At 45.1% G+C, this 68,269-nt stretch overlaps 9 protein-coding genes and 1 pseudogene across 13 annotated transcripts in view; 4 read left to right on the forward strand and 6 right to left on the reverse strand.

The window, feature by feature from the left end:
* Positions 1–326, forward strand: part of LOC101765382 (flap endonuclease 1-B-like) — a 3,402-nt gene extending 3,076 nt beyond the window's left edge. The window contains exon 6 of the mRNA XM_022825316.1: positions 88–326. Coding sequence (XP_022681051.1) covers positions 88–234 — 147 coding nt within the window. The 3' untranslated portion in view covers positions 235–326. The remainder of the gene's footprint in view (positions 1–87) is intronic.
* Positions 327–835: 509 nt separating this feature from the next.
* On the reverse strand, positions 836–7,251 carry LOC101765653 (putative disease resistance protein RGA3). 4 transcript variants are annotated; one of them, XM_022824987.1, is made up of 5 exons: positions 6,898–7,250; positions 2,980–6,775; positions 2,168–2,232; positions 1,978–2,073; positions 836–1,132 (listed from the first exon to the last, which is right to left on the reverse strand). In XM_022824987.1, exons 2-4 carry the CDS (start codon positions 6,749–6,751, stop codon positions 2,020–2,022), a joined length of 3,891 nt encoding a protein of 1,296 aa, XP_022680722.1. In that variant the 5' UTR covers positions 6,752–6,775; positions 6,898–7,250; the 3' UTR covers positions 836–1,132; positions 1,978–2,019. The 4 variants fall into 4 exon arrangements, with proteins under 4 accessions (XP_022680722.1, XP_004963007.1, XP_004963008.1 ...); XM_004962950.2 differs by lacking the exon at positions 836–1,132 and adding an exon at positions 1,187–1,622 and having other exon boundaries at positions 2,065–2,073; positions 6,898–7,251; XM_004962951.2 differs by lacking the exon at positions 836–1,132 and adding an exon at positions 1,187–1,622.
* Positions 7,252–16,883: 9,632 nt separating this feature from the next.
* LOC101766474 (cyclin-A3-2) lies at positions 16,884–20,267 on the forward strand. Its single transcript, XM_004962953.3, has 8 exons — positions 16,884–17,676; positions 17,811–18,043; positions 18,132–18,284; positions 18,402–18,435; positions 18,528–18,677; positions 18,768–18,902; positions 18,996–19,089; positions 19,866–20,267. The coding sequence occupies exons 1-7, from the start codon at positions 17,140–17,142 to the stop codon at positions 19,065–19,067; spliced, it is 1,314 nt and encodes a 437-aa protein (XP_004963010.1). The 5' UTR covers positions 16,884–17,139; the 3' UTR covers positions 19,068–19,089; positions 19,866–20,267.
* A 173-nt stretch (positions 20,268–20,440) lies between these two features.
* LOC101767566 (cytochrome P450 81D11) lies at positions 20,441–26,563 on the reverse strand. Its single transcript, XM_004962955.4, has 3 exons — positions 25,427–26,563; positions 24,882–25,317; positions 20,441–21,338 (listed from the first exon to the last, which is right to left on the reverse strand). The coding sequence occupies exons 1-3, from the start codon at positions 26,351–26,353 to the stop codon at positions 20,743–20,745; spliced, it is 1,959 nt and encodes a 652-aa protein (XP_004963012.2). The 5' UTR covers positions 26,354–26,563; the 3' UTR covers positions 20,441–20,742.
* Positions 26,564–28,359: 1,796 nt separating this feature from the next.
* Positions 28,360–37,469, reverse strand: LOC101780123 (annotated as a pseudogene).
* A 358-nt stretch (positions 37,470–37,827) lies between these two features.
* LOC101767968 (isoflavone 3'-hydroxylase) lies at positions 37,828–40,194 on the reverse strand. The gene is made up of 2 exons (XM_004962956.3): positions 39,202–40,194; positions 37,828–38,718 (listed from the first exon to the last, which is right to left on the reverse strand). The coding sequence occupies exons 1-2, from the start codon at positions 40,162–40,164 to the stop codon at positions 38,095–38,097; spliced, it is 1,587 nt and encodes a 528-aa protein (XP_004963013.1). The 5' UTR covers positions 40,165–40,194; the 3' UTR covers positions 37,828–38,094.
* A 4,017-nt stretch (positions 40,195–44,211) lies between these two features.
* On the forward strand, positions 44,212–50,091 carry LOC101768369 (CSC1-like protein HYP1). Of its 2 annotated transcripts, XM_004962957.2 has the most exons (10): positions 44,215–44,616; positions 44,715–44,870; positions 45,485–45,548; positions 45,816–46,025; positions 46,842–47,027; positions 47,159–47,457; positions 47,550–47,826; positions 48,203–48,475; positions 49,249–49,482; positions 49,640–50,091. In XM_004962957.2, the coding sequence occupies exons 1-10, from the start codon at positions 44,381–44,383 to the stop codon at positions 49,793–49,795; spliced, it is 2,091 nt and encodes a 696-aa protein (XP_004963014.1). In that variant the 5' UTR covers positions 44,215–44,380; the 3' UTR covers positions 49,796–50,091. The 2 variants fall into 2 exon arrangements, with proteins under 2 accessions (XP_004963015.1, XP_004963014.1); XM_004962958.3 differs by lacking the exon at positions 49,640–50,091 and having other exon boundaries at positions 44,212–44,616; positions 49,219–49,345.
* Positions 50,092–54,249: 4,158 nt separating this feature from the next.
* Positions 54,250–55,832, forward strand: LOC101780522. The gene has a single exon (XM_004964089.2). It carries the CDS (start codon positions 54,364–54,366, stop codon positions 55,546–55,548), a length of 1,185 nt encoding a protein of 394 aa, XP_004964146.1. The 5' UTR covers positions 54,250–54,363; the 3' UTR covers positions 55,549–55,832.
* A 129-nt stretch (positions 55,833–55,961) lies between these two features.
* LOC101769051 (GDP-Man:Man(3)GlcNAc(2)-PP-Dol alpha-1,2-mannosyltransferase) lies at positions 55,962–59,999 on the reverse strand. Its single transcript, XM_004962959.3, has 7 exons — positions 59,642–59,999; positions 58,341–58,627; positions 57,689–57,875; positions 57,457–57,525; positions 57,167–57,360; positions 56,970–57,079; positions 55,962–56,495 (listed from the first exon to the last, which is right to left on the reverse strand). The coding sequence occupies exons 1-7, from the start codon at positions 59,933–59,935 to the stop codon at positions 56,251–56,253; spliced, it is 1,386 nt and encodes a 461-aa protein (XP_004963016.1). The 5' UTR covers positions 59,936–59,999; the 3' UTR covers positions 55,962–56,250.
* A 1,977-nt stretch (positions 60,000–61,976) lies between these two features.
* Positions 61,977–66,628, reverse strand: LOC101769457 (BTB/POZ domain-containing protein NPY4). The gene is made up of 5 exons (XM_004962961.2): positions 66,398–66,628; positions 65,375–65,706; positions 64,346–64,415; positions 62,907–64,103; positions 61,977–62,807 (listed from the first exon to the last, which is right to left on the reverse strand). Exons 2-5 carry the CDS (start codon positions 65,434–65,436, stop codon positions 62,232–62,234), a joined length of 1,905 nt encoding a protein of 634 aa, XP_004963018.1. The 5' UTR covers positions 65,437–65,706; positions 66,398–66,628; the 3' UTR covers positions 61,977–62,231.
* Positions 66,629–68,269: the final 1,641 nt, after the last annotated feature.

Here is a 68,269-nt window from a genome sequence, read left to right on the forward strand (position 1 = left end):
TCAACATAGTTGTAGAGCTTCCTTACTGGCTATGCCTACCTTTTTCATTGCTTTTGCTGGATCTCTGAAGTGGCACTTGAATTACAGATCGGAGATGAGGATTCAACTGTAAAATTTAGCAAAAGGACTGTCAAGTTAATGATCTTACTGTCTGAGGAAATAGGCAATAAAGAATTTGTTCGAAGAGTGTCCTTGAATTTATATCAGATAAAGCAGCCTTCTATTCTCGTATGAATATGTCATATGAAGTTTTCTCAAGGAAAACGGCTTAAGCCTTCTAAACAGTTTGAGGAATGTTCTGAGGATGTACTGTAATTTTTGCCTCCCTTTCCAGTAAAAAAAAAGCACAATGATGATTGTAAGAAGCTGTTAAGATTGATGGGTGTGCGTGTGGTGTGAGTGTGGAGTGTGTTGGTTGTGTGCGCGTGGTGTGAGTGTGGAGTGTAGGATGGGAAGGTAGCTTGCAGCTGCAGCTGTAGCCATTCAAAAAGCATAAGCGAGCAAAGAAGTATCGACCAGGGGTGTTTGATTTCTTGAGCTAAAATTTAATCCGTGTCACATCGAATCTTCGGAGGCTAATTAGAAAAACTAAATATAAATTAATTATAAAACTAATTGCACAGACGAAGACGAAGGCTAAACGGCGAGACGAATCTATTAAACTTAATTAATCCATCATTAGCAAATGGTTACTGTAGCAGCACATTGTCAAATCATGGACTAATTAGGCTTAATAGATTCGTCTCACCATTTAGCCTTCATATGGGCAATGAATTTTATAAATAATCTATATTTAATACTTCTAATTAGTATTTAAATATTTGATGTAATAGGGATTAAAGTTTAGTCCGGGAAAACAACATCAGCCACAATATTTTCTAGCTCCACCCCTGGCACGGCACCTACTACCACTAACCGATTCCGTGCAACTCGTGGGGCTAACCTTATCTCCATCTCCATCCAAATCCAAAATCCAAAAAGGCCTACCTGCAAGCACATGTTCTTGCATGAGCTTACACAGTCTTGCTTTCACACCAACTTCTCTACATGACTACAAAGTTACAAATGGACAGCCACGGAAGCTTACGTAGACCAAGTGACCAACACCAAGCGACAAGCGATCTTCACGGAACTGCAAATGCAGAGGATGTGACGATCAGCTTAACCCACATGGCTTTGCACGGCATAAATAATCAACTCGATTATAGATAACAGATATTGTGGAATAATAATCCGTATATGCACATTTTTTTAGATAAAGGAAAGAATCCGGCCTCGGTCATCCACGAGTGGATGCCTGCAGCCAAACTAACACCACAAATACAGAAACTCAGCACTTAGGCTGTTCTAGCAGTACTACCCTTGAAGACACAGTTCACTCCAAAGACAGGAACACTAGCACGACTCCTAAGCACTAGATAGGACTCTAAGATCTTCTCCGGTGCCTAGATGAAATCCTGTTACTGAAGTATTCTTCGTCTGAAGTTCCAGCCATACTTATTGGAGAAGAATTCCAAGGCAGTGCCTTCGAGCCTGCTACAGTTGTTCTTCATTTCATTTTTCTCTTCCTCCTTTGATAGCACCGCCCATGTTCTTGTCCAATAGGTCCCTCTGAAGATTACCTGCAAGAAGGAATTAGTGATCGTGCCTTTGAACAGTACATCGTTTCTGTTCAACCATATGGCCCAACAAAGAGCAGCAGCTCCTATAATCATCTGGTTTCTAATCTTCCGAGGAAACCCTCTAGCCCAAGACCCCAGCATATTAGGAACACTCGTCGGTGGTTGAATTCCAAACGAAAAGAAAACCGTACTCCATATGAATCTGGCAAGATTACAATCAAAGAAGAGATGTTGCACTGTCTCTTTTGATCTGCAGAAGCAACAATTGGTACTTCCCTGCCATCTCCTTTTAGCGAGGTTCATGTTATTAAAAAAGGGATTTTATATGCACAATCATGGCAGCTCGCAAAAAAACCTTTTCTCTCCTAGAAAACCAGTTGGTTCATGGCTTCTTGGACTATGCTGTGCTCCAGCACCAAGTTTTGTTCGTGTGGTTCATTACCTCCTGCATCTGTTTCAAGATGGCAATGTTTTAGCTTGCAGTTAGCACTTGGTATTACCGGTACTTCACAATTCATACACACATCATTTCGAAGAATTTATACCTGAAAGCAAGGGTCCCGTGAAATGTCTGTATGCACGTGTTCACCCTTGCTAAAGTAGTAATCTCCTAGATGAGGTCAACAAAAAAATGCTCTTGTTAAATATAGTACAAGTTAAATAACGAAGGGTGTTTTGAAACAAATAACGAAGGGAATTTAAAACACCTCGAGGTAGTACTGAGAAAACTTCAACGTAAATAATATCTTGGGAGTTAAAAGGTAAATAACTAAAAGAGTAAATTTCACTAGATTACAACTATTCTGAGGTATTAAATCCATGGTTATACAACTTTTAAGGTTTACTATTTTGTAACAACATCCGCTACTAATTATACTGCCACGAAAACTACATTGATACTTGTTGCCATCGAACTGTAGTTTTATTGTAAAAAGTATTAAAAAAAGCTGTAAAAAATGTCTCAAAAGTTGTAGTTTGTGGGTAATAATTGAAGTACTGCGAAATTTACATATATAGAAAAATCAACTTGTGCTAGATTATGAAATTTCTAGTAGGACACAGGCTATGTTTGGTTTTCTATGCTATTGCCAAGTAAAATATTTCCAAGAAAATTTGGCGTCCATTTGATTTGGAGTCAAAGTTTTGCCATATCGTAAAAAAATTTGGACATAGCTAACTTGGGCGCAACTCAAGCTGCCAAAATGGCCGATCCTATCGGCGTGACACAAACCAGATGCTATTTTTTACCCCAATGCCAAACTTTAGCCATGACAAGAAAGAAGGGGGAAAACGGAGGATCACATTCTGTGAACAAAAGCAACTCATATGCATGAAGCTGCGCGACCGGTGGACCTACCAATTTGCACGTCAGGGATGTGGGAAATCTTGTTCCATTCAACGCTTCCACGTTCCGAAGCCTTCTTCCGCAGTTCTGAATGACAACTCTTAATATACAGAGTCTGAAGGGAGGAGGGCACATTTGGTAATGAACGGAGTTGATCGGAATTAAATAGGCGCAACGTCTCAAGAGAGGAGAGTTCACTTAATCTCAGTGGAAGCGATTCCAAATTGACATCAAGTATCCATAGTTGTTGTAGGGATGTACAATTCCGTAGCAACCATGGCTCAATTGCGTCCAACATTTCTGACCCGTCTTCAATCTCCAGAATAGAGGTTGGGCATAGACTCCTCACTGGCTCAACAAGCAGCAAGGCCGGGTGGTCGATCCTAATATACCTGATTTGCTTGAAGCTTCCAGGCTCTTCTTCGCAACCAGATACACCAAAAGTTAGCGATAGCCCAGCCTCTGCGAGTTTACTGCAGTTCAAGAGTTCTAAATCCTCAAGGCGTGGAAGGGATCTGAGCCCACCCAGGGATGACAGATTCCTGCATCCATTCAGCCTAATGATTCGCAACGACGTGAGATTCGCAAATACATCTGCGGATGGGAGGGATTCCACTACCGAGCAGTTGCTGAGCCTCAAGTAGGAGAGATTGGTAAACACTTGCAGTGACTCAAGCAGCAGAAGTTCGAAGTCACCACACCGCCCCATTGCTAGAGTTTTAAGCGATGGTAGCGGGAGTTTATCTCCAGCACCACTTAGCAGCCTCAACTCTGGACAATTTTCTATGTGAATCTCTCGAAGTTCATTCATTTCTTCAAATGGAAAGGGTGCAGACTCCAGATGCATGCAGTCAATGATGCTCATTTCACGTATTACTTGGATGCATTGTTTTTGCTCAAATAAGCTCCCCTCAAGTGAAGTTAAACACTGACAAGATCTGACCATGATCTCCAGCCATTTGGATGATATACTTTCATCATTACTGCTATGCAGCTTTACTATCCTTGGAAGCCTGATCAACCCGACCTCTTCTAGGTCCAACCTCACTAAGCTAGGAGGTAGAAGAGGCAATTCCTCAAGTTTTAAGCATTGTTCTATATTAAGTTTTTGAAGACTTGGTGGCAGGAACAACTCCATACGCCCATCTCCTGAGGCATTTGATGGCTGACCAATTCTTCTCAGACTAATAAGACCACGTAATGTTAAATCCTTTAGCTTCAGTAACTTTCCAAGGCTTGGAAGTTCTTCGATATGTTCACAGAAGTTGAAGTCAAGCTCTACAAGGTTTTCTACGCGGGATTCTGCAATCCAATGTGGAATTCTACTGCCACGGAAACGTGAAATACATAGTTCCTTAAGATTGGCATGTGGCTCAAGGCTGTCAAGAATCAGTTCATCCGTTCTACTTCGGACACCATCGCATTCAGTCCATCCTAGCCGTAATGACACGAGGCATTTCTTTTCCTTCATCTTGGCCTTCTTAGCTTCTTCTTGGTTATCAACATTCTCAAGGGTATCAACAGAAAGACTACGGAGGCTTCCCAAATCCTTGAGAGCACTCATATTGTAACCTTTTATTCTCGTGATATGATAATTTTCTAAGACTCGAAGAGAAGTAAGTCTTGCTACTGGGACCATACTGCATCTGTATCCAAATGGTTGATATGACACGTATTGCAAGCGGTCAAGGTACCCAACATCCCTCACTTGTTTTGATCCTATCTTCGTAGATCTCCATATTAGTTTTCTTAAGTGATATAATTTGAAAACCCCAGACATGCTCTCTTGTGTCGTGGGTGTGTATTGGAATATGATGCAACGAAGGTGCTTTAACTTGGCAAGTTTGCTTGCAAAATGGGATCTGTGCCGCAAGTTTGTTTGAAATAGACGCAATGATTTTGAACTCTCAACAAGCTCTTCCACTGTATTTAGAATATCTATGTTTTCTTCCACACTACTGTGAAGAATATCTTTGACAATAATAATGGTACGCAGATTTTCCAAACAGGAAATTTTCTTCACCTTTTCCATAGGAAAATTATGAATATGTTCAACACGAACGTGTCGAACTGTGCTCGGCACATTCTCAAGGCTGCCACCATCAACCATGCGTAAACATTCTCCAAATGAAACATTCGTTGCTAAATCATGCATTAAGTCATGCATGACATAGTATCCAGATTCTCTGTCTTCTTGACCAACAAGATCTACAGGGCATCTGAGATCGAAGAATGATTTTCTGGTCAGTTGAACCAGGTATTTTTCTCCAACATCCACTAGACTTTGAGTTCCAGACGCATCCTGCGAGATCAAACCTGAGTCAACCCACATCTCCACTAACTGATCCTTTCCAAATCGATAATCTTGCGGGAATAAGCTGCAAAACCGAAAACAAGTTTGCAGCACTGGTGGTAGGTGGTAGTAGCTTAGCTTTAGAACATCCATAATATCCTCTGAACCTCCATAAAAATGTTTCAAACTTTGCGTCAGGAACTCGTTCCAATAATCCAATCTCATATTATCACGCAGATGCGCGCCAACAACCTTTGTCACCAAGGGACAGCCTCTGAGATTCTTGGCAATTTGTTCTCCAGTTCGTTTAAAGGCTGCATCATCTTGGAGACCACAGCTGGGAAAAGCATGATGGCTGAAAAGCTCTATATTATCATCTTCATCTAGGCCTTGCAATTCAAGGAGTTTATTTTCACCTCTCATAACTTGATCTGCCATTTCTGCGACTCCTTTCATGCGGGTTGTCAGCAAGATCTTGCTTCCATTCTTCCCTGCCCTCAAAGGAGCAAATAACTTCCCCCATTGGTCATCTGTCTTGTCCTCCCAAACATCATCCAAAATAACCAAGAATTTTAGGGAATCTACTTTCTCTCTAAGAATTTTCTGCAATGCATCCAAAGTACTGGCACCATTTGTTGCCCAAGTAGCATTTTCCAATATATTCCTTATGACAGTCGTTGCATTAAAGGTAGTGGATACACATGCCCAGATCACCTTATCAAAATGCCTTTTGATAGTGTCATCATTGTGTATGAGTTGTGCTAGGGTAGTTTTGCCCATCCCACCGTGACCAACTATGGAAACAACAGATACTTTGCTCACCTCAATTTCAGCATCTCCAACTGATGGCTTGGTCAGCCATCCAATTACTTCCTCTGACTCCTTGCGCCGACCAAACACTTTAGTTGCAATTATCATGGACCCTGTTTCACGATCCTTGTTCAGAGAATCCTCTTCCTGACGACTTGTACTTCCTCCGAGGTGATCCGCGAGTGCGAGAAAACCCACAACACCTGCAGCAGCCTTGTCTAAACCCTCCAGAGCTTTCTGCAGCCTCCTGAGAGTGCCACGGTGACTCAAACCTTTGACAGCCTTATCCACAATACTAGCATGCTTAACAGACTTGATAGCACTATGCTTCATCTTAGCAAAAGAGGAGCCCCAGTCACTAACCTTTAGGTCCTTCGCCTTCTCCTTGAGTTCGTAGTACTCAATTTCATCAACAGCATCCTCAGCCTTCTCCACCGCATCCCTGAGATGCCACAGCCATGCATCTAGTGCGATGCTCTCCTCCTTGATGCGTTCCGGGTTGACCACATCAAACACAGCTTGGATCTTTGGCAAGGCAAGCAGTATCCTGCTCTTCATCTCATCTATTCCTTCAGTTTTCCAGTACTGATTTAGGTAGGCAAAGGCCTTGTTGACCAAGAAGGAGATGGCCGGAATTGCCACTGACTTCCCAGCAAACACGAGTGCGGCTGCAGGAGCCATGTCCAGCTGGGAGTGCGGGTGTGTCTGAGAAAGATGGGGAGATTGTTTTCAGTGTCAGGATTTTGAGTTGGGAAGAACAGCAAAGAGAGGAATTTAAGTACGGGATGCTTTCAAGTTGGGAAGGACAAAGAGACGAAGCAACATACTGTGAGGGTACACTGGAAGTCGCGTTTGCTTTTCTTGCCGGCTCTCCTTTGCCTTGCACTCGGCGGCGGCGCAGCTCGGCTCGATGGAGACGAAGGTCAATCTGGTGGCAGCGGAAATCGATTTGGCAGAGGAGAAGGTCGATCCGGCGAGCGCGGAGGTTGATTTTGTAGTGGAAAAGCTCGATTCGGTAGCAACGGAACTCAATTTGGCGCCGGAGAACTTCGATTTGGTGGTGGAAGAGCTCGATTCAGCATCAACGGAGCTCGATTTGGTGCTGGAGAACTTCGATTTGGTGAGCAAACTCTGCACCCACTTGACTTGACTACAGAAAGGTCTGCGCTGTGACGTTAGCACATCACCTCAGGTTAGGTGTGGCTCAATTATTATTTGTTGCAATTTTATGGCAAGGCACTGATCTATTTCACAAATCCAATTCTAACCAGGACTCTTCACCTGAATACAACGTTCACAAGTTCCAAGGCCAAGTATAACCGACAAATGAAGTTATGTGGTGCTGAATGCAAAACTATCGTGGACCCGAGTACTCATCGTCCACGCTGAATGCAAAACTATTGTGGACCCGAGTACTCATCGTCCACTTCCAGCATGCAGCCTGTTTGTTTCTCGAGCTTCTAAAATTCACGTCACATCGAATGTTTGATACTAATTAGGAGTACTAGTCCATCAACCCGTGCTTCCGCACGGACTAATATTTTTAGAAGCTATTATATTTAAAAATTATTTAGAAATTAAACTTCTAGCTAATAATCAAAATTGATTATCGACTACTCTCTTATTTTTTCAATATGTCAACATAATACTTATATAGATATGTACCTCTCTTTATCCAGTTGTGATTGATTTTTAATTAATAATTACTCAATGCACTTTTTCCATCCATATTCATACTTTTTCCATTTTGTATCGCACCTCCAATCCTCCATACATTATGTTTAGCATACAAATCAATATTTTTCATCGATTCCTCACATACATGTATAAATGGTCTAAATGGTGACACTCATCATGTGTATATACATAAATAGGTAATTTAGAATCATATATTAGTTTACTTTTTGATATTTCTGTATGATGCACATGCAGATAATTAGATTAAGATTTAGGTGTTTAATTTTGGTTATTTTTAATAACAATATACATGGGTAATATAGATAAAATTTTAGAATGGCATTTTAAGTTATGCTTTATAATGATATGTATTAGTAAATTGGATGAAAATTATGGGGTTACTTTAGATTATTTTTATAATAGCCAAGGTCGGTAATTTAGATATAGGTTTAGAGCTTATTTTTGAATATTTTCATAATGACAGTGGTGGGTAGCATTTTAGAAAATATAATAGATCAATGGCTATGATTATTAGAGTTTACAGGATTGGTGTCACACCCGATTTTAAGGACAAAATCGAGTGCATTAAATACATGTGCACCAGGATCAAGTTACACACATGTACGACAATAGTGAATATCAAAGACAGTGTTAAATCGAATAAAGAGAGTATTAACCATTATTACATGACCGAAAGTCTCACATAAACCACAAAGTCTAATTATTACGCAGCGGAACTTCAAAGACGACGACGACTCCACAGGCAGCTGACTGAAGAAACGTACGCCTAGAACTCCTCGAAGTCGGGGAAGTACTCCTCTTCCCAATTAACTTGGTCTGAACAGCGGTTTTGCAAGGGTGAGTACACTTATGGTTGGTACTCAACAAGTCGTGGGGAATAGTGTAGTGTAAGGCTAATCCAAGGTATGGCTAAGGCATAATTAGCAGTCGCTTTTAATTAAGTTGGTCAAGTTTTATTAGCAATTAACTAAGTATAAGTTCATACCACCCGAAATTAAACAAGAACATAAAGTAAGCAACAAATGCATGAAATGATAACAAGTTTAGTCCATCTTTCGATAATATTATCATGTGAGGGTCCAGGCCGCTCTTAACCGTGAGCACGGCTGATCGATCAGTTTAACACTCTGCAGAGGTGGCACATCTTTACCCACAAGTCGCGTAAAAGTTCAAAAGAACTTTGGACCCAACCATGCGGTGTTTGCAAGGCACCATACCACACTTCCGAGGTGTGATTGCATAGGGACGCTACGAGGCCTTTACAAAGATTCATTAGTCAGTGGTAACCCGCTAAGGTTTCGGTGTCTGGCGTGCACCACCCATCCCAGGTAAATGCAACGACTCAGTCCCCCCTCTTGCCTCATCCCGAGTAAGGTTACCCCAGACTAAGGTTTCTAATTAATCAGCCAAGACCAGAGCCATTTAGTCTTGTGGTAGCACTGTTTTCCTGGGTGGTTCTCCATGTTCCGATTAACAAATAATGATCTTGTCTTAATGAAAGGTATAACATAAGTAAAGCAACATTAAGCGTTGTGTAAAGTTAAACCACCATGTACCAAGTAAGCACTAAGCATGAGCTACCCAACATAAAGTAAACCGGTTGGTCAAGGCAAAGGTAAATCAATCTAGGCGAACCTTAATTGGGACCCATCAATTTAATCCTAACATGTGCATAGCATAAATGTTAAGTACGAGAAAGTAAAGGTGTATAGGACAACAAGGTAGTGATCAAGGACACGACTTGCCTTCTTGGCCTTGCTCCTGCTGTTCGTATTCCTCGAAAGCTTGATCGGCAACTCCCTCGAACTGCGGGGCGTCTACACGCGTCACACGAGCACATACAAGCAAACAAGGGCAAAAGTAAGAAAACAGTACACCAAACATAGTTAAACAGAGAAAATAAGTTGGAAAAGATGATCTATGCTTTAAAACGAACACGTGGATATAAAGAACGCGAAAAACGGAGTTAAGATGCAAAAGATATGATTAAAACAAGATCCAGGGACTTTTCTGTAAGAAAAACAAAACTTTCAGGGCCTATCCGCGAAAACCGAGGGCTTATACATAATTATGCGTATAAACCGAGGGTCTGACGCGTAAAAACAACAAACCCGGACGGCGGGTTGATTTCTGGAAAGCTCAAGGGCTAAACCGAAAGATGCGAGGGCAGATCTGGAATTATTTTCAACGCGATCTGGACCGCGGGTTGATTTGCGGAAAAGGCGGGGGCTTAAATGCAAAAGCGGCGCGGCGCGGCGTAGTTGACCGGTACGCGGCCGGATTGACTGGCCGTGAGCCGACGGTTGCGGTCGTCGATGACAAAGCGGCGGCGGCGGAAAACAGACGGCGGCGGCGACGAGCGGCGGCGCGCGATGGCGAGCGGCGGCGCGCGACGGCGAGCGGCGGCGGGTCGCCGGAGTTGGGCGAAATAGCGCCACGGGGCACGATTCAACTCGCGGGTTGCACCAAAAGAGAGAGGAGGGTGCGGCGATCCCGTTTTGGGGGTTCTCGTCGACGGGAGCTCACCGACGGCGGCGCTCGACGGCGGGGAAGAGGCGGCGGCGCGTGGAGCTTCGGGCGGCTAGGGTTTCGGGTGCTGCGGCGCTGGCGTTTGGGCGGAGGAGACCGGGAGGAGGCGGCGGCTTTTATAGGGGCCTAGAGATAGAGCCCCGGGGGTTTAAACCCCTCCGAAGGAGGCGGAGCGGAGGGAGTCCACGGCGGAGACGGCGCGCGGCGGTTGCGGGAGGAGTTCGGCCGGAGGTGGGAGACGGCGGTGGGCCCCACCTGTCGGCGGCCGCGGGCGAAGGTGGGCTGGCGCGGTTGCTGGGCCAGCGCGCGCGTATGGGCCGCGGGACGCGGGCGAGGAGGCGAGCCGGGCGAAGCGAGCTGGGCCGGTAGAGAAAAGGAGGAGGGGGCGACGCGGCGGGGAGCTGGGCCGCGCGGAGGAAAATGAGGAGGAGGCCGGCGGAGCGGATGCGGGCCGGCACACCGGTGCAAGGCTGGGCCGAAAGAGAAAAGAAGAAGGAAGGAGAGAGGAGTTTCGGCCCAGGGAAATATAAGAAGAAAGGAAAAGAAAGAAAAAGAGAAAAGGAAAATGGTTTTGGGAATTTGAATTCAAATTTGAAAATTCAAAATTCAAACTTTGATTCAAACTCAAGCAACCAAAAATTATGCTCCAGCATGAATGCACAAATAAATCCTATGATGAATTATTTGAATTAAAGAAAATGAATTTAAATGCCTAGAATTTAAATAACACCTTACTTTGAGCAAATTTTAATGAGTTTGAATTATAGAAATTTTGGGTGTTACAATTGGTGTTTGATATTTTTGATTTTATGAGAATTTGTCTCTTTTTTCTAGCTTGTCTCGTGGGAACTAATGCGGAGTCTCCAATGGAAAAAAATGAGACTACATTGCTAAAAAATATTACCATAAGCTACCTCTCGTTTGTTAAATATTCGAACACAATACTTATATAGATATATACTTATTATCTTCATCCAATTGTGATACATTTTAGTTAGTAATTACTCTATAATATTTTCATCCACATTTATAATCTTTAACTTTTCACTTTGCATCGCAGGTATACGCTTGAATTTGCTTAATGAACTCTAAGTTTGTAATACAATTTTAACATAGAAATCTATATTCTCATCACTTCCTCTATATCTTTATAAATGGTGACGCACATCATGCGTATATACCTTAATTATTATATCATATACCAATAGTGCAAGATATAGACGATTTAGAATCATATATTGCTGTATATTTTTAATTAAGGTTATTTGATTCAAACGTAGGGTTATCATGTTATTTTTAATAATAGCATGTGTGCGTAATATAGATGTAAATTTAATGGGTTACTTTAAGTTTTTAAGTAATAGTGGTGGGCAATTCAGTTACAAATTAGGGGGTTATTTTACATATTATTTATAATGGCATAAGTGGGTAATTTTGGTGAAGATTAGGGGGTTACTTTAGTTTATTTTATATAATGGCAAAGGTGGGTAATTTAGATATAGATTTAGGGGATTACTTTAGGCTATTTTCATAATGGCATAGGTGGGTAATTTTTTAGAAAACATAATAGATCCAATGGCTATGATGATTAAATCTATCGATTGACGGTTAGATGTTTTGCTTTTTTGTGAGAATTTCTAGGATTTCTCTATTTTTCTAGAGTGTCCACCTAGGAATCCTAGGTGGCTTCACCTGGAGGCTTCAAAAGGAGCCTCCAATTAGTAATAGTAAGATTAAATATGGGGACGGCTTGAGCAGAGCAGAAAAAAAAATAAAATGTAGCAAAAAAGATACAATGCTAGGGTTCAAACCCACACCTCTAGAATAAGATGTGCATATCCAGACCAGTTGAACTGCAGTGTGGCTTGCTACGTACTCCTCGGAATAATTATACTTGTTTCATTCGAAACGCCAAGAGTTATAGGGTAACATCTCGGCACTGAGACCTACGGCGCTAAGCTTGGCGCCATCGACGATGGCGCCAAGCCCCCTGCCATGTCAGCACCCACGTCACTGACGGTGCAACGACCTTGACGCCAAACCCTCTGGTGCCGAGACGTGTAAACTTGGCGCTAGCGTGAATGGCGTCAAGCTAAGGGTCCAGATTTAGAAATGTTTCCGTCAGAAGCCTATTTGTAAGAATCTTTCGAAAAAAGGGTTAAAAAACAATTTCCCCACATGAGCCTGAGAATTTCATGAAGACAATTCATGTTTCATTTGCAGGCTTGCAGCCATATTTCCTTCAGTGTTTCGAATTGGTTCTACATTTTGATTGCAAATAGTCACTTACTAATACGATTTATTTGACACGATATTAGGTGTGCAGTACTAAATTCCACACTATGTCCACGTATCTCCAGAGTGCAATATCTTATTTTCTGGATTTGTTTTTGCCAACCAAGCTACCGTTAGTACTTTTTGTAATGTTTGGATCATTAGCTTTTGCACATTGTCTCCTTTGAGCTATTTATATAGAGGATCACCATCCCTGAGATCAGAAACCCTCGGTTCTTGAAGAAACTTTCAGCTGACTTAATGAAGTAATGGACGATAGCACAATGAGCATCCAGTACGAGGAGCCAGAGCAGCCAATGCATAACCATACCAGATTACCAGCAGCTGGTTCCTCTGGAAGAGACATTATTTTGTTATTTTTGGAAGGATGGATTGACATGCACGATATGCATTTCTCTTTTCTGACCTCCAGCATTATTAACCTTTGACAGTTTAGGCCACTCTGAATCCTTGATCCAAATTTTTGTGTCCTAACCCTAGCCTTGATCGTATGTTGTGCACTTGCAGGAGATGATTAAGAGGTCCTGAAAGCCACAACATCCAGGATGGATGCTATGGTACAGTATGGAAGTACACGTACTGACTTCAACTTCACAAAAGCCAAGACATATCCAGGTGGACATGAGTGATTTTGTCAGTTAACATTAGCACTTAGCGCTTTGTTTTGTCTTGTAAATTATGGTGTATTCATGAAGCTAGTGTACCTATAATGTTTGACATGTAAATAGATAAATGCGCCAACAAATGGGTTTAGGTAACTTGGATACTTCTATACGGATGCTATCTTAGATACTTTGATCAAGCGATTCGATGTGTTAAGTAACTTGGATACTTCCAGACAGATGCTATCTTGAATACTTTGGTCAAGCGGTCTGATGTGTGAGATCGTGAAAAAGTGTAATGTGTTGTTATTGTGAGGCTCCGATGATTAATTGAATGATTAATTGTGGAGTTTGAATTTAGAAACCAAATTTTGAACCTACAATGTGGGTGGGTGGGTGGGGGGTGGGGAGGGAGCGGCGGCGGATTTGGCAGCGATAACCACCGGAGACACAGGGAGGAGGATGGGGCAGGGGTAAACAGGAGTTTAACAACGGGTGGAAGAGTGAAGGTTGGGTGCATACGCGAGGGCAAACTATACCACCTTTTGGTGCCGCTGGTCGAGTAGTTTATGGCAACCCCTCTAGGATCCTGCGAGCGCCACGAGGGTGATACAGTTTGACGGCCGAGGAATTTTTACGTTACATGAATATTATTTGGATCATTGTGTTTTTTTAGACACGTGTGTACCGTGCAAAAGGCTAAACAAACACCCGTGCAAACCTGTCCTACAAGACGATCCTTGCTTGATACGATGGCGATGTTTGCCGACGCTGCAGACAATAATGTTCAGAGGACTAATCCTGCTCCTTTCGCCAACTCAGTTTTTTTTTTGTCCCCATGGGCCTAGAACGGCAACACATGTCCCGTCCCGTTCACCATCGGTGCCCACCACAGTACATCCATCTGCCGGCGGTGAGGCCTCTCCTCTCTCGTCGACGACGACGCGGCCAGCTGGCCAAGTCAGCAGGGATGTCCACGGGCCACGGCAACAACGTGGAGAGCCGCCAGGGTGGTGGGCCAGGTCGCCACGAGGGAAGAAGGCTGCCGGCCTGCTCCTGCTCGTGCGCCGGTGCGGTCGGGTCAGGGCGTGACCACCAAGGAGGGAGCAGCAGCAGCACATGGAAATATGCACGATTATGCACCTGTCACCTCAAGGATACCAGGCGTGCATGCATGCATGCTGCATGTAATGCTGATTTGTTTTATTTTATATTTTTTCTCTTGTTGTTTTCCTTTCATTCATTGTCTTCTAGGTACCGTACATTCCTTCTTTTTCTTGTTTCTTGTTTCTTGTTTTATTTTTCTATCTCTATTTTGTTTCTTCTTCTCTTTTCATTTATTTATTTCTTTTCATTCTTTCTTTTTTTTTCTTGTTTTCTTTTCCTTTCCTTTTTTTTCTTCTCTCTTCTTCTTTTCTTTTCTTTACCATTTTCTGATTACACCTTTTCTCATTCTTTTTCTTTCTCTTCCTCTCTTTTGTTTTATTTTCCTTTTTATTAGTTTAATTCCTATTTAGTTTTTCTATTTTAATTTAGATTCTCTTCTATATATTCCTTTGTGGTACCTAATTTATCTTTTTTTAATTAACTTTATTTTCCTTTCTCCATTCTTTTATTTATTTTACTCATTCTCTTTTATATTTTTATGATCCTGTAATTTTTTTAGGGATACATTTAAAATTATATTTTAAAGTAATCTGCTAGATAATTTTGGTTATTACTTAGTATGTTTAGTTGTTCTATATAAACTTATTAGTTCGTAGTGGAAAATTATGTGTTCAATTTATAGACTCGTTCCTTCATATTGCTGACTCATTTATTCGTCTTTTATAGATTGAACTGGTCAAGGATATAAACTCATTTAATTGTTGTTTGTTGAAAACTAACTTTTATTTTCTTATTCTTTCTATGATAATTTGTTGGCAATGTATAAATATTTTTGTTGCCTATCATGATATGACTTTTCAACATGTAGATTCGTGTGTTAAATTATATGTTCATCTTTTATTTTAAGTGCATAATTTTTTATTTTGTGAATTTATATAACTAGTTCTATGTGTATATATATTTGTTCTGTGAGTTCCTACAATTTGTTCGAGGTATATAGATCTTTGTTCCGTTAATTCATATAATTTATTCAAAGTGTACTGCTGTTTTGATCCGTTAGTTCATATAATTGTTCCAGATGTATTTATTTTTTATGTGAGTTTATTTAATTTGTTCTATGAGTATAATTTTTTTTCTTGAGTTCGTATAATTTATTTGAAATATATATATATATATATATATATGTGTGTGTGTGTGTGTGTATGAAAAAAAATCTTCCAACTTGATACTCATTTTCTACTATTGTCGTGCAATATCAATTTTTCAATCTTTTGTTTGAGTATATTATAATTTGTACTATTTGCATCATACAATCTTACTGATGTTCAGGATTTTATTCGTTGTTTTAATCATTTGTTCACCATGTTATATTTTTTTGTTCGCATTAGACAATCATTTGTTCTAGTTATTCAAGTATTTGATCACTGTAATTAAAATTAATATTTTGTATTAAAAATGGTTTTCAATATTTTTATGCAAACATATGATCTTGTTTTGAAGATGTTGTCAAAAGAAATATAGTGGTGGAATCGAAATCCAATTTGGATCGTTTGTTTATTATTTATGACTTTTCAAATTTCAAAAATGCATGTATGTGGTGATAGCATCAACCTTGTCCTCTCTTGCATGCATGGAACATATTTTTTCTTCTCTCAACACACCCTGTTTCTAGTCCTTGTGGGTCAAATAAGAGTAGAGACGTGCAAAGTAAATAGGTGCATGCGTTGCTCCATGAGTTTGTATAATTTATTTCAAGAGCAGAATTTGTTCAGAGCAGCCTTGGCGATCAAAGCAGCCTCCATAATTTATTTTAAGTATACGCATATTTGTTATGTGAATTTGTATATTTTATTTTAAGGATATACGTTTTTGTTCGGTGAGTTCGTATAATTTGTTCGATTGCTTTCCATGAGTTTGAAGAACTCGTTCCATTTGTACGTGTTTAGCAGAAAATATGCAACCTTGATTTAAAAATATGAATAAAAAAATTTATCAAAATATGGTCAAGTAGGATCTTGTTGTGAATGTTTTCTTGTAAGAAATCCAATGGTGTGATCGGAATTTAATTTTGATGCTTGGTGTAAGATTTATAGTTTTTAGTTCCAAACGATTTTGCACGTGGGATGATATCATTAGTTTTGTCACACTTTGCACGTATGCACCAGAGCTTTTTGACTTTTCAGTGATAATTACAGAAGAAACAGTCTTTTGGGGCTAAATTATGGTCCATGGTGGTGTGGTGGTCGGACGTATTTTTCTTCAGGTGGCAAGTGCAGCTTCAACGATGGATAGACGCACCCGCACATACATGCCCCTGCTGGGCCTCATGGGCTCCCGACCGGGGTCTCCAAAGCCCACCAACGCGGACGACACCAGTGGACTGACTGTTGCGGTGGTGGCCCGCGCCTCGCCATTTTCGGAATTATTTATCGCCAGCCATCATCCCGCCTAATCAACTCTCTCACACACGCCTCCGCCATTTCTTTTAATTTTTAAACCGGGCCCGCCTCGAAATCACAATTAAAAAAAATAGAGGCAAGCAAAACCCCTGGTCCCCCCTCCTCCCCACCGCCGCGCCTCCGCGTTTCAGATCGGGAACGGGAAGGCCGCCGCTCCCGCCGGAGACTCCCCCAGCGAACCGCCGCTCCCTCCCCCTCCCTCCCCACCATTTCGAAATCAAGTTTTGGCGGCCTCCGCGCCGCGCATCCCCCGCTCGCTCGCCTCCCCTCCGCCATTCCATTCCTACGCTACTTAACCGCCTCGATCTGTTCCCCATTTCCCCCCCTCCTCCGGTATCCCGAGAGCCCCAAACCCTAGGAGCCCCCGCCGCCGACGAAGATGGCCGACAAGGAGAACGCGGCCCCCGCCGCGGCGTCGGCGGCGGCCGCGGGGCCCCGGGTCACCCGGGCCGCCGCCAAGCGCGCGGCCGAGTCCGCCGCTGGCGCCGGTGGGGCGCCCCCCGCCAAGCGGAAGCGGGTCGCGCTCGGGGAGCTCCCGGCGGTCGCCGCCAACGCCGGCGTCGTCCGCGCGCCCCCGCCGCGCCCCGTCAAGCCCGCGAGGGGCGGCGGGAAGCCCGCCGCGCGGGAGGCCCGCAGGCTCGCCGGCCCCGTCCCCGCTGCCGTGGCGGAGGCCGCCGAGGCCGAGCGGTGCGGGTCCTCCTCCCCGCCGCGCGCCGCGGGGGCCGCCGGCGACCCCGACCGCGACTCCTCCGCGTCCACCTCCCCTCCCCGCGCCGCCGCGGCCGCCGAGGCCGAACCCGACCCCGACTCCTCCGCCTCCTCCTCCCCGCCGCGCGCCGCCGTGGCGGCGCCCGCCGACCCGCAGCTCTGCGGGTCCTACGCCTCCGATATCTACACCTACCTCCGCGCCCTGGAGGTACACTCCACTCCGCTCCCGCCCAGCTCTCCCGTTCCTCGCATTTCGGCCGTCGATTCGATCCGTCGGCATTGGGTTCGTTCTGTGATCTGACGGCGTATTCCTCCCGATTTGGGGGGCTTCCGCGGATGCAGGTGGAGCCGCGGCGGCGGCCGAGATCCGACTACATCGAGGCGGTGCAGTCGGACGTCACGGCCAACATGCGGACCATCCTCGTCGACTGGCTCGTCGAGGTCGCCGAGGAGTATAAGCTCGTGGCTGACACGCTCTACCTCGCCATCTCCTACGTCGACCGCTTCCTCTCCGCCAATGCGCTCAGCCGTGACAGGCTGCAGCTCCTTGGCGTCGCCGCCATGCTCATTGCAGCGTAAGCACTACCATCCTGCATTGCGTCTTTGGCTGCTCTGCTGTCTGGAGATTGGGGATTGAGTCCTGTTGGATGCTTGTGCTTGCAGGAAGTACGAAGAGATCAGTCCGCCTCATGCAGAGGACTTCTGCTACATCACAGACAACACCTACACCAAGCAGGAGCTCGTCAAGATGGAGAGCGACATACTCAAGCTGCTCCAGTTCGAGTTGGGCAATCCTACAATCAAGACCTTCCTGAGGTTGTACACTAACTGAATGGAAAGTCCATAATTTCTGCTATTGCTTGCTTTCCATCTGAAGATATCAGCTAACGGAATATCTGACACTGGGTTTCTCCTTTGTTTCGCTGATTCCAGGCGGTTCACGAGATCTGCCCATGAAGACAAGAAGGTTACTGACCTTTCTTATTTGTCATATTCCAACAGTTTTCACATTTTAATGTGCATTGGTGTCTGATGTTATTCTCGGCATACTTGTTGCAGCGCTCCATCTTGTTAATGGAGTTCTTGGGGAGTTACCTTGCTGAGCTGAGTCTGCTGGACTATGGCTGTCTCCGTTTCTTGCCATCAGTAGTTGCTGCTTCAGTTATGTTTGTTGCTAGGCTGACCATTGATCCAGATGTCAATCCTTGGGTAAGGAACAAGATCTTCTTGATGTCTGAAATATTACACAATGGATCTTTCTGTTTCTCAAGACTCATTGTCCTGCTTTTTTTTTTGTAGAACAAGAAGTTGCAGAAGGTGACAGGCTACAAGGCCTCTGAACTCAAGGATTGCATCATAGCCATACATGACTTGCAGCTCAACAGGAAGTGTTCATCATTAATGGCAATTCGAGACAAGTACAAGCAACACAAGGTGTGCACATCTTCTACAGTCTAGTAATCTTCATCCTATCAATGTTAATGTCATAATGGCAGTGGAGTCTAATTCTGCAATTGTCTGGAACAGTTCAAATTTGTATCGACGCTGCTTCCTCCTGTTGTGATCCCTGCTTCATATCTTGAAGACTTAGCTGAGTAGCTGGTCTTGGACCCACACCACTGTAAGGCTAACAATCTGAGCTCTCCTTGAGCTCTTAGGGATAGTTGAGAACTATTGCCAATGAGATGCTTCTCAGCGAAGTAGGTGCTGAAAGCTATTTATGTGTTGCTGGTTCTTTAGGAGTTGCTGCTGAGTCGCTAGTAGTGAGACCAGGCATTCTTTTGCTTTGTGAATTGTATTTTTTTGTATCATATTTTAGGATGAGTTGCCTTGGTCTGTTGCCACAAATTTGTAATGTTTGATATATTGGCTCCTTCCATCTGGATCTGATTGATTTCAGTAACAAATTCTGTTACATGTCACGTGTGTGAAATACCTACTTTTATATTCAGGGAGCAGAACTAGAAACTGGCCTAAGTAGTATGCAATAATAAGTGTGTCCATTATGCTTCAACACTAATCTTATTCTGTACAATGTGGTAATGGTATTGTTGTTGTATAAAAGACCCTATAGGTCTGCTCATTTATATTTAATCAGTCATTAACACATGTACATAAACATTTGGTCAGAGATCCTGCATGGCTATAGTTAGAATTAATGGCAGTCTGCATCTCACTGTATGGGAGATATTGGAAGGTTAAGGCTGACAAATTGCATATCAGTAGTCCTTGATAAGTTGATATGTAGACAAGATGTTGGTCTAAGATGGATCATGGATGTTTGTTTGTTTGCTGGTCTGCAGCACAACTATCTGCTTATTCAATGTCCATATTCATTGTTGTGATAATATTGTGTATGTTAGTTTGCCTAAATGGATAAATTCCCATTTTGGACAGACATCTCAAGCAGTGGGTTGGCTGGATGCCTGAAATGTGTTCCCTGTTAACTTTACAAAGTTGGCACAACTTGCTTCAGACCTGTCTGAGACCTCAGTAAAGGTGCTGCCATAGTTCCATGAGATTTCAGTGATCTTGTTCTTTCACTTATTCTGTGTGTATGAAGCTTCAAAACATGCTTGCCATTTACCCACAATAGCCAGTGTGCAGCTCTTGCAAGATACTTTGATTGGTCTTTTCAGGCAATGAGTTCAGCTAAGCTGCTTCCTTCTATTGTCCTTGTGCTGTAAATGGCAGCCTGGATTCAGACGCCATATTTGTTCTGATAAGTTCATGTGTATCGCTTAAACTAAAGTTGGATGGACATAAAACTGTTATACAGTTCGTTCCTAACTTTGTATTTTCCTGCTTATTTTGCAGTTTTTGCCCATAGAGTTGTCTTATATATGTGTTATATGTCCCTGAATTGTTCTGGCCTGATAATTTATACAGTTTCTGCACAGTTATTATGCTCAGATCCCTTTTTTTCTCCCTTTTTTTTTGAGAGAATTGTAACAAAAACTGACAAAAACATGGAAGAAAAGTGATGAGAGTATGACTGATATATGCTGTCAGTATGAAGTGCAGAATCCATGAGTTCTCGCTGGTGTCAATAGAGCTAAATACAATTTCCAGCTACAGAAATTCAGAGTACTTCATAGCAGTACCACATCAAATAAATTCTAACATACATTTGAAAACAACAATAGTATCCCCAAAATTCAGCATCACCATATGGTTTCTCCTCTGATCACATCTCCAAACCAGATTATTCAGCAGATGAACTTGGATGAACCCATGCACTGGTCAGAGCAGTTAACATCGATCATCCTACCATTCAGAGCCTGAGATTCAAGTCTATCTTACTCTGTTCTGACGCTTGCTCATGCTCTGGATGTTGTGCTCTCAGCCTGAAGCTCCCCGGCCACGCCGAGCTCGGCGCCTCCTCGCAGGCGATCGTCCCCCATGCCACGCCGTCCTCGAGGAACCTCGCCGCCGTCCTGACTGGCGCCGCCGCCTTCTGGATCGCCGACGAGGCCGGGTTGACCCTGAGGGAGTGCATGAGCGCGGCGTGCGCCTGCAGCGGCAGCCCGACGATCATCCGCTGCGCGTGGTAGGAGCGCTTGGCGGCGCTGCGCTCCCGCTTGTGCGCGTTCTGGTGCCCGCCCAGCGCCTGCGAGCTGAAGAACTTGCGCAGGCAGAAGTTGCAGGAGAACACCTTGTGCGGCGGCGGCGCGGCCGCGGCGGACGGCTTGGTGGCGCCGGTGTTAGGATCGGACCCGGGGGAGCTCGGCGGCGGCGCGGTTGCCGGCTCCGGCGACTCGCTGGCCCCCAGCGTGAGGTTCAGCCACGTCGCGCTGCCGTCGTCGTCGTGCTCGCTGGTAAGCTGCTGCTCTGGGCTTCTCTCCATGTTCACTGACGACGCCTCGTCCCCTAGCTCCATCCCCCTGTGTCTTGCAAGTGTGTTCTTGGGCTCCTGCTCTGCAAGACCGCAGCTTTGTTCTTGCTTTAGGTTGCAGCTCGTGGATGGTGCATCAGAGGCAGTTTGCAGTTTCCTTTATAAAGGAAGGACGAGGTAGGAGGACTAGCATGGAATTTTTTTGGAGGGTAATAATTGAGGCGTGTGGAAGGCCTTTGTGAGGAATCTGGAGGTAAAGAGCTTTGTCTGGAGTTAGTGGATACCTATCAAGTTGCTTATCTCCTCTTTCTCCCCTGTCTGGCCCATGCATATATACATATATACTTCTTTTCCTCCACTTGCCATGCCTTGTCGATTTTGATTCACACCATCTCACTTGTTGATGTGTGCACCCCTGCTCCCTTTTCCAAAAGAAAACGGGGGTGACAGTACAGTTCATGGCAAAGCTTCTCCCATTGGCAAGAATGCCTCACGCAGGTGCCATTTGGCTACTCTGCAGGGGGTCTATGAAAGCGATTTGCCATTAACAAAGTCATGAATCTTGTTGGGGGGTTTTCTGGGGTTGGTTCTGATCAGGAATGCCAACAGTTTCGGACTCTAGAATGGTTATTAGGTTAGACCAGAACAGGCAATCCTGCAACTGCAACCTTGTCTTATGCGATACTGTTGAGCATCGTGTGATGTACACTGTTGGAACAGCATTACATAATCTTCCTCTCCTACCTTTTGAATTCCGATGACATAAAGGTTAGCTTTTTCTGGAAACTAATTGCTTGCACTAAAAGCATGATGGTTAGGTCAGAACTCACAATAATCCAGATCAACAGGCGACGACAGCAAGACTGCTGATGATTATGCAGAGATCGTGTTCTAAAAACAAGCCCGCTTTCTGGATCTCTCCTATCAGTATTATAACCCTCGTGATCTGAATAAAGTGAGGGAACTTAACAACTAAAGCTGGAGCGGTGAGGGCAATAGTGTTGTTTTATTCCCGTTGTTATCCCTTTGGGATCCAATAATTGAGTAGTATATGGTATAGATGCATTGTGGCCACATGCTGTTCTTTTTCCTAACTCTCATCAGGCATCAATTTCCCTTTTGCTTTAGTGGGAGACTGTTGCTGTCACAAGTGCATTGGAAGCTGACCACCTGTACTTTTTAGGTAGTCTTTCATGGTGAGCTGAGATGGAAGCCGAGTTCTTGCCATCTTGCTCTCCTTTGTTTGCGCAAGTGCGACGACTATGACGTCGGCGTCCCCCCGGATGCTTTGTTGGGACGGATAGGGCTTGCATTTGATACTGAGTCAACTTGATCAAGATAGAAAAGGAGAGGCACCTAGGGTTCCTCTTCCTCCCACATACTTAACCATATCTGCAGGGGGCAGTAGCAACATGTGTCGTTTTCGGTCAGATATGCAGATCTAGGTGCATATTTTCAAGCACAATTTCAGGGACCCAGTGGTATCTTGTTCTTTTGTTTGTCCACTCTCCTTAGCTTCTTTACTTCATCATTACTTGGCTTGAGGTGAGGTCCTTGTCTTTGCCCCTGATCATTGCTTTTTTTCTCTGGCCTGAACAGGAAACACATCGTCCGTTTGTTTACCCTGTTGCAAGTGCTGCGCTGATGTCAGTTCAGGTACCAAGTTGCCCTCAATCATGTAACTTGCAGCATGATCTTAACCCCAGATGTTGTGTTCATTTGGCTTATCTTCTAGGACACTGTAACCTGAAAGTGATAGTGATTGCTCATTGGCGAAAAACCCAATCTGTTCTGATATTCCTGTCTTCAAAGAAAGGGCAACTGCCAAAATTTCCAAACTGATTAGACATATGCTGGAAGCCAGTTCATGTGATAAATGAGTACAACTATTCCTAAAGGGAGCAAAGGAGGAGGTTTAGTCAAATCTCCTGTGCCAAAAGGCAAGCAAAACTTCTTTTTTTCTGGGAGTTCCTTTTGAAATACTGCTGTCTGCCATTACATGTGCTGGATTGCTGGCTCATCAGACATTGCACCGGTGATTGCAGCTGCATGTGGTCATATAAAAGTCTTCTCTCTCAGGATCATGTTTGGCCACAACAGCACCCCTATGATGGATGGATCCTGAAGGAGGCCTCGTACATGTCTGGAAGCGGAACAAAGGTGAGAAAGAGATGTCTTGTGGCGACGTGGTGCATGGTTAGTGCCGCCCAAGTACAGAGAGTGGTTGATATGGGTGGAAGAAAATCTGGGCTTGAATCAGGCCTACCTCCATGGCACTGACTGGATCTCGTGTCCGTATTGGCCGCCCTTCTGATACGGCGTTGACCTCAAGGTAAAGTTTGTTGAGAAGAGGTACAGGAGCTTCGGAAGACGTTGGGCAGTAATTTTCAGCAGTAGTTGCACTTACACCTGTTAAAGGGAACTGAGGCTGAGTCTTGTGTGACAAGTGTCACGAGATAGTGTTATGCCCATGCTTTTCATACGCAGATTTCTTGGCTTATCTGAACACGGGAGACTATTTGACGTATGCAGATTGCTTGGCTAATCTGAAATATGGAGATTGCTTTCCGTTTTTCCTTTTTTGACAATAGAAACATCTTGCTTTTATAGGAAGCAAGAGATTGCTTTTCATATGCAGACCGCATGAACTGACCTTATTATTACCTTATTCAGTAAATTATGTACTATGCTGTACCAAACTGAACTTGCTGCTGCTTCCGGCAATTTCATTTGGAACTGGCAGACTGAAGTTTTTATATCTTACATGGAAAAGTAGGAAACTACTGAAATATTTACTGAATCAGAAATCAACATGGTAGTCCGGATCTACTGAATCGCTCTTGTAGTGATCTTCTATGTTACCTATCGGATTGTCTCTGAATCAGACGGCTAAACGTTAATCATCAGAATTTCATATGTCACAAGAGTAATGTTAACCATCAGATCGGTCTCTGAATGAGAAAGCACTGCTAATTTGAACCATCAGAAATTCAGAAGCATTCCTCAATAGCCCAATCTCTGAATAAGAAGGCACTGCTAGTTTCAGATCTGAAAACAGTCTCAGTGAGCACACATCATCCACTGGTATTTGGATAATTCTGTATTTTATCCTGTAGAATCTGGTTCCTTATTGCAATTGGCATTATTCAGACTGTTCGTTCCGCGAAAGGGCTGCATGATTCGTTGATGGTTCTTCAGTTTCCCACTTTCACTTCGTAAACAAATGCAGAGTGGGGACTAGAATAAGCCACAGCATTGATCATGCATTGTAGCATCTAGAAGAACCTTTCTGTAAGTTTTCTTCGTTGCCAACATAGGCAGTACAGTACTACTGATTACTGAACAGCTTAAGTTCAGCGTTACCCAATTCTCTCTATTCTTCAGAAACCTGTGTTCATTTCCTCATGTCGATGCAGAGAGCATGCCCTTGACGAACTCCCGGGGCCGGCAGACTGCTGCCAACGGCTTCGCCATCGGCATCGACAGCCCGCCACCTTCAGCCATGTCAACAACACTGCCTTCGCCGACATCCCACTCGAAGCACTGCACGAGCGCCGCAATTGTCAAGCTAACAAGACGCATTGCCAGTCCCTCCCCAGGGCAGCGCCTCCGTCCAAGCCCGAACGGCAGCATGGGCGTGGTGCCGGCGTCCAAGAACCGCTCCGGCCTGAACTCTTCGGGCTCCTCCCACAATTTGGGGTCCCGGTGGATCAACCAAGCGTTCACGAGGATCATCGTGCCACGCCGGACGTGGTACCCGCCGACGGTGCAGTCCTCCATGGCCTCGTGCGCCGGGATCACCGGCCCTACCGGGCACAGCCGGAGCGTCTCCTTGACCACGCATTGCAAGTATGGGAGGTTCGTGATGTCCGACTCCTCCACCAGCCGGGATCTGCCGACATTACCGTCTAGCTCGGCTCTCACTTTCTGCATCGCTTCCGGGCGCGTCAGCAGCAGCGCCATTGCCCACTCGGTGGTCAGCGCCGACGTGTCGGTGCCAGCACTGAGTAGTACCTGCACATACACCCACATCACCATGGAGATTGCAACCATGTTACCAATTACCATAAGCCAAGCAACATGTCGGTGCCACAAAGACGGATTAACATGAGAGATGACTCACCAAGACAATGCCCTTGATGACGGTGTCAGTGTAGAACTCGGGATAGATTTCTTGCAGCGACAGGAGCTCGTCAATGGCGCTTTTCGTCTCCGTGTCCCGGGCACCGGCTTCGCGGCTTCGGCGCTTGTCGTCTACGAGGCCGGCGACGAAGGCGTCGCGTCTCGCCTGCAGACGGATCAGAGCCGCGTCGAAGCCGCGCAGGCGGTCGACCCACCGGAGCGCCGGGTAGAAGTCCCCGACGCTGTGCGCGCCGGCCAACTTGAAGCTCTCCTCGATCATCTCCTGGATCCTGCGCACGTCGCCGCCGCGTCCCGGCGCGCCAGTGAGCGCGCGCAGCATGACGTTGAGCACCAGCTCGAAGAGCCTTGGCCGGAGCGTCACCGCGGCGGCGTCCCCTCCGGCGGCGTGGCGGAGGAGGCCCCCGACGAGCGAGGCAGCCTCGGCGCTGCGGTCGGCGGCGCGCGCGGCGAGGCGGGACGCGGAGAAGAGCTCGACGGCGAGGAACCGGCGCAGGGCGCGCCAGTTGTCGCCGTGGGGCGTCCAGCTGACGGTGGTGCACCCGTACCCGAGCCGCTCCCCGGCCAGCAGCCGCGGCTTGCCCGCCAGCGCGGCGTCGCGCGCCGTGAAGCACTCCTCGGCCGCGGCGTGGTCGGACACCAGCAGCGCCCGCCGCGCGCCCAGGCGCAGGGACAGGAGCGGCGCCGATTGGCCCCCGCCCCCGCCGTGCGCGGCGGCGAGCGCGGCGAGGGAGCGGTGCAGCGGCTTGCCGAGCAGGTGGAGGTGGCCGAGCAGTGGCCGCGACGGCGGGCTCGGCGCGGCATTGCCGTGCCCCCGCCCACGCCTGGACCAGACGGCAGCGGCGAGGAGTACGGAGACTGCGACGGCCACGAGAAGCGGGACAGCGTCGCAGCTCGCCACCACGTCCATGGCTGGGGGAAGGAGAGGAGGGCGAGCAAGAAAGAGCAGAGATCTTATCTAAAAGTCGTCTCTTTCACGTCTTCTCTATCAACGTGCAAGGCCAGCTCACGCCGCAGCCTCCGATCGATGCCAAAGGCGAATATTATCGTCGATATTCTCTACTCTATACCTATTTCTTCCGCACCCGTGTTATCTGTATCCCTACTCTATACCAACTACTCCATATTTTATTCCCCTCTCCTCTTCTCTCTCTCACCCTGACTCTCTCTCCTACTCGGGAACGGGGCCTGTTCGCTTCAGCTTATTCAGCCGGCTTATCAGCCACCAAATAGTATTTTCCTCTCACAACAAATCAGCTGTTTCAATTTTTCAGTCGGTTTATAAACTGAAGCGAACAGGCCGCGGTACCGTGCGCTCGTGCTCCTCTACTTGTAGCGCTCGCGCGGCCAGCCGGTACCGCAGCGCACCGTTTGGAGGCGCTGCAGGTCCGTTTGCCATTCAGCGGTGCAGATAGCCTAAGGCGGCACTGAACTCTGAACTCGGTTCACTGGGCGTGTGAATTTTCCACTTTGTTCTGTTGTTCTGAATTTCAGCCCCAAGGGTACAATAACATTTTCAGCCCTAACTTCACACCGTGAACTGGACTTGACAGAGAAGGGGCAACTTCAGCCATCAGATTCAAAAAATGAGGGCAACCACGCAAAGATGAGAAAACGAGGGCAAACAAGCAGAATAGTAATTATATTTCAACCTTTTCTTTGGGACTCCTCAACTTTTTTACGCGATCTTTTCATCCCTTCTAGGCACTGTACCCACCTCCAAATGAGCAGCTTCCATATTTCAAGGATAATCACTCTCTGTCGAATGTTTTTGGCTGATTGGAAAATATTGAGCAGTATCAAACATCTATAACTTCTCTTGCAGTATTGTGGTATGTAGTCTCCAGATGGACAACAAATCATAAAGGCCTGCCCCCGACTATTTATTTTATTTATCTTACAATGTAAAAATGATGGGCGGCCTAGTCCGACTTAGGTCTAAATTTTGTGTTGTTATCCGACGGATTTAATTTCGTACCATCATTGAATGAAATATAACTAATTTTTGTCTTCTTGTCGGATGAAATATGGTTTTTGTCCACCTCGCCAGACAAAAATGTTGAGTAGATGACATAGGCATATTTTTTTTGTAACATTATGATTTCAGTATTTACTTATGTAAATGATGTATTAATTAGTTTTTTTAAAAAAAACCCATCGGTTTGGTGCCAAAATTGCGACGTAGGGCCCACGAGGACGACCAGAGCAAACATTCGATGTAACTCATTGCATTGATTTGAGGGAACTCGGTGCCACGAGTGCATGCATATGGATCCAGAGACCAGAACACAGAGTCCAACGATGCGGTACCGTATGTGGGTGGATATGGTAATGTGTCTGGTTTCTGTTGTCACTTTTTCAGTTTTATTTAATGGTGAATCTCATGAGAAGTTTAACCCGTTTTATTTATCTCTCCCTACCTATGTTGGCAGCGCAAGGGCATTTCGTGCCTGTTAAAATCACTAGGTGTTAAGTGGCTCCATGAGTTCCAATAATGCATGATATGTGGTACAAATTGACTGGAGGGGATGGGTAAATGGTTTATTATTTTGCATCTCAAACATGAAATATATATATATTTTCTCTCAAACTGTGAGTCTGTTTTCAATTCTGTTTGAACCACCATGTTATTTAGAATAAATGCAACAAGATGAGATTTGATATGTGCATGTTTTACTTATTTTTTATTTAAAAATTCAACATTTAGAATATACTACTTTTAACATTTGAATGTACATGTTCAACATTTGTTATATGATGCTTCAACATTTTCTCATTGGAATTGGTGAATAGGTTATGCAAAATATTGAGTTTAATTTTTTGAATGTCAAATGCATGACAAATCTGAAATAAAATAAAGTGTAGATAATGCATCACTAATGCACGATTAAGAAACAAAAGCAAAAAAAAAAGGTGGGACCAAAACTTGACGCGCCGAACCAGCTTTGTCCTATGCATGGGACAACGTGGTGGGGGAAAAAAGGGGGAAAATAGTTGGGGTGATGAGTGGTTGGAAAGTGTTGGAAAGGGAAGAAAATGATGTTCTAGAAAATGACTGCCATTTTCCGCTGTTTCTCTCACCGATTTTTCCCCCCCTGCCCACCCACTGTACCCGCCCGAAAAATCAGCGTCGCGATTCCTCCTTTGGTGTGGCAGATCAGCGGTGTTTCAGATCAGTCTAATTATCCAATTCTGTTTACTCTTGACCTCATCGTGTTGAAGCAGAGAGCATGCTCCTGACAAACTTCCGGGTCCGACGCACTGCCGACAAAGGCGTCGCCATCGGCATCGTCAATCCGACACCTTCATCCATGTCGACGCCACTACGACCTTCACCAACACCCCACTCGAAACACTGCACGAGCGCCGCCAATGTCAAGCTAACAAGACGCATAGCCAGCCCTTCGCCGGGGCACCGCCTCCGTCCAAGCCCAAACGGCAGCATTTGCACGGTGACCGCGCCCACCGTGTCGGCGTGCAAGAACCGCTCCGGCCTGAACTCCTCGGGCGCGTCCCAGAGCTTGGGATCCCGGTGGATCGCCCAAGCGTTCACAAGGATCATCGTGCCACGCCGGACGGCGAAGCCGCCGACGGTGCAGTCCTCCATGGCCTCGTGTGCCGGGATGACCGGGGCGACAGGGCATAGTCGGAGGGTCTCCTTGACTACGCATTGTAGGTATGGGAGGTTCGTCATGTCCGACTCCTCCACTAGTCGTGCGGTGCCGACATTGGCATCTAGCTCGGCTCTCACCTTTTGCATTGCTTCTGGGTTTGTCAGCAGCAACGCCATTGCCCATTCCGTGGTCAGCGCCGGCGTGTCGGTGCCGGCGGTAAGTAGTATCTGCAGATGCATCGGTATAGAGATTGCAACCATGTTACAATGGGCCGAACACCATGTTGGTGAGCAAAAACAAACTGATTGGCGGGAGAGAGATCAAACTACTCACCAAGACAATGCCTTTGATGACGGTGTCAGTGTAGTAATCGGGATCGATTTCTTGCAGCGACGGAGTTCGTCTATGATGCTTTTCTTCTCTGCGTCTCGTACGTTACCGCCATCGCGCCGTCGCCGTTGGTCGTTGACGAGGCCGCCGACGAACGCGTCGCGTCTCGCGTGAAGACGCAACAGCGCCGCGTCGACGCCGCGCAGGCGGTCCACCCACCGCAGCGCCGGGAAGAAGTCGCCGACGCTGGGCGCGCCGCTCACCGCGAACGTCTCCTCGACGATCTCCTGGAACCTGCGCACGTCGGCGCGGCGAGCGCGGTCCCCGGTGACCGCGCACAGCATGACGTTGAGCACCAGCTCGAAGAGCCTGGGCCGGAGGGTCACCGCGGCGCCCGCGGCGGCGCCGCCGTGGAGGAGGCTCTCGACGAGCGCGGCGACCTCGGCATGGCGGTCGGCGGCGCGCGCGGCGAGGCGGGGCGCCGAGAACATCTCGACGGCGAGGAGCCGGCGGACGGCGCGCCATTTCCGTGCCCGCGCCCACGGCGGGACCAGGTTGCAGTAGCGGCGATCGTGAAGACGGCGATGGCAAGGAGAAACAGGAGAACGTCGCTGCTCGCCACGCCCATTGCCGCTGCGTCCATGGCTGGCAACCACGCACGCTGGTCGAGGCTGGCCGTCCGAGTGTTGCGGCGTTAGCTGGGGAACAGAGATCTTATCTAGAGAGTTGCCATTCCTTTTTTTTTTTGGAAAAGGATCGAGAGGTTGACCACGATTCCGTGGGGGAGGAAGCGTTTGCACGCGTACGGACTCTTCCAAGAGTCCAAGACGCCATTAGCTAGGCTGCAGCTTCGATGCGAACGGGTAGCTGCGGTGGCTGATGCCGGGCCATTTCTTCATATATCGTTGACATTGAGCTCTGGTTTTCTTACACGTGCAGTTGATCTATTGATGGATCAGTTGATTTGCGAACACTGCTGAGATCGATCGACTGCTTTTTTTTCTCCATTGCGCCAAGCTGGCTGACTTTTCTTTCCTCTAGAGGATCTAAGGATTGCGACAGCTAGAAGATGCGACCAGTGATCGTTAGTTCAATGATGGGCCAGGAGCCAAGGATGGGCTGGGCACAGGAACGTGGATCACAGCTGTTTTTGTCCTTCTAATATTTTCTATTAATTAATATGACAAAAATAGGTGCTTCTTTTGAAAATTTTCAAAAATAGGCCTGAGAGGTGATCTATATTTATTTGGCCTGTTCGCTTCAGCTTATTCAACTGGCTTATCAGCTGAAGCGAACAGCCCAATTGCCACGTCAAAATGCATTTTATATATCTTTTTGCTCATTGAAAAGGCGACATGCCATCCGTCTCGAGTGATATTTAAATGGAAAAAGCTATTGCCGTGCAGGATCGCGCCAGCGCATGAGCGTGCGACTTGCGCACGACCTGCTGCGGCCTGTGGGCTGCTACAGCCCATGCTTTTTTCTTTTTTGTTTCACTTTAAATAATGCGATAACTTTCTAATGGAGTGTCCATTTTCAATTTCATTTTCACCACAGCATTTCTTGTGATGAGATCTACAAAACAGACCTATGATGCATATATTTTAGAGTACCTTTTTATGTACTAGCAAATTATATTGAATGTAGTGTAGTTATTTATGTATGTAGCAACTTATGTGTAAAACTCTTAGCAACCACATTTATCTCTACATAAGTTGATATCAAGCATACTACATAAGTTCTCATATTGCTTCACCCGAGTTGTTACAATCCTTTGCACAATATGACACATTTATCTCAATATAAATTTGTTACTAGACAATAGACATACAATATAAATCGCTACGCTATCTCTGTATAAGTTTGATACATTGCCTACACATAAGATGTTACATTGTATCTAAAAAGTTATCTCTTAGTTTGTATATTAAGGTTCACACATAATTGTTGCACAATTTGTATATAAGTAGCTACTATGCACTATATGTTGCCTGGTGGCTAGATGCTAGTTTAATTTTTTTGATGATAGGGGACTAAAGTTCTCGCATAACCAACGCATTAGTAGGAGAAAATCCCTTGTTCTCATCATAGAAAGGTACTCCATTTTTGTTATTTCTTATAACTCAGATTAATGCTTTACTATTAGGTCTTATCATGGACTGATGATTACAAGATTATGTAACAGACACAAGGAGATACCTCGTCTATGTCATCTCATGTGTGCCGGTCTGAAGCGCCCCGGTACTAATGTTCCATCCATGCTGGCCCGGTAGTCGATGCGGTCAACACCACCACAGATTCAAAATATTCATGCCTGTGGTTATTTTGGCCCAACATGGATAGTTTCTGTACCACCCTTAATGAAGGTCGTCACATGTAAACTTGTTACTTGTATCGGCTTTAGATGGCACCGACATGAGTTAATCCTTTCACACAAAGAGAGGTGAAGCACAAACACATGTTATTGTTGGAAAGACGTGTGTTAACGCTCATTAATGAAATATTTTTACCCATGTTTATCTTCAATAATGCTATGAAATCAATATCATCATTACTGATCATGTTCAATAATAATGAGCCATTAAAGGATGTTCTATTTTTGCATGAAATTGGACTATTTTAGAGCATAAATGGATGAGGCCCAGGACCAATAATTCACACGAAGAAGACGACGGTCAGAGGACTCAAAAAGGACCTAGGGCGATCGACCCAATGGGCCCAAGCCAATCAGCCTAGGGCCTCCTAGAGCCCATTCAGATCAGCTTCCATGAACCTTCCTCCAAGATGACTTAAGGGCTAAGTTTGTAAAAATAAGGCAAGATGGTCTTAGGATCAAGATGAAGCGAGCAGAAGATTTGGAAGGTTATCAAGAACCATTCTTATCCCAAGGATATCGATGAGTTAGGTCCACACACTAGTGAAAAGAAGACTCCAAAAATTTAGAAGAGACTTGTGGATGAAGGGAGGTGCAGGAGACCAAAAGGATTGGCCCAGCCGATCAGCCTGGGCCATTACTCGCCCCCTCAACTTCCTATTTCAACCACGACCTCCCCATGTTGGGATACGAGGTAGGCTACACTAGCGCAAATCAAAATTTCTACCGCGTATAACCAGGAAGAACTGCCGTATAAGGATCACGGGATTACCACTCGACGCACTACTGGTGCGGAAGATGTAGATTTGCGTCGGTGCAGTGAAGACGATCACGTAGTCGTACGTAGTCGATCAACGTAGTCGTACGTAGTCGATCACGTCCAGCAGCTCCTCAACAGCTCGTCCACGTGCAGCAAGATCGCCTCCGGTACCGCGGCTCGTCGTCGGCTCGTCGTGGCTCGTCGGCGGCTCGTCCAAGTGCTGCAGGCGCAACACCTCCAAGGTATCCACACGTGCAGGGAGGAAGCGTCGCAAGCCGGATTGCTAGATCCGCGAGTTGCAACAGGCGAGGGCGTGGGAGGCGCGGCAGGTGTGTTTCGCCAAAAAGGTGTGAACCCTAGGGCGCCCCCACCCCTCTATTTATAGAGGTTCCTGATGGGCCTCTGGATCCGAGGCCCATTAGTACTCCTAAACCTAATCCAACTCGGATCAGATCCGAATTGGGCTTCCAGCCCCTTAAGTGTGTGACCCTATGGGTTCGGATACGTATAGACATGGCCCGAGTACTCCTACTCGGCCCAATAGTCGGTAGCGGCCTCTAGCAAGACGTGCCAACTCCTATACGCACACGAAGATCATATCAGATGAACCATCACAACATAATATACATGCTATTCCCTTTGCCTCACAATATTTGGTCTAGCTTCAAGCCGACCGCTCTTTCTCGATCCTGTGATTCGGAATCCCTTTGTAGGTTAACTCTTAACCGTACGTAGCATGGCCATGCATTTTCGGATCCGATCACTCGAGGGGCCCAGAGATATCACTCTCAATCAGAGAGGGGCAAATCCCATCTTGATTGACCATGTCTCATAGCATGCTTCTTGACAAACCCGAAAGCTACCTTTATAACTACCATGTTACGGCGTAGCGTTTGATAACCCCTAAGTAAGTCGATCCACATCTAGAATATATGCGACAATCTCAGGTCTAAGGACAAAGCGTATATGTTGTTTAAAGAGAGAACTACTTCTCGTGTTGGGTCAGTCCTAACACATGTCTCCACATGTGTCCACATTATTAGTTCAACATCTCCATGTCCATGACTTGTGAAACATAGTCATCAACTAATACATGTGCTAGTCTAATATTCATGTGTGTCCTCACATGAACTCCGACTAGGGACAACTTTAGAATAACCATACAAGTAAAGAGTTTCACATACAATTCACATAATTGCAAATCAATTCAAGTAGCCTTTAATGGATATTCAATGAACACAATATACAAATCATGGATACAAATGGAATATCATCATCTCTATGATTGCCTCTAGGGCATACCTCCAACACCCCAAGGTATAAATACCCTCATTCTCATCTACACGAGGCATCTATTCATCAACGTGCAACAAAGAAGCATAGGAGCCTGAGGGACACCCTTCTTGTAGAGCCAAGGGCCGTGCAATTGTCTAGAGGATTAGCTTAGGCTAAGACCTAGCCGACGTGGTGAACCTATGAGGAAGAACCACGTCGGAATTCTAGAGCTAGGATCAATAGATCAAGGTTGGATCCATGTGGTGGTCTGGTGACGTACAATCATTCATGGTGAACTAATAGATGTGTTCTAATTCTTTAGTGATCCATATGCCTTCTTTGATGATTTCATGCTTTCTCGAATGTGCTTATTTCAATCTATAATTGATAATAGATTGCTTAGGATGCTCTTGTAGTCATGGAAACTAGATTTGCATGCCTAATCTATCGAGTAGTATGATGTGTACCTTATGTTCATGCTCTTAGATTTCTGATATATATGCTGAATGGTACGATTATGATAGGGTCTGTTACCTAGTAGGGTAAGGGTCTTCGGGAGTCACACCGTGTGTGGTGATTTAAAAAAGTTTTGGATGAGAATCGTGTCTAGCTTTGCTATATTAATTGCTAATTACAACTTATATATACATAGTTTAGGTTACATTAGATTATTGGTTATCTCTTACTCATGTCTATTATCTATCTATATCCATGCTCATGGCTAGATTAGATCTCAATCTCTTGAACCTGAATCATGTTGCTCGATGTTTAGTTGAAATAGATCTTATTTATAAGTTCTACGAATTGATAAACCTTGAAGGAATACTCTAAGTGAAGAGCTACAACTGATCGTGCGCGTGCGTTTCAAGCTGACACGCTAACTGCCGCCCAACAACGTGCAATCATGAGAATCCCAAGCGTGCATGTCTAATTAACTCCGTGCACATCGCACAAGTATCCTCGATGTGCACAAAGTTGAAACACAAGTATACAAAATGCGGCATATATATTGAACGACATTAGACGTGAGAGCATGCAGATTGTCGAGAGCGCAGAGCCAATAGCAAAGACGAGAGTAGATGTGAGAGCAGGAGAGACTAGAGGCGAGACCAGCGCAGACTAGAGGTTAGAGCAGATCGATTGATGGTGCGACCGGTTGGTCCTGAAGCAACTTGGCATCTTCAACGACAACTAAATAACCAATAGGCAATGCTCATGGTGAATATTTGCATTGTATATGATGGCGGTAACCAAGAGCATTGTACCTGCTCCAAGCCAGTGAGGACATTGCCGCCTGCCAGCCTCGTTGTCGCCGGCCAGCGATGACATTGTATATGACGGCGGTAACCAGGAGTTTGAATGGAGCAGAATAGAACAGAGTCACGACAGAGTGGTTGTGCTGAGTTCATGCAAAGAAAACATACTCCCTCCGTATACAAATTTGAAGTCGTTCTGGGCAACGCTTCATTGATGCGAAAGGAAGTCGTTCTGGCTTGAGGGACCGGTTTTTGACACGTTTGCCCCTAGCAAAATACCCTACACGCAAGCCTCAAGTCCCACCCACCTGACCAATCCAGCTACAAATTGTTCTCGTCTAGGAGTCACCCACAGACGTATTTAATAAGGGCAAACATGAAAAAAATATCACTTACTTAATGACTCCTTGGTAAGCATAATCATGTCCTAAACGACTTTTATTTCCTATATGGAGGGAGTATATTGGAGTACTATCGGCCTACCTATGGATACATGATTGCACTGCACCTCATGCTACCTCAATTTTCAAATGTATGAAGTTTGTAACATTGACAGTTGATTTGAGTAATCGCTATCTCATTAGACTTGTTGTGAAATGTACTATCACAATATAGTAATTTATTATCGTGTTTGTATAAGAAATTATGATTAATTAGAAAGTTACATAGTACTTAAGACCGTGTTGATGTCTAGAACAGTATGCATTTACAATTAAATGGAGTACTTACTGTTCTAGTAATTGACAACAGCTAGTGCGATCATATGAACTGTCCAAATGGCAAAAGCTCATGCCAGTAAAGTACTATACTACCGCTTCTAAACTTTCCTAAAAAACAAGGTCAGTTTCAAACTTTTCTCGTCAAAAAGAAGCCTCGGTTTCAATCTTTCATTGCAAAAAAAAGAAGCCAGTTTCAAACTTTTCTTTTGAGACCAAATCAGTTTCGGACTTCGTGCGAACGACACGGACTACCCAGTGCGGTACTCATGGGCACACATGTGCTGCATTTCGCGCTGATGACGTCCATGCATCCGTCCATGTTGACTCATCAGGCACACGGAGCGGATAACCACGTCGTCGAGCGGCTCTGGCGACCGCTCCTCCTGCTGCTGCCGGAGCAGGTCACCGAGCACCGTCCTTGCAGTCTCCTTGGCGTCGTCGGCGCCGCCGCGGGGGTGACGCCGCCTGTAGTGGTCGAGGATGCTCTGGCCGAAGTCTCGGCGTGCCTTGGCGAGCCCGGCGAGCCTCCTCCTCGTCCTCCCGAAGTCAAAGCAGCCGGAGCAGCGGCAGCGAGTCGTGCCAGTTCGCCGCCCTCGCAGCCGCCAGCCCGCCTCCGTCATCGCCTTGAACCGGAGCACCTGCTCCTCCGGCATGCGCTGCCCGGCGACCATGGCCATGATCACGTTGGCCACGAACTGGTACGCCGTCGCCCTCACGGCGACCTCGCCGGGCCCGGCGCGCCGGAGCCTGGCCGCCATGGCGCGCGCCCCAGCGTCGCGCGCTGCGGCGGCGGCGGCGAGGCCGTGCGCGCAGAGCGCGTGCATGGTGGCGAGCCGGCGGAGCTGGCTCCAGAGCGGGCCGTAGTCGCACATGGCGATGGCGGGGCAGTTCTGGGTGAGCAGTCGCCGCGACACGAGGCCCGGGCGGTTCGCCAGAGCGACGTCGTGGGCGGTGAAGCACTCGCCGGCGACGGCCGGGGAGGTGACGAGGAGGACCGGCTTGGAGCCAAACCAGAGGTGGAGGAGGCCGGCACCGACACCGCCGTACACTATGGAATGTACCTTTCGTCAACTCCTTTAGTACCGGGTCCAAATTTGGACTCTCGGAGGCCACCGGGTGGACTTCTCGGTACTAAAGCTATCCCCGCGCGCTCCCACATGCATCCCTTCCTATCTCTCTCTATCCCCTTCTCTCAGCAGAGCACCGCAGCGTCCGCTCCTTCTTCCTCTCCTCTCCTCTCTCAGCGCGGGCGATGGGAGTGGCGGAGCGGAGATGGACGGGCGAAGGGGCGGCGGGGCACAGGTGGAGAGCCGGGGGGTGCGGGCAAGGATTTTTTTAATTTTTAAATACCCTTTAATACCGGTTATCTCAACCGGCACTAAATGGCTCCCCTTTAATACTGAATTCTCAGTACTGGTTGCGGAACTGGTATTAAAGAGGGTTCCCAACCTGTACTAATTAATGATGTTTTTCTTAGTAGTGGTAGCGGGTGGCTAGCATGGCGAGGCAGCGGTGCAGCAGCTTCTTGAGGAGGTGGAGGTGGCCAAAGACTGGGAGCGCCGACGGGCTAGGGATGCGCCAGCCGTGGCTATTAGTGGGCTCGTGAGGTGAAGCCGCCGAGAGCAGGTGGGCGAGTAGCCATGTGAAGGGTAGAAGAAGAGAGGCTAAGAGCAAGGGCTGTGAGACTGAGATCTCCATGGTGATTATCAGGTGTACGTTCCGGTGATGCATGGAATTCTTGGCAGCCTATTTGGTCTTTATGCAGGACACCATTGACATGGCGTAATTCCAACTAATAATGATGGCGGGAATTTATAATATTATACTGAAGTTACCATGAAAAGGAACCTTGGGTGATGGTTAACCATCAGGGGAAGAATTTTTAATAATATGCATGGTAATACTCTTAAAAGAAATTTTTGGCGTCCACAATGAATGGTTATAATTCCGCGGACCATGAGTTTTCTGTTTGTGGATCAAAGAGAGTCATGCATGCTGGACATGTTTTTAAACGTAATATTGGAAATTTAGCAATGAAATGGACAGTTTATCATTGGCTTAATATTGCAATATATATACATGAGCATCATAAGTCATAAACCCCAATTTGAACCCTTGTATCTACAAATACTCCCTCCACCCTTTCTTGCCCGATCCTAAACACCATTTATTTAGGAGCGGAGGGAGTATATTATAAAGTATGTTCATCAGGCCAAGAATTTGATGAAATTACACATCCAATCTGACAATTAGACGCATGTGACTTATGAAAACATGCACATGAAATGGTCTTGGAGATGAACAGAACTACTCTAGTTTATTCCTAGAGACTCCTGAGCAGCGTCTCCATCTCCGCACGTGGTTGGCACAAAGCAACAAGAGGCACAGCCATGGGCATGGTAAGACCAGACCCCTCACTCAAGTCCACCTCCTCTCCAACACAACTCCACTCAAAGCATTGTAGCATTACCCCCAGTGCCATCCCAACCGTCCTCAATGCGAGACCCTCGCCTGGGCACTTTCGCCGCCCCAACCCAAACGGCATCATGAACCTACCACCATCTCCATCCACTTCATCCGCATCCATGAACCTCTCCGGCATGAACTTCTCCGGGTCCTCCCACATCGTAGGATCCCTCTGCATGGAGTACACGTCGACTAGCACCATTGCCCCACGCGCGACGGTGTGGCCAGCGATCACACAGTCGCGTGACGCTTCGTGAGGAACATGGTTTGGGGTCAGTGGTTTCAACCGGAGGGTCTCGAGGATGATGCATCGCAGGTAGGGGAGTCTGGCGAGGTCGGATTCGTTCATCAGTTGGGATGTGCCAACGACGGAGTGGATCTCGGTGGTTGCCTTCTTGAGCACACCCAGGTTGCTGAGCAGAAGAGCCATTGCCCACTCAACTGTGCTGGAGGACGTGTCGGTCCCTGCTTGTAGCAAGCTCTGTGCATGAACATATACATGTCGCAAAAATATTATTATTTGACAAATCAAATTAAACATCTGCAACAACAAAAAATAGTGATCAGGGTGGTTAGTTGTACTGAACTCTTGAGATTTTAAATCAGGTGTTGGAGTATGATTGACACTAGCACATGGCTTAACAAATAGCTAGTGCAAACATATGAACTGTCCATATATTGCCAAAAGTTCATACGTACTAGCAAAGTACCAAAACCGCCCAAGTCAGTTTTAAACTTAGCAGCACAAGCACTTAATAAACTTTGAATTATTGTCAATTTATCACTAATATAATGATCGTCAGCTTGCTAATGGAAGCAAGCCAGCGCGGGACCACATCGGCCACATTTCCCGGCTAAGATATCCATGCGTGCATGTTCCGGCAGTACCGTCCGATCTTTGCATCAACGGCCAGAACGACGCTTGCAGGTTGGTGTGCGTACGAGCTACAGCGAGTTGACTCACCAGGCAGACGCTACGGATGACCACGTCGTCGAGCGGCTCCCGCGACCCCTCTTGCTGCTGCCTGAGCAGGTCGCCGATCACCGTCCTCGGTGTCTCCAGCTCGGAGGCGAAACGAGGGTGGCGCCGCCGGTAGTCGTCGATGAGGCTCTGGCCGAACCTGTGGCGCGCCTTGGCGATCGCGGCGAGCCTCTTCGCCGTCCTCCCGAAGTCCAGAAGCCGCAGCGCCGGCAGGAAGTCGTGCCGGTTCGCCGCCCCCGCCGCCGCGAACGCCGCCTCCGTCATCTCCTTGAACCGCCGCACCTGCTCCTCCGTCATGTGCTCCCCGGCGACCACGTCCATGATGACGTCGACCACGAACTCGTACGCCGCCGCCTTCACGGGGACGGGGACCGCCGCCACCCCGGCCCCGGCGGCGCGCCGCCAGAGACTCGCCGCCATGGCGCGTGCCCCGGCGTCGCGCACGGCGGCGGTGGCGGCGAGGCGGTGCGCGCACAGCGCGTGCACGGTGGCGAGGCGCCGGAGCTGGCGCCACAGCGGGCCGTAGTTGCACATGGCGATGGCGGGGCAGTCCTCGGTGAGCAGTCGCCGCGACGCGAGCCCCGGGCGGTCCGCGAGCGCGACGTCGTGCGCGGTGAAGCACTCGCCGGCGACGGCCGGGGAGGTGACGAGGACGACCGGCTTGGAGCCGAACTTTAGTAGGAGGAGGCCGGCGCCGGCGTCGTCCCCGCCGTAGCGCTTGGCGAGGGCGGCGAGCGAGTGATGGAGCGGCTTCTTCAGCAGGTGGAGGTGGCCGACGACGGGGAGCGCCGGCGGGCTAGGGATACTACGCCGGCCTTGGCCGCCGGCGTTGTTCTTGCGGTGTGAGGCCGAGAGCAAGCGCGAGAGTAGCCATGTGAGGAGCGGAAGAAGAGATGCCAAGAGGAAGGGTTTTGAGATCATCTCCATAGTTTTGGTCAGGTGCATGCTCTGATGCTCGGAGACTCGGAGTTCACTGATCACAGCCCTCCTGGTGTATTTGTAGATGAACATTGACTTTATGAGATGGGATCTATGTGTACCCAAATAACTAATTAATGTTTTGGATTTACTATATAATTATATACCAGTGGTGGTTACGCATTCGGAGATACGTCGAGATACAGGTAGATTATAAATACACATTTTATAATAAAAGTTGTTTGCTTATATTTTGTCAAGCTAGTCAACTTCATTCGGTCAATGTAGAAAGTAAAACTGACTTTGGTGTGCCTGAATAACTCTAGCACACATCTATTAAAATATTCGTCGCTGTTGATTTTTCGTGCAATGTTTGACCATTCATCTTATTCAAAAATTTATTATAAATATATAGAAAGATAAGTCATATTTAAAATACTTACCATGATGGTAATGTAAACCACAAACAAAAATGATACTTACATAACTTTTTAAATAAGACGAATGGTCAAACGTTGTGATAAAAAGTCAATAGCGATAAATATTTTGATACGAATGTAGTACATATTAAGAGGGTTAAGAGGGTAAAACATTTCGTTATGAGACAAGTGTATAACATAACATGTGTAAAACTTTATAGTTTTACTAAATTATTTTCTCGTTCCAAGATAAATGAATATCGAAATTGTCGATTCCATCTCTTCTCCAAATTCACCCTCTACCTTAAAACTTCCTGCTCTGGCACTGGAAAGTGGATCAATACCTACGAGCGTTTTAGCCCGTCTGGTGGATGACAATTCACATCACACGTGAACGAAGACGCAGCACTACTGTTGATTGTGGGTTAAAGGCAATTTCATAACGCAGATCAGCGACTACTCCTAAACGTGGATCATGGACAACAAAGCGCTGGATGCAGATCTCACATTTAGTGGCAATAGAAATGTGTGACAGAGGGTGGAAAAGAAGAGAAGACTCAAGACAACAGGTAGGTCTCAGGTCTCCCAGGCCCGACTAGCTCTTTCCCATTTGGTAAGGTGAGTGACGGGAGCGGCTCGCGTTGTTTCTCGGGTTTAGAAGATCGCCGGGAAGAAACATGCAGGCTAACAAGCACATATAATTTAGAATTATTTACTTTTAAATATTTCTATACGATACGATGAACATGAAGATAATTTGATTAAAATTTAGATGCTTACTTTAGATTAATTTCAATAACAACATGCGTTAATTTAGATACAAATTTAGAAATACACTTAAGTTATTTTTTTATAATAACATGTATGGATAATTTAAAAAACCATTATGTGTTACTATAAAATATTTTTTTATAATGCAGAGGTGGCAATTTAGATATCGGTTTAGGGTTTATTATATTTTCTAAAAAATTACCCACTTGTACCATTATAAAAATTACCTACATGTACCATTAGAATATTTCATAATAGCGGTGGGTGATTTTTTTAGAAAATATAATAGACTAATGACTAATGATTATTAGAGTCTACACGACTGATGTCCATATATTTTTGAATTTGTGAGAAATTTCTAGCACGTCTTGTGAAAATTAATTTGCGGTCTCTAATTTGAAAAAATAAAGGCACATAGCTTACTATCAAAATTGTTACCTTGAGCTCCCTCTCATTTGTTAAATATACTAACACAATACTTATATAATTATTATCTTCAACCGATTGCGATAGAATTTAGTTAGTAATTACTCAACAATATTTTCCTTAATAAAACCCGGGATAACGCCGTCATTAGAAATAAATCTGTTGGTTCTCTACACTTATACACCCCTATCATATTGACATCATCATCAACCCATTCATTCAACCATAAATACCCCAGTGATGCTTCCGTGAAAAGCATATTATAGAGGAAAGAAGGAATAGCCGATTTCTTATATTGATAATAATCAATTGGTTCTAAAAGGAAGTTGTCTTTTACAAGCAATTCCCTTTGCAAACCCTCCATCCTGAAAGGGAGTACACCTCTTACCCTCCATTCATCGTTATAGATAGACTCAATTGCAGATATAAGCATCAGTTTATTGCCGTCATTACATGACGTCTTTAATGGACGTGTTTTACTTGTTGAAAATAGCCGATAAGGCTGATAAATAGTTGTTGTTCTAATAACTAACCCCATCATTATATCTGTATACATCATAATACCCCTCCTACGGGATTTGGTACTATTCCCTTTAGGCCTAGGGCCGCCTTGCCCACCCCATCAAGGATGTCAGACGATTGAAAGATGTTAGAGGATTGAAACTCATACGTGAGTGCCTCACGGAACTTAATGATATGATGACCTTCTATATTATCCTTTAGTTGAAGTGCTGTTACCAATTCCTGTATGGAGTCTGGTACCACACTAGTACATTTAGAACATTTTTTCACTTTGCATTGCATGTATGCTGAATTTATTTAATGGAATCTAAATTTGAGCTATATTTTAACACGAAAATCTATATTCTCGTCACTCTATATATTTATAAATGGCGACACACCATGTGTATATACCTTAATTACTATTTTCTATATTAGTAGTGTAAGAATAGATAATTTAAAATCGTATATTGATGTACTTTTGGGTATATTTTTAATAAAACTGATTTGGATTCAAATTTTCAATAACCACATATGTGGGTGCTTTAGATAAAAAAATTTATAATGTTAGTGGTGGGCAATTTAGATGTAAATTTGAGGGGTTATTTTAAATTATTTTTATTATAGCATAGGTGGGTAATTTAGATGAAGATTTGGGGGTTACTTTAGTTTATTTTATATAATAGTGGAGGTGGGTAATTTAGATATAGATTTAGGGAGTTACTTTAGACTATTTTCATAATGACATAGTGGGTAATTTTTTGGAAAATATAATAGATCCAATGGTTATGATGATTGAGCCTAGCAAATTGATGTTTAGATGTTTTGCTTTTTTGAAAGAATTTATAGGATTTCTAGTGTCCACCTAGGATTCATAGGTAACTTCATGTGGATGTTTCAAAAGAAGTCTCCAATTAGTAATATTAAGATTAAGATGTGGTGCCACTTGATGGTAGCTGTTAACTTTTCTTGTAATGGAACATGTGCTTTTGTGTTCAAATCCTCAACTTTGTACGGATGCCCATGTTATTTTAAATTTATTTTAGGAATCACCTATACTATTCTTTTAATGATATATTAGGGGCTGTTTGGCAATAGGGTGTTAAAATTTAACACCAGTCACATCGGATGTTTGGATGCTAATTAGGAGTATTAAATATAGACTAATTATAAAACTAATTGCACAGGTGGAGTGTAATTCGCGAGACGAATCTATTAATCCTAATTATTCCATGATTTGACAACGTGGTGCTACAGTAATCATTTGCTAATAATGGATTAATTAGACTTAATAGATTCGTCTCACGAATTAGCACAGGGTTCTGCAATTAGTTTTATAATTAGCTCATGTTTAGTTCTCCTAATTAGCATCCGAACATTTGATGTGACATTGTTAAAGTTTAGCATCTCGTACGCAAACACCCCATAGTATATCCTGTCAACGATGCCTCTTCGGTGATGACTTTGTTAATCTCAAGATCTATCAGTTTAGTCGTAGCTGTTTTGCAGTTTTGCAGTTATGCGGAGGGACTTGGGCAGTTGGGCCAATGTCACGTGGGCCAGTTCACAAGCAGGCCCGCGTGCTAGTAAAACAGCTGCGACTGACTGCAGGCCCGTCCATTTCCCTGGCACACAGGCCTGATAAGTGCCGTGGGAGGCCTGATGGCGAGATGTGCTTTGAAGACGAGGAAAAAAAAGGACGATTTTTTAATAAAACGGAGAAACCAAATTGAAAACTGGTGAAGTCGATTGATGAGATACACTGCTCGTACGGGGATTACCAGCCAATGACGCACACGTATGTACACGTCACGGGAAGCGGGGCCCGCAACAACCCACGCGTCCCCGCTTCCCGATAAACCCACGCCGACCAAAAACGTCACGCCCGCTTGCCACGTGTCTCACTGACATGGTGGACCCACTTCCTATATCCCCCGCCTTCAGCAACCTCTTCGGATCGCGATCTCCTCTTGCCTCGTGGCGTGCGCCGCGGCAGCCGTAAAGCGAGAGAGCCTCCCACTCCCACTGACCACCGGGCCCCACCTCGCCGGAGGAATCTAACTCTCCCCGGGCCCGGGAACCTTCGGGGCGCCTCCGCCGCCGGTGCCGTCGCTGCCCGGGGCGCGATGATCCTCTCGGCGCTCGCCACGTCGGTGGGGCTGAACCTGGCCCTCACCGTGCTCCTCGCCGCGGCGTACACGCTGCTCCGCGGCAGGCCGCCGTACGCCGAGGTCTACGCCCCGCGCCGGCCCTACGCGCCGCTCGAGCCCTGGCTCCCCGCGGCGTGGCGCCGCTCCGAGGACGACATCCACGCCGCCGCGGGGCTCGACGGCGTCGTCTTCATCCGTATTTTCGTCTTCAGGTCGGCCCCCCAAAACCCCATACTACTCCCCTTCGGTGCTCTTCCTCCTCCCCAGCTCAATGGAGCGCGCGCGTGCGTTCTGGGAATGGATTGTGCAGCATCAGGGTCTTCGCAGCGGCGGCGGTGCTGGGGGTCGGGGTGCTGCTGCCTGTCAACTTCCTCGGGGACCAGCTGCGGGAGATCGACTTCTCCGACCTGCCCTACAAGTCCATCGATCTCTTCAGCGTCTCCAACGTCCAGGACGGCTCAAAAAAGTGAGGAATGCGGACTTTCTCTTGCTTAATTTGATGCAAATTGGGGGTTTGTTAGAGGTGTTCGGTCTTTTGGTTAGTGTTCCGGGGTAATTATACCACTTCAACTCAGCTGGTTGATTAGCTCCCTAATGTGCTGTTTAGTAAGCTTATTTGGGGTTGTTTTTGGCTCACTTGGTGTTAGGACTCGGGAGTTCCTCTCGGTTCTGTGGCGTTTTAGCTTCATGGAAATGGAATGCTTCCTTGTGCTTGTGTTCAGTTCAGTTATTGGATTACGGAGCTCAATTTGATAGCAAGTTTACTTTGTCCCCACTGGGTGCCTAGGTTTCATAGGAACAATGCAAAATGGTCTTGAAATGTCTCATCTGATGATAAATTATTTTTAGTTGCTTGTTTAATTAAAAAAAAATCTGGAGCCAATGCCACCATCTGCTAGCTTCTCATAGGCAAGGAATGTGGATCTAAAGATCAGAAATAAGGTTTTAGGAATCTTTACAATCTGGTGTGATGACATGCAACGGTTCCATTGAGTCCATAGTGTCTGCTTAATGTTTAGTGCTCCATGCTTAGCATTTGTTCAACCAAGAATATATGTTTTACAAATTATTGGTTGCCAGGTTGTGGCTACACTTTTCAGCTGTGTATATTATGACAGCAATTACATGCTACCTACTGTATCATGTGAGTAATTCAACCTTTTGCTTTCCTTTCATTACCTAGTTTCTCAATATTTGCTAGACATTTTGCATGCATCATTTTCCTCAGAAGGATACGCACCTACTACTCTATACGATACGAGTATCAGTACAGTTTATCACAGATCATTGACCTCTTTATGATTAATGCCTACTTGTTTGGTCTGGATCCTCTTAACTATTTTTTCTGTAAAAATTCTTATGCTCACTAGTTTCATATGTTTTTGTTAACGTTTTTCATGTTGTTTTGCAGGAGTACAAATATATCTCTTGCAAGAGGCTAGAGTATTTTATGACTTCAAAGCCATTACCTCAGCATTTCACAGTTCTTGTCCGTGCTATTCCAGTATCTGATGGTGTTTCAGTGAGTGATGCAGTTGATAAGTTTTTTAGAGAGTATCATTCATCCACCTACCTGTCACACACAGTTGTTCATCAAACTGGCAAACTTCGTCGTCTTCTTGTAAGATTCAATATTTTTGTTACTTTATATGTATTGTTTTATTATGAATAGATGTCACTACCCTTCACTTCACCAATGGTTCTAAATACTTATATTGGTGTCTGTTGATTGATGTATTCTGTATTTCTCATGGGTTGTTCAGCGATATATTGCATGAGAGAAACTCTTGTATCAGGTGTACTAGACATGCATTTGTTTTGGTTTTATTCAGTCTCTAATTCCTGACTTCATTCACTAGTTCGATTTCTTTTGTTTCTTATAACATAGCAATGCAGCATAGTTAAAGTTGCCATTTTGTTTTCGTCATGATGTCTTATCAGTGTTAAATATATGTGTTATTCAAATTATTGAGACATAAATCCGAAGCTTACTTTACAACAATCTTCTTTTATAGTGTTCTTGTGACAAATATCTTGGACAAAGTATATGTACTGATTTGTCCCAAAGGATACTGGGCGTCTTCCCCTTCAAATAATATCATCGGACAGTGTGTTAGGTTGGAGAAGTGTTCTCTAGAGGAATGATAAGATGGTGGGAGAAAGAATATAGTTCATTCCACGAACTTTTTGTCATATCACTGTCATCCTTATTTGGTGCATTGTTTTTTCCGTCACCTTTTTAGCATTTTCATTTACATCCTGTATGCTTCTGTAATGGCTGCTTGTTTGCTTTGCTACATGGTAGACACTAAGTCATTCCATTTCTACTTTGCTTTGAGAGATCAGCTTTACAATTTCTTCAATCTGATTATCTGAATTCAAAAACAGAGGTAGTACCTGGTTTGACTCACTTATGGCTGGTTGCATTTCTGTCCAGAATGATGCTGAGAATATCTGTACAAAGCTTACCAACTTAAAATATGTCCATCGGTCTTCTGGTGACGCTCCAAGAAAATTCCTTGGATTATTTGGCAGAAATGATCTTCTTGGACAATACCAGAAAAGGCTGGAGGATGTAGAGGAGAATGTTAGGTTGGAACAATCAGATGCTACTAGGAGACAGGTTCAGTTTTGTATTTATTTGGTATTGCAAGAATTAGCTAGATTTGCTTTTTCTTACCTTGATATTTGTTTCTGAGGGTCATGGTATTCAATCACACTCTGATCGATAGTTATTGTATCATATCTCTTCAGGAAATTCCTGCTGCCTTTGTTTCATTCAGATCTCGATATGGTGCTGCAAATGCAATTTACATTAGGCAGTCAGACAATCCAACTGAGTGGCAAACTGAGCATGCTCCTGATCCTCATGATGTTTATTGGCCTTTCTTTTCTACATCCTTCATGGAAAGATGGATCGCCAAGTTTGTAGTTTTTGTAGCTTCAATTCTCCTTATACTTGTCTTTCTCCTAGTTGTGGCATTTGTTCAAGGACTCACCTATTTGGAACAACTAAAGCAATGGCTGCCTTTCCTGAGGAACATACTGGAAATGTCAGTTCCATCATTGTTCTGTGTCTCGTTTCAAATGCTTTGTTGCACTACAGGTGGCCTCACTAACTCGATATTATTTTTTGTCCTTGCAGAGCTGTTGTGAGTCAACTGGTTACAGGATATCTTCCCAGTGTCATTCTTCTCTTTATTTCGTCTTATGTGCCCTCAATAATGAAGCTATTTTCGACCATGCAAGGATTTGTTTCTGTTAGTGGGATTGAGCGAAGCGCTTGCAATAAGATGCTTCGGTTTACAATATGGACTGTGTTCTTTGCCAACGTTCTCACTGGTACAGCCTTAAGTAAAGCCGAGATTTTCCTTAATCCAAAGGAAATACCTTCAAAACTTGCAGTTCTTGTACCAGCACAGGTTGCTCATGCTTTCCTTGTTTTATGTAATGAACCATCATATGGCACATGTTTGATTCTTTTTTTTTTTCAGTGTTACTTGAGAAAGTTATTACAAATATTTCTGGAACATATTCTTCCTTTTATGCTTCATATGTCATTGGCATCTTATTTCCTGTGGACATGATACGCTTTTGTTGATATAATATCTGTGTTTTCTAAGATAATAGCCTTAGTAACCAGCATATAAGATTTAACCTAGCCTATGTAATTATATCTGTGTAGGCATATTTAAACTGTGAATCCATCAATGTGAAACACACTTATCAGTTCTTTAGTATGGTAGTCTATATCAATTGTACACTTTAAACAAAATTGGTTTTGTGTTTGCTGTGTAGGCCTCTTTCTTTATTGCATATGTGGTGACATCATGGACAAGCATAACATCTGAACTCACTCAAACCGCTGCCCTTTTCTGTCATCTGTTGGGAAAGTGTGCAAAGTGCTGCAGGAGGGATGACTCCAAAGCTCCATCAATGCCTTATCACAGTGAAATTCCGCGGATTCTCTTGTTTGGACTTCTTGGACTCACATATTTTATTGTAGCCCCCCTTATCCTCCCATTTGTATTGGTCTACTTCTGCCTTGGCTACTTCATATTTCGTAATCAGGTGAGACCATTGCAGCTTATTTTCTGAGTTTCTTAATAAGCATTTTCGTAAATCTTCAACATATGTCATGCAACCTGCATTAAATTTGAGAAGTCAGTAACATCTAGTTGAGTTTGAATAGGATTTGGATTTAGTTCTTCTGGATTAATATGACTAGTTAGCTACTTATAACATGAGATGCTTCTGAAATCCTTATAATGTTGGTGTAAGGCATAGAGTGACTAGCTTCTCAGGATGTGTAGCACATAGTGACAGTGTTATCTCCTGAAAGTAAAAAGGTGACCTAAACTATTTCGTGATGAACCTAAATACTTAATAACACATTTTTTTCATGCGAGGGGCATGTTTTGAAGCTTTTAGGGGTGGCACTTCAGATAACTTTTTGGTTGACTTGATGGTAGCAAGTTTTTGAGTGCCAATGCTTGCCTGGATAGTTAAAACAGGGGATCTGTGGGATCTTTTTAATTATTGTTTGATGCTTGGTTGGTTAGTATTATGAGATTGCAAGTAACTAGACATAGTTATTTCAAAATATTAAATGAAATGCATGCATTCGAGGTCTCTATGAGTGGTATACTCTTTACTGGATAAATACAGTCTTCAATTTACAATTTCAAATGCTCTTCTCACAATGTAAATGATAGCAGTATATGATGTGTTTTTACAAACACTTCAGCTCTGTTTTGCCAGTTATTTTAACTAGATTTTTGCAATCTGCACGTGTTTGACTTTGTGTGATGTAGAATCTGTAACTTCAAATGGTACAAATGCAGCTTTTTAATGTATATGCGCCCAAGTATGATACTGGAGGAAAATTTTGGCCAATCGTTCACAACACAACTATATTTACTTTGGTGGTTATGCATATACTTGCTATTGGAGTATTTGGGATAAAGAAGCTCCCCCTCGCATCAAGCTTGTTGTTGCCTCTTCCGGTGCTGACCTTTCTGTTCAACGAATTCTGCCGGAACAGATTTTTGCCTATCTTTGAAGCATACTCTACTGAGGTACCATTTCCTGTTTGTTTACTCTTTAACAACACTGATACTTTTTGGAGCTGTTTACTATTAACTAGTGACTAATGGCTATTATCTCACTCTGCTGTCGTCACTCCTGTGACTATATCGTGACAACGTCTTGACATTTCACCTTTTGTACATGCAGTCTTTGATAAAGAAGGATAGAGAAGAACAGAACAAACCAGAGATGCCTGAATTCTTCAGCAATCTTGTAACAGCATACCGTGACCCAGCATTGAAACCTACCCAACGCTCTTCGAACTCGGATGAACGTACTGCGCCGCTCTTGGCCACCATGTAGCCCCAGATTGGTTGTAGATGACAGCTGGCCCCCATGGTGTGAATTTTCGTTTGGACTTGATGATCAGATACAGAGTGGTACAGGTGTACTTGTTTGTTACACTAGAGCAGAGCTTTTGACATGGATGGTTGTAACTCGTAATTGTTGTCTGTTGTGCAATATTTTTCTTCCTTTTCGGTGAGGAGATTGTTGTACATATTTGTACATGGTATTTTGTGCTTACTTCTCAGAGATGAATAATGCATTGCTCCTTTACTGATGTGTTGGCAATACGAACTTCATATGTACTGGGTTTATGGATGGTACCCTCAAGTTTTTAAATTATTACATTCATTTCTAATTCCAGTTAACTGCTAGTGCATATGAACATTGCTTTGCTTTCACATAGTGTAGCCTATGAGATTGTTTGCCACTTGGAGCACCTGTGATGCGGACCACTTATCTGCCTATAGTTTTCTTTAGGCTCTACTTGCCATTCATTTGGTTATTACTCTGATTCTCTATCACCATATGGCTGTCGATATCAAAGAGTTGTGTGTTCAAAGATCTCAACCAGTGTGGAATTGATCATCATGTGGAAGCCCGTACTGTGCTGTTACCTGATTATATGTATGCTGAGATCATTTGACGCGCTAGTTACACTGACTCTGAAAGTGTCTTCCCGTTGGTTTTGTTTATTCCCCTTGGTCCTCAGATGTGATCCGGCAAAGATCTGGTTGCATGGCTCGAGCCTCTGAGAATGATAGCAGGTGATGTCAGAAAGACCTTATTCATCAGCAAGGAAATTACAGATCTATCAACTGTAGAACAACATGATACATGTAAACATTGCTAAGAGCCGAAAGCATTTTCAAAGGTGTGTCCCGTGTACGCGTGACTGCCAATTGGAGCTAACACGAAAATTTATCAGGTAGTGGAACATGTTACTTCTTGTGGTGGTGTTATCCATCCTTTGCCAACATTCATGCGCCATTTGGCTTCCATGTTATCTGCATGCATAGAAATATAGAAGCTTGCTGACCCTAATTTGGCAAGTGGAAATCCATGTTAGTGTAAGATATCAAGTATGTATCAACTATATTGTGCCATTTGTCTTCCTTGTTCTTAGGCAATCTTTTAATTGTTAACTTTGAGGGGAAACTAGAAATCCTAATGCATTATGATACGTCGGTGATATTTTTCTGCCAACTTATATAGAGAGTATAGACCATCATTCCACTTGATATCTCTGTTAATAATTTATCACTACATGCTTGATTCCAAGTCACTGCCATTTACCCATTAAAACTTGTACACATTTTCTGACACATTCTTGGTCATGGTCATAAAGCATGAAAAGGCATTGTGATGTAAACCTGAATGGAATGTTTGGGTGTTGGATGTCCTTTTCTCATCTGTATGTTCTTGGCCAAGATCCAGGGGCCCTTCCACTTTGGAGTCGTTGCAAGCTTGACCTTGTCACACCCTATGGTCACTAGCATGACTTGACTAGGACGACCCAAAAGATGGGGAGCTAAAAAGGATCTTAACCTTTCTAACTCTGCAAGTTAACCCAAAAGTATACTTATGTGGTTTTGTCACAAGATATGATTAATTGCAAACTAGGCCAAGTGGTTTGAAAGACATTGGTTTGTTGAGGAATTGTAATTCAGTTTAAATTTGAACTAAACCTTGAAGGTTCTGACTTCTGAGTAACAGCTGCCCTCTCCAAATATATCCTCATAATCAAATTTCAATTGTTCTAAGAGATAGAAAGATAGCAGATCAATCAGCTGATGTTCAATAACTCAAACCGTGCTGCTGCTGACATGAATACAAGATTGCACGAGGACAACCACAAATGCACGAAATGGCAGGGTATAAATAAACACAACATGAATGCATATGTGATAGAGACATCAAGGTATAGTATATACTGCAGAGATACTTTAGATTGCAATATCTTTCCAATAGAAAATGAAGACTAAGTAAGAAGCAATGTTTAGTCGAGAGGAGAGGACGTGTAAAGCAGCATTGGGTACACCGTCATCGTCATGCATGACAAACACAAACGTAGGAGGAGAAAACGAGCTACAGCTAACAATCGGTTAACGCCGGTTTAGTCAGGGGATTAAGAAAGCAGTGTAGCCCATGGTTTTCAACCGATAGTTTGCCAATTTCGTCGCAGTTCTTGTCCCCAAGCACTGGTTACCATCATAGTTACTATTAGACACGCCTCGGGAACAGCGACAAAGTTTTGGCTTTGCAGTTCCAACTTTGATCATGGCTATTTTTACTGACGTATGAGCACGGTCAATTCCAAAACCGGCGGTGAAAATGCCTTCAAAATCACCCGGACTTATGTTTCTTTGCTAGTGTTTAGAGTTCGCCTGAAAAAAAGAAGTAATAGACTGAGACAAGTTGTGTCACACCCTGGTGAGTTGGTTTCTGATGCCCACGGTTCACAAATTGTTAGTATATGCATAGCCCATAGTTCATCAACCTAAAAGCTTTCATTACACGTAGGACATGAGCTAATCACCAAAAGGTGATATATGGACATCAAGGACTGGGTCAAATGCAGAAGCGTATGTAAGCTGCAGATGTCTCTTTCAACGCCTTTTCCGTTCTTTGTCCCACATCTTGGTACTATAATAGAAAAATAATGATATCAAATTATAGTACGTTGAAAATCATCACCTAAGCTACGCTTAAGACCATAAGATGATTCCCACCAAGATGATTACATGGTAGCTATTTCTAGTGAAAAGGCCACAAAACAGCGATCCAAATGTTGTGGCCTTTGTTTCATGTTTTGGGCGATACAATCCTATTGGTACCCAAGGATTAGATTCTCCTTATCATCAGCAATTTTTTTTGCCGATACCTCCTTATCTTCAAGATCAACATCTCAATTTTCTACGTCCGCGATAAACCGCCAATGTTACATAGTAAATATAAATGCCGGATTTTTTACACTACCACAGTGGCACAGTCTCGTTCATGTAATATCCACCTGTCAATGACTAGGCCAACACAACCAAACCCTCCTCCTTACCCAGCAAAGATCACTTCACTAGTAAAAGATAGAATTAAACAACAACAATAACAAATCATCAATGGTTTAACAAAACATCCAATCCCTCTCACTAGATCTCCTTGTCTCCCTCCATAATCCATATGTTGAGCACCAAAACTACACAATGCTATAATTAGGGTTGAAAACGGTTAGGATATATCTCGTTCCGTTCTATCCCGTTTTCTACATTTTACCAACTCGTTTTCTTATTTTCGAACAAATTCGGATTCGGTACGAAATATGGGATGACAAATACGAAATTAGGACGAACACGGTTTAGCTGTTATCCTATTCGTTTACATTTTTCCCGCTTTTGGTCGGGATATCCTGTTTTTCCCTATTCGGTATATCCTATTTTTCTACATTGAAACTGAATCATGCCGATGCTGACCTCTGTGCTTGCTCGGCCACTCGCAGCGCCACTGCTCGGCCTCCTGCTCGCACGCGCCAACCTGCGTCGTTGACTCGTTGCCCTCCTGTGCGCCTTCTTATCTCCTTGCATTGTGGCTGGCCTGTGCCAGCAGCCTAGCGCATTCCTGCTCGCACCATGGGGGAACAACTAGTAGCTAGCTGTGGTTTGTGGATGGCTGGAGGCTGCAGCTAGACGAGGGGGTGGCGGCTAGATGGATCTGGACAAAGGCGTGGAGGCTAGTGAGAGCTCAAGGGTGCGGATCGAGGAATCAACGAGTGGCGGCGGCAGCCTCTCGCATGAGCATGACGCAGAGCTTGGTCTTGGGCAACTCAGGTAGGATTGGAGAAATTGTGGGGATGACCAGATACAAGGAGATTATTGTAGAAGTTTGTTGCCCCAGTGATTGTCGGCCTTTGTAGGTGGGTTGCTAGCCATCTTGCTTTTTTTTCTAAATGGAAATCCAGTCTCAAAAAAAACTGAACAGGAATTGATTAATTATCACATATGCTTATTTATTTAAGACTTTGTGCGATTTTTCTATGACGAAAGAAGTGAACTATTTCTACTGGTTATGTGTTTATTGTGTTCGCGTATAGGATTGGTTGGATGAGCCGTGTACAAACGTGTGAAATCATGTACTTAGTTCTACGGGTCAGTGTTCCCGTTTTGCTTTTTCGTATTTTGATCGCTTTCGACATGTTTCCGTTCGAATCAGTTCGTTTCCGATATCCCGTAAGTTTGTGTTCATTTTCGTTTCCAACCTTTTCGTTTTCAATTCCGATTTCGTATTGAAATGTAAAAGTAAAAAACGATATTAGGGTTATCCCGACCGATTTCGACCGCTTTCATCCCTAGCTATGATCCATCATTCAGCAACAAAGACAACAACAATCAAACAACTTAGATTACACAAATACACACCACAAATACTTAATGCACAAATGAGCTGCCATGAACAATCAACGCAAGCAACAAAGAGACCTCATCTTCTCTTGTCTCCACTGCCTCCTCTCCTCCCCTATAAATTCTACTGATCTTGCTCGTCATCGATCGATATCTCCTCTCCTCACTCCAAGCTTAGCTCGATCGACTGCTTCCATGGCGAGGAAACGCAAGGCCTCCGACTCCGTCGAGTTCGAAGATGGCAACGACGTGCTCATCAACTCACCACCACCGTTGCCGTCGACGGACGCGTGGGCGTCGGTGGCGGCGGCGGCCGCGGCGGCGCAGCAGCAGCGGGGGAGGAAGCGGTTCGTCGGCGTGCGGCAGCGGCCGTCGGGGCGGTGGGTGGCGGAGATCAAGGACACCATCCAGAAGATTCGCGTGTGGCTCGGCACCTTCGACACCGCCGAGGAGGCCGCCCGCGCCTACGACGAGGCCGCCTGCCTCCTCCGCGGCTCCAACACGCGCACCAACTTCTGGCCGCGCCCCACGCCGGCGGCAGCCGCCGCGCATCCCGTGCAGGTGCAAGTGCAAGTGCAACCGCCACTGGCAGTGGCTTCGTCGTCTCCGGCGCCGGCTCTGCCGTCCAAGGTCACCAACCTCCTGCTGCTGCGGCTCCGGGCCCGCAACCAGCAGCTCTTCAGCGCCGCCACCGCGGCGCAGCATGAGGCCGCGCTGCTCCCGGGCCCGCTGTGCGCCGATGAGCCGTACGGCGGCGGCGGCGGCGAGGAGTGCGCCTTCCATGTCGACGACTTCTTGAGCTACGACAGCGGCAGCAGCGACGGCAACAGCTCGCAGGAGATGGAGGACGAGGAGGAGGAGGAGGAAGAAGAAGAGCTGGACTTCCAGTTCATGGACGAGCACGCCGCTGGGTGCGAGGGCGGGCTCTGCTCGCCGTTCGACGTGGTGGCGGCGGAGCTCGGCGGCGCGGTGGGGGCGGCCGACGGCGGCGAGCCGGAGTCGGAGTCGGCCGTGCAGGAGCTGATGAGGAGGAGGATGGACTACGAGAGGAAGATCTCGGCGTCGCTCTACGCGCTGAGCGGCGTCTCGGAGTGCCTCAGGATGCGCCACGGCGCCGGCGTGGGAGATCAGCTCACCGGGCTGAGGGAGGCGTGCCGGAAGAAGCAGCGAGATGCAGCCCAACAGCAGCAGCAGGAAGAAGAAGCACCATCGCCGGAAGCAGCAGAGGATGGCAATGCGGCTCAAGAGGAGTGTTCTGGCGGCAGCGGCGCCCCGGAGGCGGCAAGCTCCTCGTCATCATCTGAGGCGAGCGACGGCGATGGCGATGGCGATGGCGACGAGCTGCTATGGAGCTCCCTGGACTTGGCTCCCATCTGCTGAATTGCATGGTCTGTTCAGCGTAGAGATTGTGTGGTATTTTTTGTTACCTGCATGGCTGATCACTAAGATAAGATCAGAGGCCCTGGTGATAACTTGCTTACCCATTTGTTTTGTTCAAGAAATAAGTTCATCAGTTGCGTGAGAGAGAAAAATACTGTGGGTGCAAAGAAAGAACTATACCGGAGATGTAAAATTCTTGGTATTCATGGAACATCATGTGAAGACTCATTGACAAATGGAGCCACTGAAATTCTTCGGTGATCGAGGGCCCACCAGTCAGTGGTGCAATTTCACAAGAATTTGCTCAGGACGAAGACGATGTACAAGAATTTGCCCACCATTTAGTTTCGCAAATATGAACTTCAAGTTTGAAAGAATAAACTTAACAAGCAACTGAAGTAGTGCTAGAAAGATTCAGAAGAGTGGCCATGATCGCCACTTGGCAACTGCTATGTTGCTATTATCACCACACAAAGTTAACATGTCATTTCTGTGTCGATGTCCTGTACAGTAGTGGTACACGAAGCAATGTACAGTAGAAGCATAGCACTAAACAAAGTTAACGAAGCACATACATCAGCAATCTGGAAAAAAGCTCAACAAAATTCTGCCGGTGCTATATGCAAAGCAAATCCAGCTTTCCTCACTCTATCATGTAAAACTTGTTAGCGCTTTCAGATTGTCAGAGGAAACAGCAGCTCGTCAAGATTCCCTCAGTAACAAAATTGGGCGGACGGCCTCAGTGAAATCTTCATGGAACCTCTGTCCTGAAAATCTTTGGGCACGCTTCCGTGATGCAGCTGCCATTTCTTGCCTTTCTTGCTCTGACATCCTCAAGACCTTGATAATTGCATCAGCAAATTCTTCTTTCTCCGAGGCTAGAAATCCTGTTCGATGGCCGTCCTCATCAAGCACAATGTCCATCATTGGTCCTGCAGATTTATGAGCTGCAAAAAGTACGGGGGTTGTTATGTTTCCAAAATGCACCTATCAAAGTTATGACTTATCCACCAATCTTCTTACTGGTGACATCAGAAAACATGTGTGCCTAACCACTCCTGCAATGGTGTTTGGTTCCTGACTTTTTGATGTTCAGAAAACATGTGTGCCTAACCACTCCTGCAATGGTGTACTCAGATGTGGATTTGATGTTCAGAACAAAATATCATTTTTTTCAAACAATTGCAATTTAAAACAAAACCCTTTGAACTAGGAACGCATTCTACCAATACTATCCTTGGGGAGAATGAAGTGGAGGACATCAACTGACGATCAATAAGTTACTCAGGCAGTCTTTTTTTTTTAATCAAGGCATCCCCCATTCCCATTCCCATAGCAATAGAAATTTCCAAGTTTGCTTACACAAGCAAAGGAGAAAGTAGAAAGCAAGGGGGGGATGAGATACTCAGGCAGTTACTCACCAATTGGAATAGCTCCAGCTGCCATATACTCAACAACCACTATTCCAAAATGCTCATCTGTCATTGAATGTAGCCCAGCAATGGCACCTCCAAGAAGCTGTACCAAGTCCCTGTAAGTACATGAACATGCATGTTAATTTTGCATTTAGCAAAGAACATGCATAGTGCCAAAATTTTGTACAAGGTTGAACGCATACATGTAAGAGATATCCTTGTGGAACTCCACTAGCTCATTTATGTGTAGCTCAATGGCTCTGTCCTTAAGCTTTTGTAATCTTTCCAGATCCTCTTTATTTCGGCAACTACCAACAAATTGAAGCTTTGGCTTAGGAAATTCAGGATCTAGCCTTGTAAGAGCAAGTGCAAATGCCTCCAGCTGAAGACCGTGGGCCTGGTGGAACAGCAGGATAAGTGCATGTTACTCTGAACTGGGTGGATGGTAGATGCGGCTGTACTAGAAACATGAAATAATGTTAAATTGGCATACCTTTTCTGGTCGGAACTGTGCAACTGATATAAAAACAGGTGGTGTTGTTGATCTTTCCAGGGGAAGCATCTGTTTCATCCACAAAATGTTTCTAATGAGTAACAACAGAATTGACTCTATTTAATACATAATGGGTTGGCATGGAAATAATACTATACATCACAAAATAACTGATTGATTAGGATTGGTACAAAAAAACATAGCAACATAGATGGCTGGATTCTAGACATGCCTGCAGAGCAGAAGTGTCGCATGGAGGGTACACCCTCTTAGTACGCTCTGGGATCTTCCAGATATTAATAATATGGGATTTCGTCCACGAGGAATTAACCATCACAAGATGTGCACATGAACCCACCAGACCATATAACCAACTGAATATGGTATAGTAGAGGATTTTGCATCGTGACAGCCAAATGCTACAGTCAAAAGAATATACAGTTAGTTTTCATGGTTGATATCATTGCACAAGGACAGAGAAGGATACCAGAATCAATAGTATACAGAGCAAGAGAGATAATTAAGATCTGATATGCTACAGAAGGAAACTGCAAGACACATTTAGATTATCAAAACCAAACTTAGTTGATCCATTTAATTAAATAGTGCACATCGAGTGGCCAAAAAAAAGTTCTTAATCATTTATTGCACAATCGTATTAGTCCATGTAACTAGCATATCTCAAGTAGGAAAGAAACATGTATCAGTAAAGAGAAAAGGACAGATGAAAAGAATCAGGGGAACAGACATGGAGAGCTGATACATATTTGGTCATTAAAACACATATCGTAAGATTTTGATTTCCCAGATACAACAATGCACTGTGGTTTGCTGAGTTACATATATATTAGTTGACCAATAAGAAGAACTGAAGTTATGCATACCTTCCAGCTATACGAGAATTGTTATTGTACATAGAACTGCGCTGCTTAACACGCCCAATCATATCACAACTGATTGTAGGGTAATGAGTGTAGGAGATGACTTTGCAGCCAAATAGTAGAGCCAATGGGTATGTAAAAGCATAGCCACTAGTATCAAAGTAGAATTGGGGGGTAAAGTTGGTTAGAGCCTCCCATGCTAGATAAACTGAGCCAAGACTTTGTCCAATCATTGTAAAATGGGGATATGTGCTTGCTTCAATCCACTTTCTTTTATTCAAGTGAACTACCTGAAAATGCAACTGAAACAATTTAGTGATCGTGCCAGTATGTCACATCTGCTAAAACAATTATTCGCTAGTTTTGCAAACACAATAGGAAAAATGCAACAGTATACACTCATATGAAGAATAAAAGGTAACACACATTTCCCTCATTCCAGGAGTTAATAAAGCCGTATATTGCATTCTCTTTATGCTAAAATGACACTCGAAGATGTTTAAATCTCTGCAACCGATGCGAACCGACACAAGGCAATGCAACCGACGTGAAACTCAGTTATAATTCAAAATTCAAGATACAGTAGGCTTCTTTTGACTAGATTTGGCATCATTCTTGTTTCGCATCACCATGATTCTAGTTTTATCAACAGTGTATTCAGACTAGGGATGTAACCACATTTTTATAATGAGCAGTCTCCACCAAAACCAATGACTACCAAGGTCTAATTCTATGTTTAACATAGATGCATTTATCCAACAATAAAATATACAAGAACTAACCAGACAATGGCCATATACAGCACCAAAGGCTCAACTTGCAGAGAAACAAGTTAAATTGAACATACAGCAAAAGCTAACAACAAAAGCAAGGCAGGGAGCTGCGTCATGAACCCTCACGATCCCAAAAATGCTTGTTCATACCACAATTTTGCTAAGAAATATTACCAACTCAAACTACAGAAACCTATTTAAGGAAGTGCAGCAGGAAATAGTAAGATTCATGCAGTGCTCTCATGCAAGAAAAATTGAGGCAAGACAATCCAGTATGATTCAGGGTCACAAGGTCAGTAACTACTAACTAAGCATGTCTTACTCAATTTCTAAAGTGGCGCAATGCACAACTGAAACAGACACTTTGTTAATTCAGATCATAATCAACAAGAAACGACTAATCAGCCGCACTAATATCAGTCATTTGAACTGAATCAAAGTAACTCTGCAGGACAACAAGCAGCTCGGACCGCCAAGATCCAATTTTTCACTGCGAGGCACAGACCCCGATCGACCGGGCCGCAGTATTACCTGTGGAGGGCAAAGGAGGCGGACGCCGAACCGGTCGAGCGCGCGTGCGGCGAGGCCGTAGGGCGAGGCGTCCGCGTCACCGGTGAAGACGGCGCAGGGGAGGCCCGGGCGGAGCTCCTGCACGGCGCGCACCGCGCACCAGAGCACGCGCTCCCCGCCGCCGCCGTCGTTGGTGTACGGGTGGAAGAACCCCGCGGCGGGGGTGGGCTGGCGGCCGAGGTGGAGGCGGAGGCGCCGGAGCGCGGCGGCGAGGAGGACGGAGAAGACGGCGGCGAGGCCGGCCAGGATCGCCATGGACGCAGCGCGATGCGACTGCGACACTCGTTGGGCTCGGTAGGTAGCTTTGGGATTGGCTCGTGTTGGGCTAATAGCCCATGGGCTCAGTTTGGAATTCACTCTGTCGCTAAAAGATCGTTTTCGGCTTTTCGCTATGATTATTCATTCGTTTGAAGAAGGTTAAGATAACTTGTGAATGAATATTTGGTGGCACGTCCGAAATAAGGTCGAATTTTATGCGGGTAAATGATGAAACTGTTTGCATTGTTTCGTTTTGGTTCCGATTTCAAATATAATGTATTTCATCCGTCCTAAATTATTGATCATTTTGTCTTTTCTATATTCATATTCATATGTGTTTGTATGGGCACCATTTTCGATTTGAGCTTGTTGTTCTTGGCTTCTTGCCGAGGCCCGATTGCAGTTGTTTTCTGCTTATGCGTGCGTGTATATAGGAAGACCATCCTGATCTTGTGGGTGAAATATGGGTGGCCATGCAAACTTGCCAGAGCTTGGTGGCGACTTGCTGAGGTACAAGTGCACGAGCAACGGCAAAACCTGCGCCTTTCTGGGTTGATTCTTCCTCGAAACTGCTAGGACTCGCACGCTTCGATTTGGGCGCTAGCGGTCGGACGGTCGGACCGTTACCAACTGATTGGTGCATGCATGGCCCAAATTCCGGAACATAAAGCAATGTTTCAAGCAACATCATTAATACACCTCCTATGAAAATCGGAAAATTCCCTCCGCAACATCATGCAATGTTCCAAGCAACATCAACGTCATGAAAAAAAACGTATCGGACAATCTATCAGTTCATTGCAACATGAGAAAATATCATCCGAAACAATGAACAATAATGTTTGCAACATCCATGTATGAAAAATACAGCTTTACTCTTACTCTTCCATCCGATTTTAGGATAGAAATTTCGACTGTGAAACATCCAAAAATAGATATTGCATCATCAAAAATATCAGTTGCAACATGGGATAAAAATAACCTTGACCGAATCAACTATTGTAACATCCAAAAAACACAATTGCAACATCTCAAACCCAGATTCAATCCACCGCGCCACGCTCGCTGATGTACCTCCGCACGACTTATCTCTATCACAGTGACTCAGCAGAAGCTTGCATCACTGTCAAGGTTGAGGGCGTCCCCAATGGAATTAAGACCATAGAGAGGAAAGTTATGCGGGAGGAGCGGCTGCTGAGGCCCTAGAGTAGTAAAGCCAAAGAGGAGGGCGCCCGCGATATTGGTGAGGAGAGGCAGGTTGCACAAGCTCCTCCCACGAATCGACGAAGAAGGGGAAGAAGGGGATGAGGAAGGCTGGTGTGGCGCTGATTCGTTGTGGCTCTTGCTACAGGGAGGCCATGGATAGGTCATGGAAGCTCCTTCATGTCATTATGGTGATTTTTAGTGGCCAAAGGACAGGGCAAGATAGATATGATGGGAGCTCAGATGGCGACGGAGGAATGGATGAGAGAAGAAGAATGGCATATTGTATGGATGAGTTGAAGCCACGTCGCCTTAAGAAAGGATGGGTGGGATGGCTCAGTCGTTTGTTTTAGAAAGGATGGGTGGGATGGCTCAGTAGTTTGTTTTGGATAAATACGAGTCTTGTGATGGAGCGTCCGATGTCGTCATTTCTATGGGATGTTGTGCGTATAGCATTACCGATTCTACTTTCCTCTCGTGGAGACCCTATCCGTTGGATAGGGATGTCAAAATTGACATTTTTCTTATCACTTTAAAACTTGGACCATCGATAACTAATTAACTACAAATTAAACATAGGAGTAGTTATTTATGGAATACTTGAGTGCTTGAGGCTTTGTCCTAAATCAAATTTATCAACTTTGATCAAGTTATAGAAAAATATAATAAAACATATACAATAGAAACAAAATGTAAATTCAGGATGACAAATTCCATGATAGATTTATAATGAACTAATTTGATGATGTAGATGTTGGTGCATTTTTATATAAACTCGGTTACAATTATAATAGAGAAACTAAAGATAAAATTAAACGGATTACATTTTACGGACTTAAGACAAAACGGATTACATTTTCGAGCAATTGTTTTTCTTTTTAAACTGAAATCATATTCCAACCTTCATACTGCTACGAGATCTTACATATGATACATCTCTAGTTACCAAAATTACACCTTTTCTGCGATTATAATGAACAATATATTACACTAAAACATTTCTGTGAGGCAAATCCAATCCAAAAGCTCGTGTGGTAACAAAACCATCACTCCCAAAAAAAAGAAAGAAAAATATACAGTCACTGAGTCATTATGACACCGAGTGCCTCGTGATCCGTGACGGCGTTGACTTGGTCTCCTCCAGGTTGACCGAGCCGGCGGGGCTCTCCGACGTGTCGTCCGACCCGCTGTTCTCCCCGCTGCTCGCCTTGCCGGACCACAGCTTCCCCAGCACCCTCTTCGCCGGCGCCGGCACCACCGCGCCGCCCTTCGACTTTTTCTTGCCGCCGGAGCCGTCGCCTCTCTTGCTGGCGGCCAGGCTCACCGACCGGAGAGAGCTGGCGTCGCCGCCGGACGTGGACGTCGGCGCGCCAACAACGCCGGCCCACTGCTCGTCCTCGGTCGCCGTCGTGGTCGCGGACCTCGAGCTGCCGCACGAGGTGCCGTCCTCCCTGGGCAGGAGGAACGAGCGCGCGTCGGCAGACGGGACGGCGGCTGCGGAGGCCGACGACTGCCGGACCTGCTCGAAGAAGAGGACCTGCACCACCACGCGCAAGGGGAGGCGCTCGTTCTGCACGGCGTGCGCGCTCGCGTCGGCGGACAGCTTCTTGCAGTCCATCAGCGCGCACAGCCGCTTCTTCTCGCTCTTCGACAGCCCTGGATGCTCCTGCATTTGCAGACCATTCAGCATCTGAAGTTCTGAACATGCTGCATACTGAAATGCAGAAAGATATGGTGCAGAATTGCATAGCATAACTGTACATACCTTGAGGTAAACGTCAATAGCGCGGTAGAGGGCGTCGTGCACAGGTCGAGACGCGGGAGGCACTGACTCAGCGAGCGCAATGAACTTCTCCAGAGGAAGGCTGGGGTCCTTGGAGATCTCAGAGAGATATCCGTCCACCAGCTTTGCGACAATCGCCACCTTCGAAGAGCCGGAGATGGAAGCGATCAGGTTGTTAGCTACATCCATGGTGTCATCATCATCTTCCTGCAACTTTGGCTCACTCACATCTTTGTTGTGCAGCATGAACTCCTCCAGTATCGCTGTGACCACATCGACATTGTACATTGCGTCATTGCTGGAGTCTGCAGGTATCAAAAGATCCGAGGCCGAAGCTCTGTCCAGCTGCGTGCCAATTCTCTTGATCAAGTCGTTGCGGTAGATCTCACCGGACCCCAGCAGGCATGAAGCTCTCAGCAGCTTAAGAAGGAGACCACAAGAGACCGAACCTTTCTCGGTTGGCAGCAGGGAGATGATGGTTTCAAGAGCGGCACAATGCTTCGTGCAGTCAAGCCCATTGTTGATGGCATTGTCCAGGGAACTGAACAGCCGGCGACAAGCGTAGGCTCGCAGCGCTTCACCAATCACATCGCTGCTTGTCCTCCCCTTGGCCTTGATGGCCAAGATGACCTTCTTGTACAGGCACACCTCAAGGTCACACAGGTCCTCCACCCACCAGTCTCTAGGTACTGTCTGCTGCTTCCTAACGCCGTTCCAGTGTGAATCGAGGCCACTCTCCGATGGAAGCTTCTTCCTGTTGTAGGTGTATGACCAATCAACCTCTGATGGATCCATGGAAGCCTTGGAGGCAATGGAATCAACGCAGTGGTTGATCACCTTCAGGTTCTCTGTCCATTGCTGAAGTGACTTTGTCGACTGCAGCACAATGATCGAGTCCTTCCAGGTCCGGAATATGCTTGCGGACAAGAACACATCGATCTTGTAGATGAGGTTTCCCTTGTCAATTGTCTCGAACATCTCAAGGTACTCAGCTGCACAACGGGCTGCGAGGACATTGTAGGCGTTGAGCGTGACAATCATACCGTAGCAGAACTTGGCGCAAATTTCAAATGCCGCAGGACCGCCAGGGATATCAGAGATATCTACTTCGTCATTGCTTTCATCATTTGTTGAGGCCACCAATGTTTGTAAGCGAGAACTCTTCGACAAAAGAGGGAACTGTGTGTATTTAAAACAAGACACCTTATCAATCACAAGTTCACAGTTATGGAGCCAAAGTTATTTTGATTTAATTAATGGCATACAGAATATCTGATCCTAATAAATCATGTGTAAAGAACACCTATGCGTTACTATTTTTCGATTCAACAGAATGCAAAGAAAAGACATTAGAGGCTGAAGGTTTGAATCTTAGTTTTGTTGTGTTAAGAGACTGTACAACTATAAGATTGAGCCTGCACCTTGTGAAGATAGAACTTGACATCCCCCACAGTGATAACAATATCTGTTGCCAGCTCAGTTGTAACAAACCTGAACAGCATTAGGATCATATCAAATCAGTAAATTGAGGAAAGTCAGAATATAACAGTAAAAAAAAGCGTCTGTGATGAATGCACAAGGTAAAGTTAGAATGATAAATGGAATGAAATTCCAGCCACTAAATTGGCTACGTGTAAGAAAAGAAGCAGCCGTTTTAGCCTAAACAAAGTACCAGCAAGAGCACAGCAATAAAGTGAGGAAAGCAATTCCTGAAGGTTGCCCATGCATGACAGGTATAACATACCTAATCAAACCGCTAAGTGGACCAAGGAAAATGATTTGACAACAAATCGGTAACCCAAAAGGTTAGGGAAATTATAGAACATCTTTCTCCAAATGGACCACACGGCCATCAATCAACAACCCTGTAATCTGACAGATGTAACACTAAACAGCCTCTGAGAAAAGGTGCGCCAGGAGATTGGCACATGCTCGTGAGTATTTAGAAACCTGAACACAGATGCCATTGCCAAAGAATAAGAGAGATGCCTCCTGTAAAGGAGATCAGTGTAGATGGAGCCTTTTAAGTGCCATCATGAGACTCACTGCTTGACAGCACAAGTACTCGCTTTCAGAGAGATACTCTTTCCGGTGCCAATCATAGTCGGTTGGAAAAACAATGCAAATGTTTTAGCGCCAACTCAGTTACTGTATTAGATACACCATCTCTAGGAACTAGTAAGATTGTTCAAAAAGCTTGGCTAACTGACAACTGACATTAGCAGTACTCCCAGGCTGTAAACATGAGCTTATACTATAGCAAACATATTCAGTGAATCAAACCAAGAATTGGAGGAATTAGATAACTCACAAACTATCGTTTCTCCGACAAAGATAAGAATTCAAGTGAATCAAACCAACAATTGGAGGGATTAGAAATTCAGAACTAAAGCAATTCGTATCTTTATGTTCTGTAAACTGTAAACAAGAGAAGGTAAGGACCACTTCACCTGATGCTGTTCCCATCTGTCTGAAAGACATCCGGCTTCGATCCAAGCTTCATGTACTTCATCTTGACACGCCAAGAGTGAACTGAACCACCTCTCGATTTTTCCCCCCTTGCTGCTCTCACTCCTCACTCCACACCAGACACCACGAAATCAGAACCAAGGATCACCAATGGCCATCAGCTTCAGAGATCCATCTAGTCGCTGGCGTCCCCTTGCTCCATGGCGAAGGAACCCAAGTAGGCGCTCTCTAGATCGGCGAAGTATTCAGCAAATCTCGCCAGGCTCCGGGTCCAAGAAAGCACGCGATGGCCGACCCAGGAATCCGAGGGCTCCTGCAAGTTGGATCGGATCGGGGAGACGGAGTCAGAGCAAGCGGTGGCATCCTGGGGGTGAGAGGTGAGGGGACAGCGGGAATGGAATAATCGCCGGGGAAATGGGGGATGGGGGGTGCAGGGCGGCCGGCACGGCGGCGTGGGAGCAGGCGCTAGTGAGGCTGGAATTGGAATCTTGTTCAGGTTGCAGTGGAGAAAATAAAAACCGCATGACTGGGAAGGAGTAAAAGGCTGCAAAAAACAGTTTTTTTTTTGTGTGTGTGTGGAAGAAGGATTGCAAACGTTGTTCTCTTGAACCGAGAAGCAAACAATTTGATTTGTATTCTGAACTTTTGTGTGGAGGGAAACGAAAAGGTTTACTCAAATTTGAGAAAAAGAACGCGAGTGTGGTTTTTTTATTAAAAAAACAAAATGTGTGAGAAACTTGGGGTGTGTCTTCAGAGGAGATCAGGCAGACAAAGATGTAAGGATTCAAGAAAACAGGTGATGGCTGTAAAAAACCGTGGAATGCAAGAAAAAATTGGCTGAAAAATACACACCACTACTCCAGACAAGTTAGGATTAGGAAAGAGTGATTGAACAGAGAAGAGAAGGGAAGAGAAGCTCCATGCCATTACCAGGCTGATCGGTTCGATCAGATTGCACAGGCTTCATGGGGAGAAATGAGAGGAACGCAGGTAGGAAAGCTTACCGGCTCCTTGGCCTCTGGGTCGAGGAGGAAGGATCGATGGCGACGAAGGAGGAAGACAACTGTTGTGTGCTAGAGCACCTGTGCGTTCGTGTGTGCTTCTCCCGGGGACAAACTGACTTGACTGACGAAGTGTGCGTTGCTTTGCTGCTACTCCAATGCAAAGGAGTGATGATGGAGTTAGTTTAGCTTAAAAAGCTGCTGGGGTGAGGTGGTGCCACCCAATGGACTTCTCTGAGAACCCCCCCCCCCCCCCCCCCCCCCCCCTCCCTTTCTCTCCTTTCTTTTATCCATTTTTTGCCTAAAATTTTCCAATTATTTTTGCAATAACTTGTTCAATAGTATTGGATTTTTTGTGGCAAAATAAATTATCTAAAAGCAATCAATTTTGCATCCAAACTATTCTCTGAAGAAAGATAGAGGGATGTACATTAAGTTGAGCCAGCTCCAGAAACGTTGAAAAATTTGCGCACGGACTGCATGCATCAATAATTCTGGGAGACAAGCCCATGCCGCGACAGATGAATGCAAATTTGGTGTCGGGTATGTTCATGATATCTCACATTCGACTGACAGGGAAAGGTTTAGGGGGGATTAAGAGCCGTCACTGTTGCACTGTACTGCGCCAATAATTGAATCGCATTACATGAGGTGAGCAGTGTACTAATAAAGTGATCGGCCGTGATGGTCAGTAGCCGTCAAGGTTAGGGCATCAGTTTATTTGTTGCGTTCGTTTTTATTTTTATTTCTTGCGAGTAATTGCGTTCATTATATTGCTGACCATCAGCCCATGCGATCTTGCAGGTAAGCAGAGAAATTTGGGTCGAGAGCTTTCTCTTGATGCATGGTGAGCTATATGCTGTCAGTGAAGAACAATTGAAACGAGAAAACTGCAGCCAGTTTCAGAAAAGAAGTGAAAACATGTGAAGTTGAAGGATAGAATCGTCAGTCAAACCACCTGATGTAGTGCTAAAGAAACATTTGCTCCAAGATCATGTTGGATAATCTCAATGCTCCCCTCTCCTTTTGACCAATGCAAGATATACACTTGTTTACATCTTCAGTTGCTGATTCAAGTCTTCACCAAGACCGTTTGCCAATCAACCTTTCTCTAATATTTTTCTTTTTCTTGCCTCTTATCCATTCAGTGTCGGGCGTCTAGGTTTGACTAGGAAATTAAATACTTTTTCTGCGAACTAGGAAACTAAACATATGGTGCGTCATGCGAATAATTACTGTTTTTCTCACTGCAGTTGCGTCACTGACATCATACCAATAAGGAGAGCTCTTCTCCCTGTCTTTTTTTTTAAAAAAAAAGAATAAGCACAATGGCGCTTAATTATTAGTTAGTAAGATGTCATCATATCCATCGCCTCCTAACGTTTTCTAATCATGGTTTTTAATCTTTTTCTTAAGCATACTATTTTTATTGCACCTGTGATCTAATACTGATCAGGCTATCTCACTTCAACTTTCCTGGTCCCCTTCCCAAAATCTATTCTGCTTTTGCTTGGTCCCCGTTCCAAACAGTGCAGGAGTAGCAAAATACACAGTAGAGCATGGTTACTCTAGGAAGAGATACTGTATGGCTTTCTTCTTCTTTTCGAAAAAAGGGGTGGAAAACATACAATAGGCAGATGAGGTGGCAGCAGTGAGATTAAACAAACACCAAGTACAAGGCTTTCCCCTTTACATGCACTGTATGTTATGGAATGCATCAGCAACTTTCAATCTGTCACACCATGGACCTTGAGTTCTTTAGACCTTGACACATGGTGCTGACTCCCCCACCTTGTGATGAGGAATCTCTCCATTGTTTTTGTGTACTACTAGCCCTCTACATGTGCATCCCTCTCTGCATTTCTTTACACTTGT

The sequence above is a fragment of the Setaria italica genome, chromosome III (assembly GCF_000263155.2).
Source record: "Setaria italica strain Yugu1 chromosome III, Setaria_italica_v2.0, whole genome shotgun sequence".
Classification (NCBI taxonomy): domain Eukaryota; kingdom Viridiplantae; phylum Streptophyta; class Magnoliopsida; order Poales; family Poaceae; genus Setaria; species Setaria italica.

Bases quoted from the DNA above. Each gene is read 5' to 3' on its own strand.
- LOC101769051 (XM_004962959.3), bottom strand. From the start codon at position 59,935: ATGGCGATCCTGGCCGGCCTCGCCGCCGTCTTCTCCGTCCTCCTCGCC. The intron at 57,526-57,688 runs GCATGTCTAGAA...TGGATGAAACAG, and splicing joins GCGACACTTCTGCTCTGCAG to ATGCTTCCCCTGGAAAGATC. The intron at 57,361-57,456 runs GTATGCCAATTT...CTGTTCCACCAG, and splicing joins CACAGTTCCGACCAGAAAAG to GCCCACGGTCTTCAGCTGGA.
- LOC101766474 (XM_004962953.3), top strand. From the start codon at position 17,140: ATGGCCGACAAGGAGAACGCGGCCCCCGCCGCGGCGTCGGCGGCGGCC. The intron at 17,677-17,810 runs GTACACTCCACT...CCGCGGATGCAG, and splicing joins CCTACCTCCGCGCCCTGGAG to GTGGAGCCGCGGCGGCGGCC. The intron at 18,436-18,527 runs GTTACTGACCTT...TACTTGTTGCAG, and splicing joins CTGCCCATGAAGACAAGAAG to CGCTCCATCTTGTTAATGGA.
- LOC101767566 (XM_004962955.4), bottom strand. From the start codon at position 26,353: ATGGACGTGGTGGCGAGCTGCGACGCTGTCCCGCTTCTCGTGGCCGTC. The intron at 25,318-25,426 runs GTGAGTCATCTC...GTGTATGTGCAG, and splicing joins TCATCAAGGGCATTGTCTTG to GTACTACTCAGTGCTGGCAC. The intron at 21,339-24,881 runs GTCTTGTTAGCT...GGATGGAGCTAG, and splicing joins TGGGGAGGGACTGGCAATGC to GGGACGAGGCGTCGTCAGTG.
- LOC101767968 (XM_004962956.3), bottom strand. From the start codon at position 40,164: ATGCACCTGACCAAAACTATGGAGATGATCTCAAAACCCTTCCTCTTG. The intron at 38,719-39,201 runs GTGAGTCAACTC...GTTCATGCACAG, and splicing joins TCATCCGTAGCGTCTGCCTG to AGCTTGCTACAAGCAGGGAC.
- LOC101780522 (XM_004964089.2), top strand. From the start codon at position 54,364: ATGGCGAGGAAACGCAAGGCCTCCGACTCCGTCGAGTTCGAAGATGGC.
- LOC101769457 (XM_004962961.2), bottom strand. From the start codon at position 65,436: ATGAAGTACATGAAGCTTGGATCGAAGCCGGATGTCTTTCAGACAGAT. The intron at 64,416-65,374 runs GTGAAGTGGTCC...AATGCTGTTCAG, and splicing joins ACAGATGGGAACAGCATCAG to GTTTGTTACAACTGAGCTGG. The intron at 64,104-64,345 runs GTGCAGGCTCAA...AAATACACACAG, and splicing joins TCAAGTTCTATCTTCACAAG to TTCCCTCTTTTGTCGAAGAG.
- LOC101765653 (XM_004962950.2), bottom strand. From the start codon at position 6,751: ATGGCTCCTGCAGCCGCACTCGTGTTTGCTGGGAAGTCAGTGGCAATT. The intron at 2,233-2,979 runs GTAGGTCCACCG...GACCTCATCTAG, and splicing joins CATCCCTGACGTGCAAATTG to GAGATTACTACTTTAGCAAG.
- LOC101768369 (XM_004962957.2), top strand. From the start codon at position 44,381: ATGATCCTCTCGGCGCTCGCCACGTCGGTGGGGCTGAACCTGGCCCTC. The intron at 46,026-46,841 runs GTAAGATTCAAT...ATTTCTGTCCAG, and splicing joins GCAAACTTCGTCGTCTTCTT to AATGATGCTGAGAATATCTG. The intron at 48,476-49,248 runs GTGAGACCATTG...GTACAAATGCAG, and splicing joins ACTTCATATTTCGTAATCAG to CTTTTTAATGTATATGCGCC.